This window comes from Ambystoma mexicanum, chromosome 5q (genome assembly GCF_040938575.1).
Source record: "Ambystoma mexicanum isolate Mex_15411 chromosome 5q, UKY_AmexF1_1, whole genome shotgun sequence".
Taxonomy (NCBI): Eukaryota; Metazoa; Chordata; class Amphibia; order Caudata; family Ambystomatidae; genus Ambystoma; species Ambystoma mexicanum.
In genome coordinates, this window is record NC_090933.1 from 453,443,500 (window position 1) to 453,515,588 (window position 72,089).

The following is a 72,089-nucleotide window of genomic DNA, read 5'->3' on the forward strand; positions in this document are numbered from 1 at the left end:
TTTTTCTTACTTTACTCCTAAAATCTTCACATAACCTTCTCCAAAGCAACCCTTACATTCCAAAATAGAAAGGCATATCCCGTAAAAGATATAGAAATGCCATCTTCTTTAAAATTAACAGTATTACTGGCATCAATATTCTCATTATTACAGAAGAACATACCAGCTCTAAGCATGAAGGCACACATGCCTCGGTTGATGACACACCTAGCAATGTTTTGCTGAGGACAAAAAACTGAACTATTGTCCCATATTGCCCTAGGTAGTAATCCAGAAAAATTACTTTCGCATTTGGAAGGATCTTCATTACGGCTTGAACCAAGCGTTTCAAATCAGCCAACAAAGTAGGGGCACTGACGTTGCCCAAATGGAAAGCACCATAGTGCAAAACTACCACATGCGGACTGTTCATCGTGGCCATATCCTCACAAACTTGTTCAATTCCCTGTACATTGCAATCAGGCACAGTGCTCCACACCACCTCCACTCCTTTCACATCAAAGTTCTTTTCAACGTGCCTGCATCGAACGTACTGTTGTAAACCATGCAAAAACATATCCCCAAGCACCAACACCCTGACTTTCTCTACTTCTGCCATCTTCACCACACACAGTCTCTTTCAACACAAATCCACAACCTCGACATCTGATTGGCTAATCCGTACAGTCTTCTTTCCATGTTGGATTTGCTGGAAAACCCCGGATGTAGCACGCCCTGTCCACGGACAGCCGCGGTGTCCGCGGACCGCGCAACTCTTGACACCCCTTCTACCATTTCCACTTTACTCTCTGTGCCATTCCCTCATTGCATACAGCTAAGCAGTCACACAATACGAAGAACGTCCTCAGAACACCCCCATTTTGTTTATTTTCGAACATTTCAGGACAATTATCATTTCATTATGCAACATATTAACATTACAAATATTATACTTTCATCTTGTACGCTGCACACAATGCTATGTTTCTCCATTAGTAGCTCAGTATACTAGATAGAACCCCATAATACAATGCTATTTATATCAATGCATTGTTCAAAGCACTAATTACGGTATATTTATTGCAATGATCCTTGCCACTTTTTTCGCAACATTATAATAAAAATCCCTAGTACACAAATTTCATGAAAAGTAAATGCACATGTGATGTCATCAGTGATGTCATCAATGACATTTGCGATGTCATCTTTGATGTCCTGGGTGTTAGTCTTAGCAGTGCACGGTGGTGGCGCGAGTTATGGTTGCTTAGCTTACCATAACTGGCGAATTTCAGGGGTTTTTCAGCTTTACTTGGAACCCTAACGTCCCTTAAACAAACTTTTTTTATTAGCACGCAAACAATATACAAAGATGTAGTGTAAACAGCAAGTTCTCACAGATGGCTTTACACAGAATGTTGCAAAGTAAGCATTTATGCTCGTTCACAGTGAAGGTCAGCTGCTTCCATTTTTTTCTCGCGGCCGGGAGAGGCCCACGACTCCCAGTATAAGGTTCTATTTTTTTTTTACCTTGACAGACAGAGATTGTGCTGAAAGACTTCTTTTGAAGAAGTGTAGCAAAAACGTAAGACATGATAAAGATGAAATTTCTGAAACAAAACCACTTTTGTATATTATATCACTTTGAGAAAGATCGTTGGCACACGCGGAGTCATATTTTGGGACTGCACTACACTTGGACAATGGAAAATGCAATTATAATGTAAGTAACCCTTTAGATTATTTTATACCGGAATATAATAAAAATAGCGTGGCATTAAAGCCCGGTCAAGTTGTACTTGTTCGTTCAATGTGGCATATTGTTTTCTACCGCGCACTATCACCGCCGAATTGATCCCCTGTCGTTTAGAGGGCTCTGAAAAAGGCAGACGACACAGGGTGGGTTAATAGAAATAATTTAACCGGTCTGTAGCCGGTGAAGTGCTCTACTCACTGTGCCACTTCACTGTAGCTGGTCAAGTGGCACAGCGAGTAGAGTGCTCGCTTTGACATCTGTGCACAGCTTGCTAACGCAGGTTCAAATCCCGGCACGGCCAAACTCAGCCTTTCATCCTTCCATGGTCAATAAATGAGCACCAAACACCATGGGTAATAATAAGCAGCGCTGAGATACCTGACGGTTCTTAGCGCTAAATAAATGCAAAAATATTATTAACATACTCCATTGTACTATCTTCGCTAGCAAATAGTTTCACGCCCTAATAAATAAAATGAATATTTTTAATAAAGATCGGCTGGTGAGACTAATTTATGTTTTTTAAAACAGGTATGTTGCCCCATTTTGCCAATGTCACGATTTTCAGACTCCAGCGGATGGATTTTTCAACTGCCCGGTGCAGCTCCATGTAAGCAACTTCATGACCCTCACCATTTTATGGGACAATCGCCAAGGACCAATATGCCCTTACGCAGTACTAGCGGCTAGAAGCAACATACCAACCATTATGGTGGTCTAATGCCTCGTTGTTGGAGCAACCTTCTGATTATCAGTGCGACCATTTACTGCTTTTATCATAAACCAATAGCCTATCTACCGCAAAGGAAAAGCGCGTGGCTCAAAATAAACTTTTGCTGATCGACAGCAGAGACAATTGCAAATCGCTGAATATTCACTAAACATTTAATGTGAAATAAATGTACTTTACCAAATGTACAATCCTGCTGTTTACTTTTAAACCACAGTTTCATATTCCGAATTGTGGCGCACTGTGTTCTAAGCTGATCTAACATCCTCTGTACCGCAAAGGAACATCGCGTGGCTCAACATGAACTTTTGCGGATTGACAACAAAGACAAATGCAAATCGCTGAATATTCTCTAAACATTTGATGTCAAATAAATGTACTTTACAAAATTTACAATCTTGCTGTTTGCTTTTAAATCACAGTTTCATATTCCGAATTGTGGCGCGCTGTGTTGTGACATAATGTGTGTTGTCTTCCGGTTTCTGTGTAAAGTCGCGTAGGACTGGAGACGACTGGGCGCGTTTGATGACGCACCCTGTAATGTCACGGAGAGAGGCGGGGAATATGAATGCTTTCATAATGTCAGGCTTAGGGGCGGGAGATATGATTTAGTGTCGTAAAAGCAAGTCAGCCAGGTCAATAGCGCCAGTCATAGGATTATCACATAATGTCGGCGCACACCAGCCTGATTTATCATTTCTTTAGTGGAAAAAAAGTCGGGTGAGGCCCATAGGAAATTGTACTATCAGCGGACAAAAGGAGGGTTCGTAGAACACTTTCAACCTGACAACGAACAATACAAACAACGTTCTCAGAACACCCCCCTTTTTATGTAATTGCAACCATTTCGGGACACCGCAAGTGTTCTTAGAACACAATCAACTTGACAGATTACAATACAGACAGCGTCCTCAGGACACCCCCAGTTTGTGTATTTACGAACATTTAAATACACCACAAGTGTTTTTAGCTCAATTTTACCTTCTTTGCGAACAAAAAGGAAACATACTCCGTCCTCTGAACACCCCACCATTTAGTTTATTTACAAAATGTCAGGAAAGCCGTGTTCTCCGTGGACAAATCGAACAAACAAAAGCGTATAGCACATAAAAAAACAAAACATTGAACCTATCTCATACTCCCCCACCCTCCCCAAACACAAGCAATTGAGAAACATGCTTACACACCAACACACTCCACTAAATACAATTTTTAATCCAAGTTTCACCACGCTGTACGCGGTCGACGGCGAATACAAGATGGCGGGCGCGACAGAAAATCTGACACGCATCACGCCCTACGCCACCCAATCAGCGAACACGTCGCATGTCCGCGGACATGACGCAAGCCCATGGGCCAATCGGGGTGCTGTCTGCGGAGCGAACAGGGAAGTCCGTCCGCGAAGCGAACACAGATATCACTAATTTTTTTGCCTTACATTTTGGTCATTATTAAAAAAACTACTGGAAGGATTTACACCAAATTTGCAAAAGCACGCTTTCTGGACCAAGCTGCCGCTCCTGCCGCAAATTTGGTGTAAATCCGTCCTGCGGTTCAGGCTGTAGCTGTGCGCTAAGTTTTTTCCCATTATGTCTATAGGAAAAAACAAAAGTTTTGGGACCCCCCTATAACTTTGCCCCCCCTGGACCAAACATCTCCAAACTGTGCAGAACAATTCAGAGTGGGCCATATACTTTCTTTGCAAAGTTTGGTGAGGATTCGTCCAGAGGGAGCGAAGTTATAAGCCATCCAAAAAAGTGCTCTTCCTATGGAAACACCAACTTAACCATAACTACATGGACGCTACCGCGTCCATGTAATATAAAGAGAGAGAGAGAGAGAGAGAGAGAGAGAGAGAGAGAGAGAGAGAGAGAGAGAGAGAGGAAGAGAGAGAGAGAATGTGACTCGTGCAATGAAACCCAATTACTATTGCTTACTTTTAGGCTGGCAAACAAGTTGAGCTGAAATCGTTTGCAGCATGCTTGTCTGAGTACACTGTATGCGTACTGACATCAGGGCTCAAATCGCGGATAAATGCGGGTGGTCCACCCATTGTTTTCAGAGGGTGGACTCAGTCCCCCCAGCTAAAATGAGAAACATTGAGTTTCTTCTTTGAATTTATGAATGAAAGTCACCACAGTCGTCAGGTTTGCAGGCCGGACAATTCACCACTGCACTATACAACCTGATGAAAAATAACATACAACTAAAGGAAAAATGTCACATTTCGGTACTGCAAGTTCCAGGGAATACATTTGTATTGGTTTTTGGAGTTTAACACATGCACAACCTTTAACATTTTCAAAAAACACTATTCGAAGAAAATATCCTCTCTTGGTTTTGTGTGTGTGTTGATTTTATGAAAGGCAATGCCATTCGTCCTACACAATTTGGGTGGTTATGCGAAGCCAATTTAATTAAATCTGCACATTTCAGCTTGATATGCTAATTTCTGGCAACGTCAGATCCCATTGTGTTTATTGATGAGTCCCCCACTTTAATTTTTTGGTCTTGACCCCTGACTGAAATGGCCTTATGGACACATACATGTTCGACAAAAAAATAGAAATGTTAAAGAACGAATTATGGAGCACAAGCAGGATTTTTGGTTAGCAAGAACAGAATATAACAATTGCAAATTGCTGTTTTGGAGCGTGTTCAACATCTCGAAGAGGTGGGAGCAGACACCAAACGCTATTCTAAATAGAAAGCACATGGAACCAGCCTCCAAATTATCAATGAGAAGTAACATTACCTGTTTTTGTCAAAATGTTTCTCAATTGCTTATTGGTTTGGTAATGGCAAACATTGTTAATAATAGAGATTCAGCATGGATGGAATAACACACTGAATCAAGCAAACTGAATGTAATAGTGCGATGCAATAATAGACCGTACCTTGAAATATGTGTGTGACTTCATTGACCATCATGCATCATGAGTAGGACATCTGAGTAAAGGAACATTACAGAACACGATCTAAAGTATAGAGAGTTGCATTGGATGGAATCAGATCTTTTACCAGCATGATGGACCTGCACACCTGCTTGGTCTGCAGAAAGCAGCCTGTTTATGAGAGTGTGAAAGCAGGCCTTTAATTGAATCCATGCATTCTGTTGAGTTTGACAGGATACGGACTAATGATCATCATGAAACATAGTGTATATAGAGGGAGGCATGCTCCACCAGAAACCACTTAGAGATGAAGCAATAACTCTAGCTGAATTTTATTTGCACATGTTGTGATTGTATTTTGAGAATGTGAACTATGCTATATATAAAATGTAAATGACTTGGAGAGAACATCGAACTACAATTACTATCATTCCTAGCATGCTGTAAGTCTCAATAACTGATAACTAAAGAGTCTGACAGAGTTTACTGCTTAAGCAATAACAGCGTTGGAAAGGTTCCCATCCCGTGTGCATCCATTGTGAGGTACCGTTATTAGTCATTCTAGATTCATTTAATTTTTGATGACATGCAACAAAAACAGAGGCATTTTATTTTCTATTTTCAGGATGTATAACTCATATAGTTTGCATTGCGGTCATGTTGCGTTATCCTGTCTTTTACAGATTGCAGGAAGATATGAGAACTCTGTAACGTTTCCTTATGAATAACTCTGCTGTATTAGACATGGGAAAACGCAACCAGTCAAACAAGGAAAGGGCTTCCCGTCAAGAGGCAGTGGGATGGTATCTCGTGTTGTAGAGAGATGCACAGAAGATTCAAGTACGCACACTAGGGTTTCCAAACGAAGGTTCTGTTTAGAGCACATACGCATTGGTACGCTCATGTAAAGAACCCTATAAACAGGACACCACCAACAATCAGCATCCCTCAACTGCCTTCCCTCTAGTTTCTCATCTCCCATAGCTCAGGAATGCTGACAATTCAGGGGTTCTGTAACTGCCTGGATGGGAGATGCAAGAGGTGGCAAAAATACCTGGATATACCAGCCATCTTCCCATGGTGAATGCAAGCCTTGGTCTGATGGTCTTCTTTGCTTCCCAGGACCATCCGTGGACCTTTTCTTTCGCGTGTGTCAAGCTCCTTTTCTTCCTCGAGTGATGGGGCTGGATTTTTGGTCATGGAAGTCTCAACAGATTGGTCTGTAACATTTTCTGGCTCCCCAAAGAAGAAACAAAATGAACAAAACATTGTTTTCTCTGCACATCAAAATCTCTGTCTTAATGTATCTCCTCCCTACACTTACAGTCTTTAAAGCAACGCACATTCTTCTCCACCATAGGCCCTCCAGTCTTTTCCCAACATCACTCACAGTACAATGGTAGAACATGACTCATACAGGTGGCATCCTGCATTCTGGTGGGTTTCCCCTGTGGCCACAGGTTGGGCTGTGTCCTTTAGGTAGAACAATATCTCCCACTGAAGTACCGAGCTACGTTACAATAGCGTCCACAGCATACCCCCGGAAAAATCAGGCAAGGAGTGTCTTTAAGTGCCTGTGTAGGTGTTTTGGTGCCACTCGGGTCCCGGTCAGGATCATATTGCCATGGCCCAGTTTACTGTCCGCTTTGCCATATTGATGTTCACTAATTCCTGGGGACACAACTGTCTATCTCTACTCAGGCTGTTGGGTGGCCTTCACATCTGTCCGCCACACACTTGTTCTTCCAATTGTTGGACTTAAGTTGTTTTACTGTCAGTCTGTGGCATCCCAAGTTTACCTTCTACTGTCAGCATACTTTCCCTCCTTCAGCTTCTTAACCCTATGCTGTGAACTACTCATGCCCGCTTTGTTCTCTCCTCTCCTCAGTAATACTCTTCTCCACCAAACTATGTCTATGTGGCACGGGTTACAAGAATAACAGAACACATTTTGTATTTTATTTTCGGTGGTATAGTACGCTCAGAAAACAATAGCTGATGCTACTATTGCATATATCGGATCCCACAGGCTATCTGAATGCAGAGAAAAGACTGTTGGCACTTGGTACCGCGGGGAAAGGGGCTACATACATTGGTTACAAATGCAAAATTAGTGCTAAAGAGAAGGTCACTCCCAGTGCAGATATATTGCCACGAAAAGGCTGTTTTACAGTAGTTGTCCCAAAAATGCATTTTATGTCTTCATCAATTGGTGGTTAGCTGTGAGAAATTGCCACCTGGCAAGGGTGCAAAGCCCTGGTCTTTTGATTTTTATTAATACATAAAATTATGCGTGTGATTTCTTTTCCAAAGGGTAATCTGCTAATCAGATCCCCCTTTGTTGCCAACTCCATGCCAAAAGCATAGTGTACTTGTGCCCTGCTGCATCAGTAGCATAATCTGCAGCACCTGCTCTACATGTGGCGCAGAACAGGTTCCTAGGTCACAAGATGCCCATTCGACCGCCAAAGAAACAGAAAAGTCACTGTTGCACATGGGTGGCATTTAAGAGGGACAGCCGGGGGCATTCGTATTGTGCCGCTAGAGGTGAAATTCTTGGACCGGCGCAAGACGAACCAAAGCGAAAGCATTTGCCAAGAATGTTTTCATTAATCAAGAACGAAAGTCGGAGGTTCGAAGACTATCAGATACAGTCGTAGTTCCGACCATAAACGATGCCGACTAGCGATCCGGCAGCGTTGTTCCCATAACCCGCCAAGCAGCTTCCGGGAAACCAAAGTCTTTGGGTTCCGGGGAGTATGGTTGCAAAGCTGAAACTTAAGATATGCCCCCTGTATCAAAACTACAATGATTTTAAATACGCCCATGCTGGTGACAGGGTAATCTCTAAAAATAATACCTCACTACTTATGACCATGGCCACTGCATCCAAATTGCTATTATACACGTGTCATCCTGTGGATCAACTTTGTTGTTGAAGGGAATGTGTATTCAGGTCAGATGGGACGATGCTGCCAAACAGCAGGACAGAAAACCAGAGGAACCAGCCTCAATTTGATACCCTTTGCGAGGGCCAGTAACACCCTCCCCAGAGACAGCCACATAGGAGTCAGCTGCCCTGGGCCTAGGTTTCAAAGGAGCACACTCATTCAAAATGAGTAGCCTCACACCAGGATGCTTCATGTCCAAAGGCGTTTGTTGTTAGTAAGGAGGGAATGGGGCAGGAGTAGGATAGACAGGAGGTCTCTGGTCACTGGAAGAAGCCTTCTACCATCTTGTTTCTCACTGCCTCTCTCTCCCTTTAGTGTCCCCTCTATAACCTGTGTAGCAAAGCACTTTGCGTGGGACATCAACAGGGCAAAGTCCACTCCGGCCAGGAGCATGGATTGGTCCTCTAAAGCAGGCCAGCTTTACACCAATCACCTGGGGATTTGTGCATTTAAAACTAGGTTCTTTCACCCATTCAGCAGATTCCTCTCAGTTCCTCTCAGATCCTTTAAGGGATGAGATTCATCCTCAGTAACTCATTTGGGCTTCCTTTGGGAGAGCTGTACTTTCCAAAGCCCTCAGCTGGAGGTGAAGAAGGAGCCATCAAAGACAGATGTAAAATCTGTCCCCTAACCACTGCCAAGGCACAAAGGGAGTGACTATTACTGTGGACCAGGACCAAACACTCTGCAACGGATCTCTTGACATAGAGCAGCAGACCATGAATGGAAGCATCCTGTCCTCGAGTCCTCTGCTGAAGTCTCACAGCAACTGGAGGGCCAGACCACTTGAAGCTCCCTGTTAAACAGCAGTGAACCGGTCGCTCCCTGTTCACTGCATCTTGAATGAGAGGGAAGGCACTGACGCAGGTGTCTGCATTCTAGTTGTCAGTTTCCGACCTGTGTGTGATACCACCATTTGTAAAACCTAGGACCAATGGAATGTTTCCCTCTGTTCCAAGGAGGGTCCTAAATAAACCTGCACATTCACAAGAACAAGAGATACAAAGCTGGTAGCTAGAAATGCTGGCTTTCACCACAGCACAGAGGAGGGTGCATCACCCTTGAAGGAGGAGGCTACACAGGTGGCATGGTGGGTGGATACCCTGGGCAGCCCACAGAATGTAGTGGCTTGAGCAATGGTGGAAGACCCAAAGATCCTAGAACCACTGAAAGCCGAAGCAACAATAAGCAACTAGAACCATACTGACATGCTGTTCCTCCGACATCAAGGGGAGTAACCGGAGTGAAGAAGCTATCCATGCAGTCAAGAGACATGATGAGTATGCAGTCCCGTTGTGGCCCAAGAAACCACCACCACAACCGAGTACCACCACAGGAACAAAGCTATGCTGCATTACACAAGTGCTGGGTGGAGGGCAGTGGGTCCACACCATAGCCACGCTGGGCTGATCATCAGAAGACCCCGGGAGTGGGTGAGAGAAACCGCAGCCAAACCAGGGCCGAGCTGAGTTGAAAAACCAAAAAGGTCAGGAGTGGGTGAGAGAAGCCTTAATGAAAACATGGCTGAGCAGGCACCTAGCCCTCTGTGGGCTTATATAAAGAAGATTCCAGGAGGGGCGAGAGAAACCACAACAAAACCAGGGCTGAACAGGCCAGTAGCCCTCACTGGGCTGATAACCAGAATACCCCAGGAAGGAGTAAGAGAAACCGTAAGAAAACCACTTTTGAGCAGGCCCACTGCACATCACAGGATAATGCACCGAAGACCCTAGGGGGGAGAAGAGAAACTACAACAGAAGTAGGGCTAAATGGGCCATAGCCCTCATTGGGCTGATTACCAGACGACCCCCAGACTGGGTTGAGACAAACTACAACCAAACCAAGGAACAAACTTGGGCTAAGTAAGCCAAGTCTGGAAATAGAGCTATCCGGCCAGAATAGGAAGACTGCTGTTTTCTGTCAACATTGCCCGATATACATCAGAGGAACCTTTTGTTTAATGCATCCTTAAGGAAGGGATGAACAAGAATCTGTTTGGACCAGTTGATAAAGTCATTGTTTTGCCAAAAGAACATTGAAAGACATGTTTCTTGTTTGTTGAATCTACAGACCCAGAGCTGGAAATGACACTTGAGAACTCTTTGGTGAGTGTCAGAAAACCAGCCACCACCAATTGAACCAAGGGGGAGAGTAATTCTATTATAGGTCATAACTTAGATCATCTTTCTTTCTTTTGCTAGTGCTGGGGCAGATGTTAGGATAGTGTAGGTTTTGACAGAGGACCGAGTTCATATGTTAGCCATCGAGACTAGCACCCATTTTTAGTTTTTTAGAATAGGAAGCTCATCTTAGCAGTAGGCCTTACAGGAGTTTTTTCTTAATTTCAAATAAAACATCCTGTTAAGCATGTCCTCTTGTCTTTCTCTTATATTTAACTTACCACCGTAGTCAAACTGTTGTGATAGGAATTTGTGCAATTGTACAAGTGACAACAACACTTGGCTCAAAGAAACATGTGACACACAGATGATGCTCAGGTCTTCCTCTCAAGTACTCATAATAGTTTGACATTTTAAAGTGAAACAAAGCAGCTTACTGTGTTCCTGCCATTCTGTGAGGTCTTCTCGAGCATCTGTGAGGAACGGTTAGTCCTTCTTTTACTCTTCTCAGCCAAGGGGGTTGCAGGTTTTGACACTTCATTAGGCAAAGTCCCAAGCACATTGTCCAAGCAGTGCCCAGTCTTTTTCCAGAAGCAGCTCTGTGGTGTGCTGTGAGGCCCTGTCAAGAGTATCTGAGGAAAAGGCAGTCCTTCTTCTGCCCTTCCCAGAAAGGACATGTTTCAGGGACACTTGTAGGGCTTGCCACTTCTGCAGGCAGAGTCTTGGGTATCAGTGCCCAGCCAGCATTCAGTGCTTTTACAAAAGCAGACCTCTTCAAATGTTCATTTGAAGTGGTTGAGGGGAGGGTCTGACTACCTCTTTTAATATCTTTATTGTCAACCCAATGGCTGAGGAGCTTGGGCAGACTGTATTCAATGCATTTCCAGCCAAATTTTTTCTTCTTGAGTCCAAAGATAATTCAACAAAAAGGAGGGGGGGGTCTCACCCCCTTATATACGTTTGTAACACAGCATATTGGTCCATTTCAAGACTTCATAAAGGGACCAATCTTTGCTGCTGTGGCAAGTGTCTTGCCACCTGATAACAGAACACAGGAAGTTGGAAGGGGCCACAGGAAGTGTGTGTAGTCTGAAAACGTCCAGGATGGTGGAACTCTACTCGTGGGTGCAATGCCTCTCATGGGCTACAATACATTTCTACTTCTCCATTTCTGCCTTAAATGAAAAAGACTCCAGTCATTATCACCTTCTTATGATCTCCCCATTGTTCTGTCAGAGCTTCTTTGAAGCAGCAGATCCCACCTCCCCCTGTGGGCATGGCATGTCCCCCTGGGAAGGTGTCAACCTTTTCCAGCAGAGAACAAAGGGAGCCTGTAAGACTGGGGTCAGCATTCTGTTCCTGTTGAAGCCCTGCCCAGACCAATGATACACAAAGTTTTGACAGTTGCAGGAGTCACTGGAAAAGCAGTCGATTTAAAAGATGTCAAATGGGCTTTGGTAATGTATACCTAAATCACAGCATATGCCATTACATCACACCAGATGTAGCTATTATATATAGATATTTCTATATTTAACCAACATGACACAAGGCTTTGGGAATGTAAACTTATATTGAAAACTGATTGTTTACATTTAAATTGAGTTCTATGTGTATTCCAAAAAAGTCCAATGCCAAATTTATAATGACTTTTGTTCTAGACCTGCCATCAAGAAATCCTTTGGAGGCCAACTCCTGCCTGATATAGTCAGGAATGTCCCTTCAGATATCTAGGATGATAGCACATTTGTAGTACATTTGTAGCAAGATTACAATAAAAAATACGTTTACCTTTTTTAGTGATCTAATCGGATGGGACATGTTCTAAAGTGTAGCTTCATTGCTGCTAACATGCAGCTGGCATTCCATATACTGATGTCCAGCATCAAGTATGCAAAGGGTGTCTTGTTGTTCGTAAATGTAGTCTTGCACCCGATGTCTGGCAGGCCATCTGGGCACAAACCCCAAAACACCAGAATGTAAACCACAGGGCACTGTCTGAAACTTTAGCAGATTTAATTGTTATGGCAAAATCCATGTACTAGTGCTCCTAATTAAAAAAAAATAATAATAATAAGTCTGGGAGATTTCCAGCTAGCAGATGGATATCTGTCACTGTAACATAACATAACATAACATAACATAACATAACAATAAGGCATGTACACATTGCACCTCTATTTTGGCTAACACATATTTTGAAGATGTGAGTGATACAGCAACATAAGATGTGTTATCTCTTTACATCAGTGGGCATCTCTATGTCATTCAGTAGGGGCCTTCGCGTGTGCACGTGAATGCTTTGTCTGCAATTGAGAGGGATGCACACATGCACCCATGCATGTGTCATGGCAAGAGAATTGTCAACTAGTGTTTGGAACTCATGCTTGGGGATGGGATTAGCACTCCACTGGCCCTAATACAACAGTTATTAATAGTCCAATAACCTGATATTATATAACATGCTCTGTGTGCATGTTATGTAGCTTTTATTTCTGGAACCATCCCACAACCCCACACAGTAAGTTTGAATCCATCTCAGCTTTGCTTAATCCTTCTAAACTCTTCTCCCGACTTTTGTAGTGGTTCGGGTGTGCCATAGTAAATACGTTTCCGTCCCCTAACTCACAAAAAGGCAATTACAGTAGCATAATGACCCGTACCCCCTTCCCCCTGCTATGAGCACTGACATCTAGACACAGGGCTTGATTGTTTAGCCTTGTGGGTTCGGTTTTCATTCAGAGGGAATACGAATATTCTGTCTGGGAGTTGTGAATCAACATGTTGCTGGGGTATCTACATGCTTAAAAGTGAGCAAGTTCACATTGAAATGTGTGTTGTGGGTCCAATTCTGATGTCATGATTTATAAGACCCAAGCAGGTCTAAGTTTCAATCAGATAACTTTCTGCTGCTCAACCTTCTCCCCATATTTTCTCACCAGGTCTTTCTTTCTTTCTTTCTTTCTTTCTTTTTCTTTCTTTCTTTCTTTCTTTCTTTCTTTCTTTCTTTCTTTCTTTCTTTCTTTCTTTCTTTCTTTCTTTCTTTCTTTCTTTCTTTCTTTCTTTCTTTCTTTCTTTCTTTCTTCTCCTGCTTTCCATGTCCTTCTCTACTCTCCTCGCTCGCTCTTCTGCCCCATTTATGCTTGCCACCACTGTCCTCTTTCTGATTCCTACATCCATCTTTGACTGAAAGGATGCCATTCTACGGGTATGGACCCGTCGCCTGAGCACACACAGCATGAACTATGCTCAGCTATGGATTTGTTTGGGTAGAGCATGGGAACTTGTCACTGCATTTCAGAAAATGTTCCTCAGCTGTATCAAGTTGTTCCACATTTCCTGGAATGGAATCGCAGACAGAACACTTAACAGGGTTGTCTGCCATTTTAAATTCCAGTCCAGTAAGATTTATATTCCTGCCATTTCTGCCTCTGTGGCTGTTGCCTGAGAGGTTTGGCATATGCTCTGATTCGTAAAAGAGACAATGAAAAGAAATATGCTCCGGGTCTACTAACTTGAACACGGCCTTCAATATTTGTTGCTTTAGGACTGCAGAACCCTGAACTTGGGTTTAATACATACAGTGGTCATTGAGGGATGGAGGGCGCTGGTCGGAGAGAAGTTACACAGATATCCCCCAGGACAATCCCGCTTTACCTTAGGACTAAGTGTGACAACGCCTGCACTCTGGCTGTGCCAAGATGGGGTGGCAACCCCTCTCTGCCAGGGGTGGGATGCCTACCGAGGAGAACCAATAGTTATTAATGTACTGAGTTTTAAACATTTGGAGTCTACCTGGGTTAGGGAGGGGTTGCCTATTAGAGGAAAGAGTGAGAAACGACCCTAGGGCTTGATTGTTTTGAATCATGCTTGAAGCTACAAAACCATTATATTAAAAAAAGACAGTCACAAGCGGGCACTACCCTAGGGCCCAATACCTTTCCTAAAAAAAAATATTGAACCGTATCAGTGACTTGGAGTATTTCTTGGGCCATCTGTCAAGTAAGACAGAGGACTGTCTCCAGCATCATACTTATAATTACCCTGCCCATGCAAATATGCATAGAATTGGACACTGCAATAATGTCCCTGTACATGGTGGTTCCTCAATGTGGCAACCTAGCTGAAGGAAACCATCTGAAAAACGTTTGGAAACTAGTGGTGGGTGACTGAAGGCATCTGTTAAAGAACAAGCATGGGTGCTGTCAGTGCAGGAGAGAGTGGATGAGGGTGGTCAACTGAACGGCATCTAAAAGATGTGTATACAATCCATAATGCAGCTCAGCCATACATCGCCTCTGTCTGCATGCCCCACACCACCGAAGAGACTCATTACAATCAGGTGATTTCATTTAATAAGAACCTCTAATCCTATCCTATCATTGCCACAATAAGAAAACGCTGGGGTCCACATTCCTGAGTATGATGGCCTAATGGGAGAGGTAGAAGTCTATGGAAGTAATATTATGACATGGGTTAGCGTGTAAGAAGTTGCCAATCAAGTTGTAGTAGTTGCTGGAAATGGTGAGAGAAGACAGTTGAGATGGATCAGGGAGAGGTGATGGTCGAAGTATGGCAAGAGGTGGTTTCAGGGAGAAGAAGAGAGGAAGGGGAGAGAGCGTTACAAGGGAGCCTGGGAGAAGCATCATAGAGGAAGATGGAAGTAGGCTGAGAGGTGGGAGGAAGGAGTGGAACAAGAGTTAGCTAGTGGGAAAAGGAGTGAGGCTGGTGAATAGAACATCATAGTGGAGGTTTAGAGGAACATAAAAGAGGAAGAAGGCAAAGTGGTGCATTGGAGGAAATACTAAGGAGTAAGACAGGGGGAAGAGCCAGGAGGGAGAGGAGAAAACCTTTTGCTTGGCCTTCGCGTACAATGGCATTGGGACCCGAGAACCAATTAAGGGATACTTAAAAATCTTGGTTCTGTTATTGAAAAGCCAAGCCTGTAAAAAACATGCAAGACACCTGAACTCCTGATACACCCCTGACCTACAAGACCGCAGGGACAAAAAACAATTAGCAGAATCATGCTGAAAAAAAAATCCTCCCCAACTCCTCTGAACTGGATTTCTCCAAGGCTTCCAAAACTTACAAACAAGCCATCATATCTGCTAAGTCTAGCACTTTCACATCCAGAATAGCTAATGCTAAATCAAACATGAAGGACAACTTCACCATCCTCAGAAAGCTTGAATCTCTCTCTACCCCACCCTCCTCCATTACAAAAGACAAAACCTGGTGCATAAATATCAAAAACACCATGCTCAACAAACTAGATACAATACAAAAATAATCCATGCTAAATTAGCCACCCTACAACTCCCCCCACTCCAACCTTCCCACAGTTTCACTTCCAGCGAGTCACTGTGCTAGCAGTCCCAATCATACTAAAAAGCCTTAAACCATCCATGTGCAAAGGCGGTGTATGCCCAGCGACCATTATCAAATACTGCTCTGAAGTCTAGCACTCCTCATCACCACCTTCATCAATGCCTCCTTTGCCACATGTATAGTGCCCACAAGTCTCAAAGAAGCCTGGGTTCTTCCATTTCGTAAAAAAAAACATCCCTTGACCCTACAGCCCCCTATAATTACTCCCCTATCACAAAAGTCCCATTCCTTCTTAAAATCGTAGACAGAGCAGCTTGCCTTTAAATCCAACACTACCTGGAAAACAACCACATTTTAGGAATGCACCAATCTGGCCACTGCCCAGGCCATGGTACAGAATCAGCGTTGCTTGACTTAAAAAAACCTGACGGGCGAGTTTAGAGACATGTGGAAGCCAGCCCCCCTCCTCCTCTTTAATTTGTCAGCAGCATTTGACTTGGTAGATCACAAAAATTCTCTTCCACCACCTTCCCACCTCAGCCAACTTCTTCTCCGAAGCCACAGCATGGATCACCTCCTTTCTATTGGGGATAGTCATGAAAGTTTTTTCTGGCGACATCAGTGCCCCACCAGCACATATTGTTTGCAGAGTACCACAAGGCTCTTGCATATCGCCTAGACACTGTATCATTTTCAAAATACCCCTCTTGGACATTCTTGACTCTCTTGGCATAGTATACACCAACTATGCTGATGACACACAAATTATCCTACCTCTTTCTGGCAACTACTCAGATGCCTCAAATACCCTTGATTCTGCCTACACAACCATCCAGGGCTGGATGGCAGCAAACCACCAGCACCTTAACGGGGACACGTCTGAGATATTGTTGATTGGACTTCCCCCAGGGCTCAATAAACTCAATCCCCAATACACAGCCTTCCAAATTGATAGCATCATGATCCGGATCTCCACATCAGTAAAGACACTAGGTGTCCATCTAGATGCCACCCTTTCTGTGACCCGCCAAGTGAACACAATCACCTCATCAGCTGCCTATAGATCTAAACTGATAATGCATCTAGACCATTTCTGTCCTCTGGCAGCTGCCTTACCATGGCACGAGCTGTCATTGGTGCCACGCTTGATTATTGCAATGTCCTGTTTGCCGAGGCCAGCAAAACAAAAGTGATGGTTGGAAGGTTTAGAATAAATCTTAACCTCTGGCATTGCTCTGGGCAACCCTCCAGACCATCGTTCTTTGCCTGCCAAGCCATTACAAAAGGGGAACTCTCTACCTCCCACACTGAGAGCTGAACTCTCTGATTGGATATTCCAGACATCCCTCTAAACTTGGTTGTTTGTCTAATCCAGCCATCACTCCCTATGATATCGTACACACTATTCTGCTTTGCACTGCCTCACAGTATCACCTGTATGTTTGTTATCTCCTTGCAAGTAATTGGTTCAATGTAACAGTGCCTCGATACCCACGGGTTGCTGCACGCTTTATAAATAAAATAAATAAATAAATAAGAATGTGAATTGATGACATTCACCGTAGAGAGAACCGCAGCTGAAATTTACAAAATAAATCTCAAACTGTTTAAATGAATGAGAAGCCATCCTGTTGTTATAACATTCTCCTGTGTCTGAACCTGTAACTAGCCTTAATGTAGCTTTGTTTGAACTTACTTCCTGGTGCCTGCCTTATGTTCATCCTCTTTGGCTTTGTGACAGCAAGGTTAGACTTGCACTTACATGAGTTGCGGCAGGTGGATTTTTGGGCAGTAGGGGTTTGATACAAGGTTTTCCCACTCTGGGTGATGGGTGGTAACTGTAAGCAGCGAGTCATGGGGATGAAGCCGACAGCACAGATTAGGGGTGGGCTGGGCAGCCTGGGCTATCTTCCGTGTACCCCCTCCGTGACCTACATCAAGTAGCACATGGTTTCAGCAGTCTCTCCCTACGACCCCAAATATCAGACCTTATCACACACCTCATTTGAATGTTTGCATTGATTTTCCATAAAAATCAGTTCACATATGTTTATTGAGAATACCTTATTTTTCATATTTAATTACTACTTTTCTTTTAATTCAGTTGAGTTGTCAGGTATTTCGGCCCTCTCTGTTACCTTCTGAAGGAGCTAAATATGCATAATGTCCTGTTCATTTCTTCAAATCAGCATAATAACCAATACAATGGCATGAGTAACCTAATCCATGGATGCGTTCTCAGATTTCCAACCGTATTTCCCATGAATGCTAATATAATCATTAACATAGTTGATGTTTTCACTCTGGTGAATCAGCAGACTAAAACATTGGCATATCCTGCTATCTGTAAGGTAATTAACCTAATCTGAAACCTGGAGATATTGAACGGTCTCACTATTCTTAAACGATTGGACACACTGTATAATGTCAGCACGTACAAGATATGCCTGGTGCTTGCATATTTTACCTCGAGGGATTGGACATCAAGAACACTAACTACAGGTCTTAATGCATAGATATTTTAAAAGATGTGGCATGCAGAGAACTTGAAAAATGAAATATTGGTCTTCATGTTTGTATGCAATTTACATGGAACATGCTTACATGTCTTGTAATATAAGCACAAAGTGTGAACGTTTCCCTCAAGCCATGTTTAATTATCTGGTGATTGGAATGCTGAAAAGGCTATTACCTCCACGACCCTCATATTTGTCAAGTTATTTATTCAATGAGATGGCCCATCGCTGGGGCAGGACCCTTTACCCTCTCTTTTAGACCCTACCCATTGGCTGATGAAAGTATACAACCTCGTAGTTAGCGACGAACCACACGTGATTACTAAGTTATGGCTACTGCATACAAACCTTTGAGTCGATAAGCAGTGCTTTCTTCCCAAGCTCCAAAGTGGAGAAGAGGTTGTGACCATCATTTTAAAAGGAAAGGGGGTATTATATTATTAACCTGGTGGGGATGAAAGTTTAAGTTGGCTTTGAAGGATATTAACCCATGCTCTCTGTGTTTTATGCAGATCACTGCAGCAAACAAAGTATCCTCTAAGCTATTTTCCTAAGATTGGAACCAATTCACTGCAAGCAGCACCTGGATATCCGCAGCAGACACATTAACCCGTGCATTGCCAATGTCCACCCTCCTGCCACACACGTCGAACCCTGTAGCAAATTGATTAAACCCCCAACCACCTCACTTGCATTGGATTCTGCAACCTAAAGATATTTTGATGTTTGGTGTTTTATAAAGCACAATATACCACGTTGCTGCGGTTTCTTGTAGTAGTTTCTGCCTAGTGCTTTAAATAACAGCCTTACCCAATTTATGGTACTCAATTTATTGACCCTGCTCTGGGGCTCGGACCTGTGACCTGCAACCTGGCCCCATGTCAGAGGCCAGTACTTAACGTCGTGGGCAATCTGCCTGGGCATCTCACATGTTGTTTCCCTGCCAATTAATGGATTGCCTAGTGGCTACACCACAACTCTGAGTGACCTTATTGGGACTGGAATCTGTGATCTGCTGGTAACCCATATCTCTGCAGGATGTTTTTTTTTTTAACTTACTGAGCCATTACGCATATATCTAAGGCCCTTTTCACACTCCACACACACCGTCCATTTTTTGGTAGTACTGGAAGTCTTCTTCTTGCCCCCATTCTATACAGTCCTATGAATGAACACCGGGCTATGAACACCGGCTTCATTGCGCACATTGTTCTAAGCACCCCTGTTGCAAATCTGCACAGAGCCCTCACCCCTCAAGATCACTACTCCAAGAACATCCCTCACCCTTCATGGTAACTTCCAGTATCTCCTCCCTCTCACACAAGGGACATTTGAAATCCACCCCCAGAATGATGTCCAGTGCAGATGAACACCTTTCTGTCTCATCTGGTCCAAACCAGTTCTTTCCACTGTACAGAGGCCACCGAGCTTGGCCCAGTAACCCGATCTGGTCAGTGATCTGCAGTTCTCGACCCTTATGCGCATACGTAAATGCGTCCATAATTCAATGTTCCTCGTCTTGTTTACATGAGCACACTATTTCATAGGAGCCGGGCCAATGCCGAAAAACCTTCACTGCTCTGCCATAGTAAAATCTAAATTTCAATATGCATTTGTTCAAATTTAAATTTTCATCAAAATTTCGAGCTTCTGCTGAAATTGTTGTGACTCATCATACATTCTTTCCAACATGATTGACGTATAGAAATTCTCACCACCAGACTTCCCCAGAGGTCAGGAGGGCACAGTGTTTGCCGCTAGTCTCGTGAGTGTAGCTCAGGGGCAACATGCTCGCCATGGAAGCAAGACGATGCAGAGCAACGCAGATTCTATCCCGGGGTCCAAGATTTGAAACCTCTGGATATTAAGCGTGTTATGAATAACCAATTACTATTTTATCTTTTCTACTGTGGTAGCAAAAGACAATGGGCCTCATTACGACCCTGGTGGTAAGGCAACAATGGCGCCAGTAGTGCTTCCGGCGCCGTTGTTGCCTCACCGCCTCATTATGAGTTCTGCTCGTGGGTCCGCCCTGTACGCCTGGTCAGATCAGACGTGCAGAGCGGCACCCGCTAGCAGAACAGGATGCTAACAACAGTCCCGTCATTAACGGGACCGTTGTTAGCATCCTCCCCATTCCGGGGATTTACCGGGTCCAGGTCCCGCGAATGGGATTTACCGGGCCCACAAAGGTCGGAATGGCCCAGTAATTCCCATTTTTCGGGACCTGGACCCGAGTTTGGGGGTAGCCATGCCGCTAAAAATGACATGGCTACCTCCAAACTCGCAATGAGGCTGAATACATGTTAAATAAACAAGCAACAGTATTGTACACACTTTTGAGTTGAGGAAAGGTGTTTACACAACTTAATTATTAAGTGAGCCGATAACGTCATAAGGAGTACACAGAGTGTCTGTACGGTGCGAAAACTTCAAAGGCCTTCTATCATGATTCAACACGACTGCCATTACTTGCAAAAATACTTGCAAACTACTCTGTATGTCAGTTATTGTCCTTACATCCTTTGACAAACCTAACAAGCTCTGAATGTCCCTAAGGAGAACCTTAGGCCACTGTTGCTCAAAGATGCATGAACTTACTGACCATCTCCCTTCTGCTGGCCAGTAAGCACTGTGAAGACTGGAGGGGGGTGTGCAGAGTGGAAGCACAGAGTACCCAGCCAAGATTCTCTATAGGGTAACTATGGACAAGCAATCAAGGCTTAAGCTCTCAGGAGGTGATGCGGGGTGGTTCTTAAGTACAGTGTAGTCCCCAAGCACCCACAAAGAAATGTCCACACACTATGTTGGTGAAAACACTGTCTTTATATAAATAAGGTTCACGTTATATACACAATCACAATAACACACTTTGTACTCTGGCAATACTATAATGGCACATATATACAGGTCTAAAATGAATCAACGATAGACAAAGAAAGAAAAGCAAGTTAAATCAAGCAATGGCATAATACTGGGTCCCTACCAACTGGGCACAGTTCTGTGTGCGGATCCCCCCACCTGGGCAACCTGTAAATAAAACATATTGACAAGCCCAGTCCAATTAGGCTTAATATAGTCTCGATTCATTCTAAAAGGTTGCACAACCCCAAAGTACCTGGCTTTGTAGTGTTCTGCGATGAGTTGTCAAAAGGCCCCTGTTGAGTGCACTCCCTTTAAGACAGGAGCCATGGTTCATCGAGATTTGGTGAAGGAAAGGGTGCAAACTGTTGTTTCGGCAGCAGCTTCGGTTCTTGCAGTGCTTGCTGACGATTGGTCGAAAACGTCCTGCAAGCTGAGGCATGCGGTGCACCTTGACGACGATTGTTCAATGCCGAAAAGAGTCGATGGAGAACTTTGGCCCAGCAAGGGCTTTGGGTTGTCGGCGTCTGTGTGGTCGTCGGGTGGTGGGAAACCCACCAGCAGATTCTCCTTGTTCGTAGGCGGCCTTGACTTTTTCCGGCAGGATGAAAGCCATGGACATTGAAGAGCAAGGGAGTCCTTAGATCAAATGTCTTAGGCAAAGGGGCACTGCGGCTCTGGTCAGCGGCGGCGGTCATATACAGTGATGGACTTCAATGTCCTGGTGCTTCACCTCATGATTTCCGAAGTGGTCCATGTCTCAGATCGGCAGCCTTTCGATGGTCTGATGTACAGGCAGCTTAGGCAAAGATCAGCTGGTGAACGATCAGCTGGTGAACGATGGTCTCTCGTAGCTCTCAAAGAGGTCTCCTAGCCAGGTCCTCTCTTGGACCAGTTCCTTGACAGTCACGCAGTTTTCAGATTAGTGAAGGACGACAGCAGTAGCAATTCTTCTTCTTCCAGTGGCCTTCAAGGTAAAGTATTAACTTCATCTTCTGAATGATTTCCTTCAGTGAGAGGTCCCCAGATATACTGTTTGGTCTCTCATTCACTCTGCTGGGTCACACTCCTCAGGCACCAATCATTCAAAAGGGCATTCATGCAGGCAGGCAGCCAATCAGGCTCACAGTGAATTCAGGCCATTCTCCTCCCTCCAGACACTCACAAGGAATGTGTATTGGGACAAGTACCCAGCCATTCAGCACTCCACACTGCATTCATACCAGTTTCGGGCAGGGCTGTCTCATTCTTTATATTACATACCAGAAACCAGACACCCATAACATGAAGTGCATATTGGTCACACAGTCCATTCACCCAGGTCCCACCCCAAGGGTAAACTACAACATACAGTCACTGAGAAGGCTCCAGCCAGTCTGGCCTGCACTGCCCCACAATACCATATTTGGAACTTCTGCCCAACAGCCAGTCAGGGGGAAGGGACAGAGTCAGGGCTTACCAGGACTTTGGGAAAACAAGGTAACAGGTAATAGAAAGCAAGAGGCCACAGGGGCCATCTTGTCTCATATCAGGAATCAACTGATTCCAATGGCAGAGCCTGGGTATCCCCAAAATGGAGGATACTGAGAGCACATGTCAAATTCAGCATGGAGCTGCCACCAGCCCGTACCCTGCTCTGTGGACTACACACAGGTGTCCAAAAACCTACACTAGGAGTACAGGGTTGTACTTCCACACATGCGTGCCATATGGGTATCCCAAGGGTCTGTACACCAAACCAAAATGAGGAAGAGCTGCACTGCCAGGAGTCCCATATGGACTCCTGGGCATAAAATAACATAGACATACACGTAAAAGGACTACAGAACAAGGACAGGGAGCCCCTGTCCCTCCAATACATTTCCAGCATCACAATCACCACCCCGCTGCAATATACTATGAAAGAAACAACTGTATTTCCCTTCCAGGTGAACAAGGTTTACAGCTTCATTGGCAGGTACCATCTCGCAAAAATCATTGTGAATAGTAATTTCTCCTATGCTGCAAGCATTTTTGTTTCCCTTCCTGGTGAACATGGTTTACGGTATTGAAAGCCGTTTTTAGAAACAACGTGTTTTGTTTCCCTTCCCGGTGAACATGGACACATTTTGACTTTTGTTGAAATCCTGGGAAAGGGGCAGGGTGTCCAAATGTCATGTAGCCATTAATGTCCAGAGGGTCCTAACAGTTAAGTATGCAGAATTTGATGCAGATAGGTGAAACATCGTGGAATAGTATAAGGAACAACACTTCACGAGGCCACCAAGGTAGAAAACAAATGTCATGTAGCCCGTAATGTCCGGAGGGTCCTAACAGGAATCTGTGCGAAATGTGAGCAGATTGGCGAAACATTGTGGAATTGTATAAGGAACAATGCTTCGGTAAGCCACAAACCTACAAACACATTTTGACTTTTGCCGAAATCTGGGGGAAGTGGTGGGGTGTCCAAATGTCATGCCTCCAGTAATGTCCGGGGAGTCTTAACAGATAACTATGCAAAATTTGGTGCAGATTGGGGAAACAATGTGGAATTGTGCAAGGAACAACTCATCACGCCAGAAACCCACAAACCCACACACAACCTTTGACTTTTGTATATTTAGATTCAATAGCTGATATACCCAGCATTGCACAGGCTTTCATTCCCTCATGGGTACAGGTGACTGTGAAAAATCTGGTGCAGATTGGTAAAGCGGTGTGGAATTGTATAGGAACATACGCAAAGCCACAAACCCGCCCACACATTTTCACTTTTGCTCGAATCCAGGGAAAGGGTTAGGGTGTCTAAATGTCATATAGCCAGTAATGTCTGGAGACTCCAAACTGGTGACTGTACACAATTGGGTGCAGATTGGTGAAATGGTGTGGAATAGTACAAGGAACATAGGCGGAGCAATAAACCCACATACCTACAACTACATTTTCACCTTTGGTAAAATCTGGGGAAAGGGGTGTGGTTTCCAGATACATGAAGCCACTAATGTCTGGAGGGTCCTAACAGTTGACTGTGCAACATTTGGTGCAGATTGGGGAAAAAGTGTGAAATTGTATATGGAACATACGCAAAGCCACAAACCCACACCCACATTGTCACTTTTGCTTAAATCCGGGGAAAGCAGTGGGGTGTCCAGATGTCATGCAGCAACTAATGTCCAGAGGGCCCTAACAGGAGACTGTGCACAATTTGGTGTAGATTGGTGAACCAGTGTGGGCTTGTGTAGGGAACGTACGCAAAGTCACAAACCCACACCCAAATTTGCACTTTTGCAAATAATCCAGGGAAAGGGGTGGGGTTTCCAGATGTCATGTGGCCAGTAATGTCCAGAGGGTCATAACAGGTGACTGTTCAAAATGTGGTGCAGATTGGTGAAAGGGTGTGGTAATATACTCAAAGCCACAAACCCACACATTTTCATTGTTATATATATATATATATATATATATATATATATATATATATATATATATATATATATATATATATATATATATATGGCAGAATGAAGCTTTTCAAAAGAAAGGCAACTTATGGAATGCACTCCAGGGAGCAGCTGCAAGGGGGGAAATGTCCCTGCGGCAGTTGAGAGGAAAGAAAACGCCTCTATATTTAGCAAAAGAAAGGCACGTTTCGCGGCATGCAAACCCCTTGATCACGGAGTGGCCGTGTAGTTATGGTTAAGTTGCTGTTTCCATAGGAAGAGCACTTTTTGGGCGGCCTATAACTCCGCTCCCCCTGGACGAATCCTCACCAAATTTTGCAAAAAAAAGTATATGGCCCACTCTGAATTTTATTTGCAAAGTTTTGGTGAGGATTCGTCTAGGGGAGAAAAGTTATGGGGGGTTCCCAAAACGTCTTTTTTTCCCATAGACATAATGGGAAAAACATTTGCTCACGCCTACAGCCCAAATCGCTGGACGGATTCTGCCGATTGACTGCAGTGAGCCGTGTTCTGCGTCAGATTGTTTGGATGCGCCCGACATCCTGGATCCGCCGACAGCGCAGCGGCCACCAGCAGCAGCATGCTATTTCGAAACCTATTTTGCTGTGTCATAGAGATTGGGAAGGTTCACACAGTAAGAGATGGGTGAAAAACTGTATTTCTTCAGGCGGTAGGTGTTAATGATGTATTCGCTATGCCCGCCTTGTTCGGGATGTTTGTAAGTACAGAAAATGAGGGGTCTCATAAGGGTAGTATGTCAGTCTGTGCTGTGCGCAGGCAACTTGAAACTGTTCTAAGGACACGCGTGGTGTTAGCGAACATTGAAATTGAGTACATGCCGTAATTAAATTATTTTATTTCTATGGGTGTGCTATTCACTTGTACGCCGCCATGGGTGTGACATGCTGCGGTGGTTGTGGCCAGGGACTAGAGTCTTGGATGCATGGACATAGGCCGTAGGCCTAAGGCCATACTTCCAAGACTGTATGCGCTGGCCACAACCACCACAGTATGTCACAGCAATGGATACACCTGTAGTATTGCTTATCGATCAGATGGTTGTGGGGAGTGTGTAGAGTCTTGGGCACTGGAGGTATAAGACACTGCACACCTATACATTGTAATATCTATGGACATACAGCTAGGAGTCTATAAGCCACTGCACACCCATACATTGTAATATCTATGGACATACAGCTAGGAGTCTATCCTCTGGCCACAACCACTGAAGCATACCACACCTATAGATACACCCGTACTACCGCACATCACTCAGGTGGTTGTGGGGAGGGCCTGCAGTCTTGGGTGCATGGTGGTTGTGGGCAGGTTTCCTGCCACCAAATTCATACAGTAAAGTGGAAGTTGGTGCTCTATGTACGGCGAGCAATACCTGCGTCTGTGTTGTAATGTTTTCAGATTAATATTGATGTTGGACTGGTATCCTATGTTTTGAAATCTGAGGCGGCCACCTGGAGTGTTTGATGGAAACAGTGGTTTATGCGCCATATGGGAGTAGCGGTTCTCATGATTGGATGCTCATATGTTTTTGCAAAGTGAGAATGTATTTGCCTTCTAAGTGAAGGTCAGTGATTTGCTTTTTTGGTTGCAAGCTCAGTAGGCCCACACATTCAAGTCAATTCATAAGGGGCTATTGTTTTTTGACCTTGAGCGAAAGGCAAACTTTAAAATCTACACAAGGAATCAAAGCTTGGAAAAAGAAAATACTATTTGATAAGGTTATAGTTTAAAAACGCTTGTAAGGAACATGAAATATCAGTTCATGAATATTCTTTGATGCAAACAGTTTGCTGTCTGACTTTGGCAAAAATAATGGAGGTTGTGAAGATGATGTAAGTTTAATTTTGACGACTGTACATTGATTGTGAGAATGTAACTGAAGTATTATATTATTGCGGAGTTGTAATTTTCCTCCAATAACAGAGAGTGTACATTGTTAACGTTTGCAGGCTAAGACTAGAGTCACTGTTGGTGACCGTTATTTCTTTTACTTTGAAATGTTATGCTTGCCCAACATAGCTTTGTGTATCAGTTTGCACGTTCTTTTGGTCTTGTGTAACATTACGACATGTAATTTTTTCTTGCTTATCCATTCATGCTGCCTCCATAACTGAATTACCATCTCACTCTGTAGTTCTCCTCCTTTTAACTCTTACGGCGAGTGCTGTTTATCTGCATTTGTAGGGTGTCATTATATGTACCCATGGTGAACTATAATATTTCTTTAAAATGTCATGTTTGGCCACTTACATTTGTGTAGTATTTTCCACAATCTTTGTGTCTGTTTTGGAAATTTTTCCTAAAGGTTGGGTATTGACACAGATTTTCTCTTATGTTTTCCGCCTAGCTACATTTTGCCGTACTGTGCGTGCCACGGTTTTCAGATGCCGAGTGACGGCTTCTTTCCATGCCAGATGCAACTGCTGGTGACCGGGTGCCTGTCCATTATAACAGGGCCTATCTGTCCCTACGCTGAACTAGTGACAAGGAGCGACTTAATATCATTTATGGTGGTGTAAAGCAACGGTGATGCCGCTGTGTTGGAAATACCTTTGCAAACAAATCGAGTGCTTCAACAGAAACGCATACTTTGTGTATGCGAAATTAACTGCATGTGTCTCTCCATGAACATTTTCAATGTTGGCCTTAGACTGATTGCTACACATTATTTGGAAATGGAATTAGTCCGTTCATCTCTGACAGTTGTTTGTAAAATAAAAGTACTTTCCAAATTCTAAAATGTCACTGTTTTCTTTTAAAATCACGTGTATCATTTCGAAATGTAAAGTACCACGTTATACGTCGCTGTATGTTTATTTACAGGTTCTGCGTCACGGTACATACTGTTGCTTTTTCTTTGCTGTCATAGAAAGTAAAGAGGGGCTATTTATGGAACAACTGCCTTTCCTTCCGATGGTGGCCATCTTGAAAAAGGATTTTGTTTAACCAGAAATCCTATTTTTCCGTAGCACACGTTAATGCTTTGCACATCTATACTCTTCCATATTCTGAAATGTTACAGTTTTCTTTTAAAATCACGTGTATCATTTTGAAATGTAAAGTACCACATTATACGTCGCTGTATGTTTATTTACAGGTTCTGCATCACGGTACATACTGTTGCTTTTTCCTTGCTGTCATTGAAAGCGAAGAGGGGCTATGTATGGAACAACCGCCTTTCCTTTCGATGGTGGCTATCTTGAAAAAGGATTTTTTTTAACCAGAAATCCTATTTTGCCGTAGCACACGTTAGTGCTTTGCACATCTATACTATTATTGTCAAGTCATATTGCGTCTATGTCCTTTACTGTAAAAGGTGGTTCTTAACGCAAGATTTACTTTGTTAACGGATGGCTTTTTTTTTTGGTAGGACAGCTAATAAGGACATTTGCGAACGGAAATGAGGAAAGACGTATCAAACAGTGATATGGGGGAGTGGGTGGCCGGTTCAAAAATATTGTGCGTTTGTTATTTCTAAGGTTGGGGCAGTGTTTGTCATGCTCCTTCATTACAGTATTGCTGTTGTTTCTTGGGGAGGATGGATGGCTTTAGCTGATGTCATTTTCGGATAACTAAAACTTTTGCTGAAAGTATGCAATGTGCACTACATTGTTAACGGCTAACTACCAATACGTGTTGGCGCTGTGCAAGGCACATGTTGGAGGTGGACGTTCCTATATCAATAAGGAATCTGTTTCCACATTGTTCATGACACAAAAAAATTACTGTTAAGTGTTTACGGATTCTGGGACACGTTACCATGCTGTACACCAGCATATTGTCAAGTGGTATACTCTGCAAGGTGTTTAAATAAGTCAGACATTTCTTTACATTATGGTTACGTGGCACTACTGTAAACCGATCATCTTTAGCAAAAAAACCTTTGCAAGAGGGACGGTATGGTTAAGTTGCTCTACTGAAAACCTATAAAATTGAGTAAAAAAAACATTGTTAAAGGGATGTTATGGTTAAGTTGGCTTACTAAAAACCGTAAAATTCACTAGAAAAAACTTTGTTTGAGGGACGTTATGGTTAAGTTGCACTACTAAAAACCTGTGAAATTCACTAAAGAAACTTTATAAACGTGACATTTTGGTTCAAAGTACAATCGAAAAACCCCTCAAATTCTACAGTTATGGTAGCCTAAGAAACCATAACTGCCCGCACCACTGTGCACTGCTAACACTAACACCCAGGACATCAAAGATGACATCACAAATGTTCCATAGGAAGAACACTTTTTAGGCGGCCTATAACTCCGCTCCCCCTGGACGAATCCTCACCAAACTTTGCAAAAAAAGTAAAAGGGCCACTCTGATTTTTTTTTAAAGTTTGGTGAGGATAGGGTGCAAAAGTTATAGGGGAGTCCCAAAACGTCTTTTTTTCCCATAGACATAATGGGAAAAATCTTTGCTCACTCCTCCATCCCAAACTTATGGATGTATTTTCACCAAATTTGCGACAGGGGCAGGGGATTGGTCCCGAACGCGTGCTTTTGTAAATTTGGTGCCAATCCGTCCAGTACTTTTCTTTAAAACGTCCCTGTTCGCTCCGCGGACATGACACCGATTGGCCAGGGGGGGTGGCGTCATCACCCGGACACGCGATGTCTTCGCCGATTGGCTACAGCGAGTTGTGATGTATGTCAGAATGTGTGGATGCACCCAACATCTTGGATCCGAAGACAGCGCGCTACCTACCAGAGGCGATATGCTGTTTTGGAAACTGTTTTGCTCTCCTACAGTGCGTGGGGAGGATCACAGAGTAAGAGATCGGTTAAATACTGTACTTGTTTGGTCGGTAGATGTTAATGATGTATTCGCCATCGGAAATGGTGTTTGGTAAATGATTTTGATTTCCTACAGTGCTTGGGGAGTTGACCATTGATTTTGAGTAGATGTTGCTATTATATTACATTTTCCTAAGGGTGTGTTATTGATTAGTACGCCACCATGGTCGTGACATGCTGCAGTGGTTGTGGGCAGGGCCTAGAGTCTTGGATGCATGGCCCTGGGCCGTAGGCCGAAGGCAATACTTCCAAGACTGTAGGCCCTGCCCACAACCACCGCAGCATGTCACGGCCAAGGATACACGTGTAGTATTGATTATCGATTACATGGTTGAGGGGAGAGTGTACAGTGTTGAGTGTATGGTCGAATGCCATGCACGCAAGAACAAAGTTATAAGTGCTGGAGATATAAGCCAGTGCACATCCACACATTGCAATGCTATCTATGGACAAACACCTAGGAGTGCAGTCTCTGACCAGAACAAGTGAAGCATACCACACCTATCAATACACCCGTACTACTGTACTTCACTGAGGTGGTTGTGGGAAGGATGTAGAGTTTTGCTTCCATGGCTGTAGCCCGTAGCCCATACATCATACTCCTAAAACCCTCTGCCGTGGCCTGAAACACCACATCATATTACTGCAGTGCATACACTCGTCCTATAGGTTACTGTGGAGGCACAAAGTGAAAAAGTGGAGTTTTCTTGTCTGCAAAATGATACGTTTAAATGGAAGTTCGTGCTCACTGCCCCACGACCAATTACAGCGTGTGGGATAAAATGTGTTTTGGAATAATATTCCCTCACATTGGCCTCTTCGGTTTTGAAAACTAAGGCCATCATCTGCAATGTTTGCTTGAAACAACGCTTAAGGATGGGAGTAGAGGTTCCCATAATTGGATTTCTATATGTTGTTTCAAAACAAGAATGTATTTGCTTCTGAGTGAAGGCCACATGAGTTGCTTTTTTGGTTGATTCGTGTCTGATTTGCTGAAAAAGAATGGAGGCAGTAAATATTTTGTAAGTTTACTTTGGGCAACTGTACAGCGAACCATGCTTTTGCATAACTGCACATCTAATTGTGCTAATATAATTGACGTTTTATTTTTCTGCCCTGTTACATTTTTCTTGTAATGTTGCAGAGTGCACAGGTTGCTCATTTGCAGGGTATGCCTGCACTCAACCTTTTTTTATCATTAATATTTCTTATTTGAAACGTTTACTTTGTGCACATAGCTTTGTGTATAACTTTGCACGTTTTTTTGGTCTTCTTTGAAATGACGAGACGTAATTTTTTTTATTTGTCCACTCTTTATTCTTTCATAACTAAATTATCGTCTTTGTGTGTACTTGGCATATTTTTTTCTCTTACGGCACATGCAAAATCTCGGCGTTTGTAGCCTGCAACTATAGGTACACATGGACATTAGTAACATATTAGTAAAATGTCAACTTTGAGCATGTACTTTTGTGTACCACTTTGCACATTTTCTGTGTGTTCTTTTAAACATTTTTGGTACAGGTTGGTTACTGACACATATTTTCTGTAACCTTTCCAGCTTAGGTATATATTGCCGTACTGTGCGTGCCAGGGTTTTCAAATCCCTAGTGAAGGCTTCTTCGGACGGCAAATACAACTGCTGGTAAGCGGTTGCCTGTCCATAACAATTATGTGGAATGACACTGTAAGTCTGCTTTGTCCGTTCGCTGAACTCGCTATTTGGAGCAACGTGACATCATTTATGGTGCTGCAGGCTCAAGCTCATGACGACTTCTGGTAAATCACTGTGGAAACAAAGCGACTGCTTCAACAAAGACCCCAAAATGTTTGTTTGAGCAAAAAAAACGTGCTCCTCCTCTTCAACATTTTCAATGCCTCCCTTACAAGCATTGTAATCATTGCATTGGTTATGGGATTATTCCGATGGTCTCTGCAAGTTTTTGTTAAATAAACCTACTTTGTAATCTGTAAAATGTTCACATGTTCTTTTCCATTCCACTGTATTATTTCCAAATGTAAGTTATTAGGTTGTACGTCGCTAAATGTTTATTTACAGGTTCTGCGTCACGCCACGTACTTTTTTTTTTCTTTTTTTTTAAATTTCTTTATTGGTTTTTTACCATAACAAACAACAAAAACAAACATACAGACAGTTATTACGCGGCATAACTGGCGCATTAGCACATTTCTTGGATTTCATTCTACTTCCGCAGCACCAGGGTCTTCTGGCGGCTCCATCATTCTTGTGCAGCCACTTTTTTGGGTCATCCCAGAGTTTTTGCCTGAATTGTCTCATCATGGGGCCTTGTACCGGGCTTCCTTGTTTTCCTCACTGGTCGTTGGACCCTATGGGATCGTCGCTGTCTCCTTCTTCCCTATTGTCGAATAGGTCCTGCATCAGGGTGTTCCACGCGGCCAGTTTTTGCGCTGTCTCCCCCTCTCCTCTTTTCACTGCTCTAATCCACACCGCGGTCTCTGCCAGTGCCCACTTTTGAAGGTCTGACCACCATGCTTCTATGTTCGGGCCCTCCCTTGACTTCCATGTCATTGCTATTCTCCTTTTTGCCAGTATAAGTATTAGGTCTTTCATTTTCGCTAGGTGCGACTCATGTCTGCTTCCTCTCGGGAAGAGTCCCAGCAAGTATTTTTCAGGGTGCTCCGCTTGTATTTGAAGTCCACTTTGCGCTATTTTGGTTCTGATCTTATCCCAGAAGGCTTGTATCACCGGGCAGGTCCAGAACATGTGTGTCATGTCAGCTCCCTCCGCCAGGCAGCGGGGGCACCTGTTTAGATGTTCCCTCCCCATCTTGTTCATTCTCTTGGGCGTGAGGTATGCTCGGTGCGTTACGTATAACTGTGCCTGCCTGAACCGTGCGTTCCTTGACACTTTTTTTGGGTATCGTAGCACCCTGGCCCATTCTTGATCACTGAAGGGCCTCTGAAGTTCCTCTTCCCAGCCCCTCCTCGTGTGTGGTTCCTGTGAGTTTTCTGTTTTTAACAGTTGTTCATATAGCCTGGAAGTTGTATGGGTTCCTTCTGATATATCGTACCATGCGTCTAGCTTTGTCATATCCTCCTCCTCCTGGTTTGTCCGCTCTGGCCATCTTTTTTTGATGTTTCGTATCATGCCGTTGTAGAGGATGAATTGGCCTTCATGTATCTCGTATTCCTCCATCATTTCTTGAAAGTCTGCCCACCTTTCCCCTCTTGTCAGGTCTCCAATTTGTGCCACGCCTTTGGCTTCCCAGGGCGCTCGATATGCCACCAGCATGTTTGAATTCGCCCCCAAGAGGCCCGCCAGTGGGATCTGCGTCGAATACGGGTCTTTCTCCCCCTGGAGTCTCCATGCCCTCTTCCATAGTCCCACTGCGATGGTAAGCATGTTCGGGAGGGTCTTGAGCAGAGGTTTATCGAGCCACGGTATTTCTCTCAAGTAGTATCTTTTCAGTGCTGGCTGAAAGGTAATTGTGCCAATTGTTTCGTCTTCCCCCAGCCACCTGACTGCGAACTGTAGCTGTCCTGCCAAATAATATTTCTCAAAGTCCGGTATTCTGATGCCACCTTCCTCATAGTCCTTCTGGAGTGTCCCCATTGCGATCTTGTTTCTTCCTCCCCCCCACAGGAAGGTTCGTGTTATTGTGTTTAATTTGTTGAAGAAGGTTTTGGTAATTGTGTATGGGATGTTCGTGAAATAATATAGTAGGCGCGGCAGCACAACCATTTTCAGGAGGGCCGCTCTCCCCATCATCCCCAGTGGTAGTGTTCCCCAGAAGGCCATCGACTTCTGTATCTTTTCCAGCGCCACCAATGTGTTGGTTCTGTGGGTATCGGCTGTATCATGATGCATCTCTATTCCCAGATATTTGAAGGAGTTTGGAGCCCACGCCAGGCCCAGGTCCGGGAGGCCACCCGGGGGGACCTGTTTTAGCCCTGCCAATGGGAAAACCAGGGATTTCTCTTTATTTATTGCTATGCCCGATAACCTGGTGTATGCCCCGATCGCCTCTAGGAGACATGGTAGGTTAGCGGCTGGGTTCTCCACAAATAGCAGCATGTCGTCCGCGTATAGCGAAACTTGGTGGAGGACCCCGTCTATGTCTATCCCGGTGTCCCTATATTCTGATCTGAGAAAGGCCGCAAACGGCTCCAGGGCCAGGATATATAACATTGGCGATAGTGGGCATCCCTGCTTGGTTCCCCTGTGTAACCTCCACTGCTTTGACACAAATCGCCCTGTTTTCACCCTTGCTCTAGGATCATTGTATAGCAGCTTGATCCACCGGAGGAACCCCTCTCCTATGCCATAGTGAGCGAGCACACTGATCAGCCACTCCCAGCGGACCGAATCAAAAGCTTTGACAGCGTCCAGGGACACTATTGCGCTCTTGCCCTGTTTCCGGTTTGTCTCATCAATCACGTGGTGCAGTCTACGGAGGTTCCATGACGTGTTTCGCCCCGGGACATAGCCTGTTTGGTCCGGATGAATCAGAGTGGCCACTACCTGTTTCAGGCGGTTGGCTAATACTGCTGTCAGTATTTTGGCGTCCTGGTTGATAAGGGAAATCGGCCTGTAGGAGGCGCATTCCCTGGGTGATTTCCCTGGTTTTAGGATCGGGACGATTATTGATTGGGACATGCTAGTCGGCAGTTGTCCGCTCTCATATGCACCTTGATATGTGTCAGTTAGCTTCTGGGAGATGGTGCTCTTAAATGCCTTATAGAACTCGGCTGGGAGTCCATCCGGGCCCGGGGTCCTGCCAGTGGGGAGCTCTGCAATCACGCCCTCTATTTCTTCTACCGTGAGAGGTGTGTCCAGCAGCTGGGCTTGTTCTTCTGATAGTTTAGGCAGTCTTATTTCTGCCAGTGCGTCAGCAATATCTTCTGGGTCTATCTCAGGGTTTGGGGCATATAGTTGTTCATAGAATTGGGCAAATGGGGTATTAATATGCTCTTGATTTCTGGTCTCTTTTCCCTTGTGGTCCACTAACACTGTAATGGGGTCTGTTTTGGTTTCCTGTCTGGTGAGCCACGCTAGGAGTCTACTGGGTTTATCCCCTTCCGCATGTAGTCGTTGTAGATACCTCACATAATTCAGTCTCCCTAGCTTTTCCCAGAGCACCATACAGTCTGCTCTTAGCTTCACCAGCTCTCGGGGCTCACCCCCCTCTATCTCTGCCCGTCGCTCCCGTATTTCTATCTCCCTCTCGAGTTCACTGAGCTCCTTCATGGCCGCTCCCGTCAGCCCCCCCATCCTGCCTATTGCCGCCCCTCTTATCACCACCTTGAACGCGTCCCATAACGTGGCGCTACTTTCGACACTACCTTCGTTTTGCTCAAAGTAGTCCTCTATCGATTCTTGGAGGTGTTCCTCCAGTTCGCCCTCTCTCAGGGCCTCTGCTCGGAGCCGCCAGGTTGGTATCGGGGCTGACCTATGGGTATGTGCCCATGTCGCCATTATGGAGGCATGATCGGAGAGTGTACGTGCTTTAATGGTAATTTCTGTGAACTCTTGTAGTGATTCCCTACCCGTGAATATATAATCTATTCGTGTGAATGTTCCATGTGGTGCGCTATAATGTGTGTACCCTCTCCCCTCTCCATGTACCTGTCTCCAGATGTCGACCAGCTGCAGTCCCTCGAGGGTCTTATGTAGTTCTTTGGCTGGGGGTGCCGGCTTCCTGTGCTTGTCATCCGACCTGTCCAGGAGCGGGTTCATGGTGCAATTAAAATCTCCGGCCCAGATAAACGTCGCCTCCCTGTACTGGGCCAGCCTGGGTGCCAGCCTCTTGAAGAATTCTGTTGCGTCGCAATTTGGTGCGTAGGTGTTAACCAGGCACACTTCTCTGTGTTCCAGCATGCCATGCACCAGTACCAGCCTCCCCTCCGGATCTGTCTCTTGCTTGAGCATCTGGAATGGGACCCCCGGGGCAATCCATGTTAGTACTCCCCGCGCGTAGTTCGAATACGTGGCACTGTATATCTGCCCTCCCCACTTCTTGTTCATCTTGATCTGTTTTTCCTTGGTAAGGTGTGTTTCCTGCAGCATTGCTATCTTAACCTTCATCCGGTTTAGCCATGCGTAGATCCTGAGTCTCTTGACATACGCATTAAGACCTCTCACATTCCAGGTTGCTATTGTCATGCCGTCCTGCCCCATGTCCTTTTCTTACGAACTGGCCTCATCGTCCCACCGCCGTGTCTTAGCGCTCTGCCCTCCTCCGCCACCGTATGGAAGTCCCTTGCGGTCCTTTTTTCAGGGCCCTCCTTCTTGATGCGACTGTGTTTATTGTCCCTTGTTTTGCGCTTCCTGTTGCACCTGTCACCTTGTGCTTGTGATTTCCCATGGTCTCTTGCGGTCTGTTTCTTGTTGCCTGCGCTGTATGCCGTCCATTCACACCTCATAACGTCTTTAACCCAAACAGTAACTGGTAAACTAACGCCCAGCCACCCTCCCCCTGCTCGGGCTCCGCCGCTTCTCTCATCGTGCTCCTTTGGTTGGGGCCGACTTGCAGCAGCGTGATGCCTTAAAACTGGCATCTAAACTTGTAGATTGTTCTCTCTACTGGGGCGTCTCCTCTCTCAGCCTACTGTGACTGGAGTGGGGTTGGTCGCTCCCTCGTTCATGTCTTCCGGCTTAGTTGTTGGTCGAATGTTTAGTATCTTGTGCTTGGCTGCCTTTTCCTTTTCTCCCCCCTTGTCAGGGTCTGTTTCCGTTATTGTTGGCGCTTCTTTGTCTCAGCTGGGGGATGCCCCGTGCGTCCATCCATCTGTGGGCTTCATCGGTGGAATCAAAGAAGCATGTTTTGTCCTGGTGTATTACCTTGAGTTTGGCGGGGAACAATAGCATGTATCTCACCCCTGCACACCTGAGGCGTTCCTTTGTTGGGCCGAACTGTGCTCTCTGCTTTTGGACCATGGCTGTATAATCCGGATATATAGTAATCTTGGAGGAGTGTCTGGTAATCGTCCCTCCCCCCCTTGAAAATGCCAGTATTTTGTCCCTATCCTTAAAGTTCATGATCCTGGCAATTATCGCTCTCGGGGGGGCCCCGGGCTGAGGCCTTTTTGTTAGTGCTCTGTGTGCCCTCTCCACCACAAAGCCCTGAGACAGTGCTCCTGCCCCTATCTCTTGGAGCAGCATGTTCTCTATGTACTCCGTGGGGTTGTTGCCTTCCTCGCCCTCCGGAAGTCCAATAATGCGGACGTTGTTTCTCCTCACCCTCCCCTCCGCATCCTCCGCTCTGCGCTCCAGGATCTTGACTCTTTGCAATACTTCTGACATTTGCGTTTGTGTTGTGGTGACCCCTGCCGTGTTTTGTTGCACTTGTTGTTGGATCTCTGCTACCCTCTCTGTCAGGTTCCGTGTGTCCTGGCGAAGGAGGCCCACGTCCACCATCACCGTGTCTAATTTGTTTTCAAGTGATGTCTTCAGGGCCCCTATTGCTGTGTCCATTTTATTCTCCAGAGATGCTGTCATGGCTGCTATTGCTTCCAGGATTGTGCCCTCGTTTGCATTTTCCGCCAGGTGGGGGGTATCAACTACGGCCTTCGCCGCATCCGCCTGCTTTTTGTGCTCGGACGTCTTAGTGAAAGTGTCCATGGTGCTTTGCTTAGCTTTCCCCTCCATTTTCTTGTTTGGCATTCTGTCTGTGTGTGCTCGCCCCACGTGTGGGCTGTCGGTGCTGCGTCCCTCCGGTTATTGTGTCTCGACTCCCGCTTCTCTCCTTACCGGTTCGCGTGATTGTCCTCTCTGCCCGTAACCTCCCGCTATATGTGGGCACCCCGTGGGTCAGTCGGGGGCCCAGGCGCTCGCCCCGTATTGCGTTGCAGTGTTCCAGGTACTTCGGTGGCTTCCTGTTCGAGCCTGTGTACCCCTGTGAAGGTGGTTTGGCCGTTGTAGTTAGCCCCGGGCCCTCCAGGCGCAGGCCAGCTCCCCGTCCCAGTGTGGGAGGTCTGGGGAGGCGATCCGCGTCCGCTCCGTTGCGGGGGTGCGCTATTGGCGCTGAAGGTTTCTCCGCTTGTGCCGCTCACCTCTGAGGACCAGGGCCGCCGCCGCTCTCACCGGGCGTGCCTGGCCTCGTGCACATCAGGTCCAGCAGTCCGCGGGTGCCCCAGCCTTCCTCGTTTTCCTCTCGCTTCTGTGGGTTCCGTCCGCTCCTCCGCTGGCTCGATCCCTCCCGGTGTTGCGCCTGCTCTCGGTTGCGCTTCTCACCCCTCGGGGCCCCTGCGTCCTTCTCACTCCTGGCAGCTGCGCACGTCGCACACCAGGTGATTCCTGTGTTCCCCTCCGAGGCTACCGCTGGGGTCGCTGAAGGATCAATTTCTCCCGATGCACGGGCGCCTCCCTCTCTTTACTCCGAGGCCGCGGCTCCGTCCGCCAAGTTGGATTTCGCGGACCTTCCTTGTCGTCGGACGTTCGTCTGGATCGGCGCTCCGATTTCGCCCCAAATCTCACTCAGCAGTGGACGGATGTTTCTCCTACTGTACCCTGCTTTCGGGTCGTTGCAGCGTTCGCCTGAATGTCACCAAGCCGGATTATTACGCGGATCGTGACGGGAGCTCGGTCTCAAGGCAACCTCACTCCATGGGCTCAAGCCACGCCCCGTCACACCACGTACTTATGTTTTTTGCAACCTGCCATGGAAAGGGAAGAGGGGCTATGTATGCAATAACCTCCTTCCCTTTCTATGGCAGCCATCTTGAAAGAGGATTTTCTTTTGTGATCCGCACTGCCAAAGTCGCCTCGGATTACAACAAATAAACGTCCTTTTTAGTAGCACAAGTTACTGCTTTACTAACTTAGACTATTACTGGCAAAGATTATTATGTCTATGTACTTTACTGAGAAATATGTAGTACGTGGAGTGTATGCACATTTTTATTTTTATTTTTCATTATACTGTGAAAGGTCATTATTAACGCATTATTATCTTTGTTTACGGGTGGCTTTATTTTTTGCCACGGCAGGCAGAAGGCAATATGTGAATGGCATTGAGCAAAAAGGCATCAAACGGTAATTTGAGTGGGTGTATGTATGGCAACAAATTTTGTCCGTCTGTTATGTGCAAAGTAGCGACACAGTTTCTTATGCTTTTACATTACACCACTGCTGCTGTTTCTTAGGGAGGAAGGATGCCTTTAGCTGATGTCTTTTTCATATAAGTACAACTTTCACTACCAATATATAATGTGTAGTGCATTGGCAATCGCTGCATACCAATACGTGTTGGCGTTGTGTAAGGCAAATGTTGACGATGGATGTTCCTACATGAATATAAACTCTATTTCCACATTGCCCAACAGGCATAGTTCATTCAGGTAAGTGTGTACTGATTCTGGGACATGTCACGGTGCTGTACAACAGTATACTTTCATGAGGCATTCATCGCAAGGTGTATACTGTTTAGCAAACGACCCTTCCTAAAGGGACCTTTTGGTTATGCTGCCCTACTGAAAATCTGTGACATGCAGTACAACATTTTTTTCTTAGCAACACCTTACACTTAAATTGTCCTACTAAAAACCTGTACAATTCACTAAAAAAAAACTTTGTTAAGGGGACGTTATGGTTAAGTTGCGATACTACAAACCTGTCAAATTCACTAAAAAAACTTTACAAACACAACATAATACAAACGTGCCATTATGGTTCACAGTAAAACCGAAAAACCCCTGAAATTCACCAGTTATGGTAAGCTAAGCAACCATAACTTGCGCCACCACCGTGAACTGCTAAGAGTAACACCCAGGACATCAAAGATGACATCACAAATATCATTTATGACATCACTGATCCAAACATCCCTTTAAAAAAAAAAATGTTTAGTGAATATATATATGCATATATGACACAGCCACGCTAGTGGCTGTGTAGTTATGGTTAAGTTGCTAATCCCATAGGAAGAGCACTTTTTGGGCAGCTTATAACTTCGCTCTCCCTGGACGAATCCTCACCAAACTTTGCAAAATAAGTATATGGCCCACTCTGAATTTTTATGTAAAGTTTGGTGAGGTTTGGTCCAGGGGGGGCATAGTTATAGGGGGGTCCCAAATGTCTTTTTTTCCCATAGACTGAATGGGGAAAAAACTTTGCTCACGCCTACAGCCCAAACCGCTGGACGGATCTTCACCAGATTTTCAGCAGGAGCAGCGGCTTGGTCACGAAAGCGTGCTTTTGTAAATTTGGTGAAAATCCGTCTAGTAGTTTTTTAAAAAATGACCAAAAAGTAGGTCACAACAGATTTGTGATATCTATGTCCGCTCCGCGGACACACTTCCCTGTTCACTCCGCAGACAGTGTCCTGATTGGCTAATCGGCTTGCGTCATGTCCACGGATTGGATGGTGAAGAGCGTGAAGTGTGTCAGATTTTGGGGAATGCCCGCCATCTTGGAATCGTGGACCTCTGGCCGTGTCCGCGAACATCGCAGTAAAAACATGTTAAAAAACACAACATTGCACTTGTCAAACTTATCAAATAATCTCTGCATTACAGGGTTGGTGAAATGAAGTTCTTGGATGGCTTATAACTTTGGCACCACTTGATGGAACTGCATGCAATTTTGCATGTATATTTCTGAGCTGATTCTGAGTGAGTATGCAATGTTTGGTGGGATTCTGTCATGTGGGGGCAAAATTAGATGGGGGTCCCAAAATAAGGTAAAGGCTTATACATGAGGTGCCATTTGACGAATCTACACTTAATTTGGGAAACTGATAATACATTTAGATATGAATGTTTTTCCAAAGTTTGGTGGGATTTTGTGAAGAGGGGGCAAAATTAGAGGGGGGTTCCAAAATAATGTAAAGGATTATAAATGAGGTGCCATTTGACGAATCTACACTTCGTTTGACAAACTGATAATAGATCAAGATATACATGTTTTTGCGACGTTTGGTGGGATTCTGTCAAGAGGGAGCAAAATTAGAAGGGGAGGGTTCCAAAATATTGTAAAGGCTTATAAATGTGGTGCCATTTGACAAATCTGCACAAAGGTTTGCAAAAAGATTATAGATCAAGATTTAGATGTTTCGTAAAGTCTGAATGGATTTTGTCAAGTGGGGGCTAGGTTATATGACGATTGTATGTGCATACATTTGAACATTTTGAAAAAATAAAACATGGGTGGATTTCCGGCAAACTTGCGTAAGGAGCATTGGCAAGGACCTACAAGCATGGTTTTGTTTGGTGGACGTTTACTGAATTTCATAGGTTTTTAGTAGCGCAACTTAACCATAACATCCCTTTAACAAAGCTTTTTCATTGAATATATATATATATATATATATATATATATATATATATATATATATATATATATATATATATATATATATATATTACATGGACGCGGTAGCGTCCATGTAGTTATGGTTAAGTTGGTGTTTCCATAGGAAGAGCACTTTTTGGGTGGCTTATAACTTCGCTCCCTCTGGACGAATCCTCACCAAACTTTGCAAAAAAAGTATATGGCCCACTCTGAATGTCTTTGCAAAGTTTGGAGAGGTTTGGTCCAGGGGGGGTAAAGTTATAGGGGGGGTCCCAAAACTTTTGTTTTTTCCTATAGACACAATGGGAAAATTCTTTGCGCACGGCTACAGCCCGAACCACTGGACGGATTTACACCAGATTTGCGGCAGGAGTGGTGGCTTGGTCCAGAAAGCGTGCTTTTGCAAATTTGGTGTAAATCCGTCCAGTCGTTTTTTTAAAAATTACCAAAATGCAAGGCAAAAAAATTAGTGATATCTGTGTTTGCTTCGCGGACGGACTTCCCTGTTCGCTCCGCGGACAGCACCCCGATTGGCCCATGGGCTTGCATCATGTCCGCGGACATGCGACGTGTTCGCTGATTGGGCGGTGTGGTGCGTGATGCGCGTCAGATTTTCTGTCGTGCCCGCCATCTTGCATTCACCGACGACCGCGGACAGCGTGGTGAAACTTGAATTAAAAATTGTATTTAGTGGCGTGTGTTGGTGTGTAAGAGTGTTTGGGGAGGGTGGGGGAGTATGAGATAGGTTCAATGTTGTATTTTTTTTATGTGCTAGACGCTTTTGTTGTGTTTGATTTGTCTGCAGACAACACGGCTGTTCTGAAATGTTCGTAAATAAACAGAATGGATTTGGTGTGAAGTTGAAAGTGTTCCAAGAACACTTGTGGGGTCTTGGAATGTTAGCAGGGGGTGTCCTGGAGTTGTTGTTCGTTGGCAAGCTGAAAGTGTTCTAAGAACACTCGCGGTGTCCTGAAATGTTCATACACAAAGAAAATGTGGGTGTCTTGAGGACGCGGTCCGTATTGTCCTCTGGCAAGTTAAATGTGTTCTAGGACCTTCCTTGTGTCCGCGGACATTAAAATGGTTGCAATGCTTGAATCTATGGGTGTGACATAGTCATATGCCATACACCCAAGAGTCTATGCCCTGGCCAGAAGCTCTGCAGCATATCACAGTCATATGGCATGCACCCAAGAGTGTATGCCCTGGCCAGAAGCACCGCAGCATATCACACTCAGAGTGGCTTATAACTTTGGGTCAAAAACAAATTTATAAGGAACAACGTTATAAGCCAGTATGGGTATGATATGCTGCGATGGTTGTATTTATGATGTTATACTTACTATCTGGTTTAGTAACGGGAGTCCATGTTTTTCTTGTTCATTTCTGTGATAAAAGAAAATAGCATGTTAGTATTAGTATTTTATAAAGAGTTATTACATTGTACAATCAACATTTTTTCTTTTTTTTTTACCCTCATATTTAGTCGATGACAAACGAGAGTACTGTGCAATTTGCTCAGTTTCTGTGTTTGTTGCTAAAATCATTGGGTCTGTGGGAGAAAAAAAAACCTTTTTCTGTTATGCTACAGTTTATTTGTTTGTTTGTTTTCAGTGTTTACTTGTTGTTTCTGGCTAATGCTTTATACATTGGATTGTTCCAGTTTTTGGCAGCAGTAAGATATTAGGTATTTGTTTGGATATTGTACAGTTTTGGAGCAGTTAGATACCAGTAGGCGTATTCTAACTGTTTATTTTTTTATATAATTTCGTGGTATTGATTTATCTGTTTGAATATTTCTAAATTTTGGGACAGTTAGATACCAATTGGCGTATTCTAACTGTCTATTTTTTTTATTTATTTGAGTAGTCCTAATTTATCTGTTTAGTTGTTGTAGCATCTTTGGGCAGTTAGATAGCTTTTGGAATATTGTGACAGTTTATATTTTTTTACTACAAGTGTACTTAAGGTTTAAGTACAGTTTAGTTATCAAATTTTGGTTTTAAGAACATTAAATACGCATTTGTAAGATTTGCTGGTAATCTCTGCTTTAGAGTAACGGTACTATCATTACATTCAAACTATCCACATTTCTTTTTTATATATGCAGTGTAGTGTCCTGAGTTGGTTGTGGCTCCTGCGTGGTAGATGATACCTATTGTTGTGAAGGTTTTCCTACCAAGTGACATTTGACCATGTGTGAATCCAGTCAGCTTGCAGTTGTTTTTGGTACCATCTGCATTGTAACGTAGAAGCATTAGTATTACGTATTTACTATGTGTTTGTATTACTAACATGGAGCGATTATCTGAATTGTAGGTGGAACATAATCTACCCTGGTTTGCATTTTGTACAAGTTGCTGAAATGAAACGGATTCACAATTAGGTATTGATATATACACAAAGCGCTCATTGGGGATTTGTTCTTGTGTCACATTGTTGCAGAGAGTGCATGTATGTTTCCACATGTATGAAATCTGGAAGATTTCATTTATAGGTATGTTTTTGTTTTCCAGTACTTGTAGTAAGTACATTAGAAATTCTTGTGGATCTTCCTGTGAGTTTATAGTGAATTTCACCATTCCAGCACAGTAGTCCAATTGTTGTCTTATCCCATAAACACTATACGTGTTGTCAGGATTGTTTGCTGCATTTCTGTGAAGTACTAACATTTGCAAACACAATGGGTCTGCACTGTGTAAGTAAATGTTCTCAAAGATTGGTGGTAATTGAAATAGAATATTCATTGCTACATTTGCGTAGCAACTTACACCAACTATATTTGAGAGTTTAAATGGACCATGTAGTTCTGTATCTGACTGCTTTTTTTGGAGTTTGTCTTCCTTCTTTAAAGAAGTACCTGGTTTACTTTCCCTAATTGATTCTTTTTTGATTGTGATACTTGATGAAGTTTTAGTTTCTTTTACTCTTTTTGGAGGATTTGCAGTGACATCCTGTTGCATTTCTGTTTGATTTAGTTTTCTTTTAAAACATTTTCCTTTTTGTGGAATAGGATATGTTTGTAGATGGGGGGTGTATAGTGAACGAAGTCTATTGTATTCTAAAATGCAAGGAATATCAGCGTTTATTTTACTTGCATCAAAGTTGATTAGAAATAGACCGTCAAGTGTACGTAAGCGTGATAGTGCTACGTAGCTCATGCCTACTTTAAAGACTGTGTTACCAATGTCTATCATTGCTTTGTCTAAGGTAAGACCTTGTGATTTATGAATGGTGACTGCGTATGCAAGAGTTAGAGAAAATTGTTCTCTGCGTACATACATATCTTTGAAGAGAAGGAATCGAGCTGTTGAGCGTCCTATTCTTTTACCTTCTGAAAGTTTGTCAAAGAGAATATTGACAAACTGAATTTTGTTGTCACGTGGGTATGTTTGAAAACCAACAACTGTACCCAGTGCTCCATTAACTAGTCCTTGGTCTACGTCAAGGTTACGTTTCAGCATTACTCTGCAGTTTAAGGATAATTTTAATATCTTTTCCAAGCCTGCTGTGTTTGAGATTGATTTTTCTAAACTGTTTAGTCTTGCTGTGGCTTGGTCACACATGGGGAGTGTCATTCCATGTACATCTAGTTTGTCTGTAGCGCTAATTTCAATTATTGGTTGCATTTCTTTAATTAACATGATTTCATTGAATTTGAAACAGCTTGCAAGAGTTGGCATTAAGGCCATACAATTGACATTGCTGTGGGCTAATTGTTCCATAACATCTGTAGCACATGTATTATCACCATAAAGTGCATGAATGTGCTGGGTTTTCAATATTGCTTCTGCTTTTCTAGAAAGTATACCAACTCTGATACTTTTTAAGATGTTGGCATAAGTGAGATCTGCAGATTGGCGCATGTTTTGTGTTAATTCTCTGTATTGGAAATGTTGCCAAAGGTTGACATTTCCAATGCTGCCAACAGTTTTACGACAGAGTTTGTGTCCTAATGTTTTAAAAATAGGCTCACCTTTTACAGGTGTCAATTGAAGAAGATCTTCGAAAACAATAATGTGTTTTCCTGCAAAGAGCTCCTCATAGCTTGTTTTGAGTACTTCCTGTAATCTGAGGTGAATCAAAGCCAACATTAGGTTGGACACCATGCTCACTTCATCTATTAGTAGCATTTTCATTTGTTTTAATACTCTGCGTAGTTCCATTGCAGATTCTGGTGTAAAGTGACACCACCTATGTTGTAGGCAGCTAAACCTGTGGGGGCAGTGACAATAGCTGACAGTTTGTTGTTTGTGAATTGTTGAAGGAACTTACTGATGATTTTGATTAGGAATGTTTTGCCAGAACCAGCTTCACCACTGACATACAATAGTATAGGTTTGTAATTTTGACAGGTGCATTCTCTGTTTTCATGTTGTACACCATGTGCAATTTGTTTTGTTACTTCTTGAAAAATGCTACGTTGTTCATTGTTTAGCTTTGATTCTAGTATAGTTAAGTCTTCTTTATCTTCATACTGACACATGGTGTTTTGTACTTCTATCATAGCTAATTCTGCCTCATTTGTTATTAGTGGGTCTCCCAGTGGTTCTTGGCTTACTATGACAGATGGTTCACTACTGTCAGGAGTGTCCTTATCTAGTTGGGCCTGGAGTTCTTCTTCGTGTTGCTGTTCATTGTGCAACATTGTTTTGTACTGTGCAAAGTTTACATCAGTTATGCTGCTTTCATTTGCTTTGAAAGTGTCTTCATATGAGTCATAGATATCTAGTATTTCTTCTTCTTTTCTCCATGGTTTAAAGAGTTGTAGCAGGGACATGTAATATACTTCTTTATGTTGAGGAGTCTTTAATGACAATTTGATATGATTAATTAAATTTGGTTTGGTGAGTTTTACTAAGCTGCCTTCACAGTTTGTCACTTTGTATTTATGGTTTTGTTCATCAGGTTTATATTATTTTTGTATGTGTAGTTTTGGGCTATGTGGTATAGACTCATGGTTTCCAAAGTGGTACTCCTGTTTGGGTAGTATGTCTCCAATAAATTGTTTTTTAAAATGTCTTGGCTGTTGGGATCATGTTTGGCTATTGTTTCTATATCTTCATATGATTTTAGAACTCTTTTTCTAGATTTAGCTGGACTAAGACTTAGCCATACTATATTTACAGATTTACCATACAATGCAGTACCAGTTAATCGATCAGCTGCTTCATAGGATCCACATTCTCTATGGGACAGCATTTTTATGCCCAAGCTGTATAATTTCTGAGACACTGTTTTATCTGATGACAGGTCATTCCAGAGGTCTTGGAGCTCTGTCTTTTCTGATTTGGTGAAGTATGCTGTGACATATCGTGCAACTGCAGTAGAATTGTCTGCAATGTACTGCATGTCTATGTTTGCATTCCATAAGTAGGCAATGATTGCATTGTAATCATTGATATATTTTTCTTCTTCTTTTCTTTTTATGCAATATGTATTTTTAGGTGACTTACCTTTAACACTATGTCTAACTGAAGACATGAGGTTGTTCACTTGACCTGTATTTGTGACTGATCCGGGGAAACCAAATCGGCATTTGGTGTAATGTTTCCCTTTGATTTTATATTTGCGACGACAATATTTGCCACATTTGTGTCTTTGGAATTGTAAAGTTTTTGCATGAAGATCACTATTTGTGGATTCTGATGGAATTTCACAAGTGACATATTTTTCAATAAACTGTAAAACAGTGGCATCACTGTCTTGACCAAATTTAGGAGCATCTTTAATCCATAAAAGCATGTGGATATGTGGTGCTCCTCTGGCTTGGTATTCTTTTCTCCAAAAGAAGTGTTGCACTTCTCCAAGGGGAGGAACAGTTTTGTTACAAATAAAATGTAGCATAGCAATGAAGCGATGGTGAAAATATCGTGAAACCTTAACAGGATCCTGTGAACAAAGTTCTCCAGGTGTTAGTATATTTATGTTTGTTTTGTTTTCATTTGATATGCGTAGGAAAGCATGTAAATCTTCCCATGCATATTCTGCGCAACTTAATGTAACAAACCAAGTGGGTGGGCCAAGGTTTCTGATCATACAATGTACATCTCCATGACGTTGAAACCAGTACTCTTTAGTACCACGCATATTTGCTAATAGATTTGTAAGATTTGCTTGTAAAACCTCATCTTTTTGTTGAACTTTTTGTAATAATTGTGTAGCTGTCATATTTTGAAAGTGTGATCCTGATTTTAATATGTGTGCAACTCCGTAACATAAAGTTGCTAGTTCACTTTCAAAGAGTAGGTGGAATATGTATTCCACATTTTGTCGAAATCTGGGATCTTCAGAATACATTTGTAATGAGCGATATTCTGATGCTGATATTTGAATAGGTCTATCATCGTATCTTCCTCCTTTGCCAGTAGGAAAGAGTAGAGGAAAAGCACGTGTTTCTATACTTTTTCCCATATCCTGATTGGTGATCCTTTTGTTTGACGCATTTGGTACGTTTCCAGTGCATCTTCTATGGTGTCATTAGAGTGCAATGGATGAATTGTATAATGGTCTAAAGTGTTTGATATTGTAGCAGGATCTAGTAGCTCAAATTGACCAGCTTCTTGTGTCTGTTCAATTATTTCACTTGTATCTTGCAAGTTTTCTTCAATATTAACTTCTTTGTAATATTCATTGTTCTCTTTAAGATATTGCAGGTCTTCTCTAACTTTATGTAAATCTACCATTTGTTGCCAATTTTTTTTGTCTTTTGTAGGTACTCCATTTACCAAGATAATTAAAGATTGCTGCATTGGACGTTGCACTCCGAGAGTGTACACATTTTCTTTTAGATCTAATGGTAAATACACTACTTTTCCACAAATACCTTTCACTAATTCAGAGGGAGGTAATTTTGCAGTTTTTGGTTGAAGGCGTATTATTGCTTGAAATGGGTGCACTGTTTGAATTATGATGCTCTCATATAAATTAAGTTGTTGAAGGGGTTTTGGTAGTGGATACAATTCCAAGTTATTTGTGATAGCACGTGAAGGAGTTTGGTTGTTGTCAAGTTTTGTAGTGCAGTAACTGCAAAGTATTATGGGGTCAGCTATTTCGTATTTGTTTTCTGCTATAAGGTAGAGAGCTAATTCAAACCATTTAGAATCTTCATTGTCTTCTATTTTGTATGATAGGTCTATAGTTTTTGTGCTACTTTTAAATAAAGTTCTGCGGCAACATACACACACGTGGTTTGGTACTTCAGCTGAAGTACTTTCAAATTTTAGTATTTATTTTTTGTATGTCTGTAGTGAAAGGTTGCCATGTGCAGAATTGTTACAAAGTTGGTTTACAGCTAATTCATCTTGTAAGTGGGTTTCACTTCCAAAATATTTTTTCTGGATATAGTCGATTTATTCTAGGAGGTCTTTTGCTGTACCATGTAGAAGAATGTTATTTAAATTGGCTAGTACTAAAGCAGGACTTTTAGCATAGTACAGTTTATAAACTAGATATCTTATACTTGCATGATGTGTTGATATCCTTTTGATATCATGGAAGGGTGTTTTGCAAGTAGGTCCTGTAATGCAGGCCAAGGAATGTCCTTATAGTCCTGTGTACTTGCGTATTGGACAAGCATCCATATTTTGCAGTAGTTTAATTTTGATTTTGTCTTTGCTTTTCACATATTGATTGACGAATTGGCATAAAGACTTGAACATTTTTTTGGGAATGTTACACATTGACGTGCATGGCCATTTGTACACTAGATGTTCTGATTCAGTTGAATGGAGGGGTAAATCTACGTTTTCAGGGCATATTTTTGTAAGGAGTTCTTCTTGTTCCATTATGGTATTATTAACTTTTTCATTACCTCGACCACTGTTATGTATGGCAATTTTATTTGTTTGCTTTTGTTTTTTAGGCTTCTTCATTAAAGTATGGTTCTGTGGTTGTAGTGTGACTCCATTCACCTCCAAAGATATTTAAGAAGTTATTTCTGCTGACATTTCGTTTATTGAGAAGTCTTTTTTGTAATTTAGTTATTAGTTTTGTTAGTGGTTTCATTCTGTTTAACACTAAAATAAATAACTTTGTTTTGAGAAGAAGTGCACTGTCTATCAACGCTTCTAAGATTACTTTCCTACGATAGGTTTGAAGTCTTGAACCTGGTTTCTCTCCTGTTTTCATAAGATTTTGAAGGACTTTGTGACAGAACATTTTGGCTAAAATACTTTTCTTGGTATGCTTACTTTGTACTATATCAATATTTATGGAAGAAGTTTTATTTTTAGTGTTAGTTGATTTTCTATTAATTGTTTTTTGGGTTGTTTTACTTTTTGATAGAGGAGGGAAAGTTTTTGTACTAGAGACTTCTTCTGTTTCACTACATGACTGTATTAGCTGTTGTGTTTCAACTTTTTTTACAAATTCTGCTATAGATGGATGTTTATGTTGGAGACTTTTCTTTTCATTTGCTCTACTTCTGCGTCCCTTTCTACGGAGTTGCTTTTGGTAGGCATTCTTTAGGGTCTGTTGAAAAAAATACAGAAGGTATGGGTTGGGGTGTTCTGCAATGCATGTGTGGTGTGTGCATGAGTGTTTGAGTAAGGTGATAAAGATGTATGTAATGGTTTTCGATTGTGCATTGGGAAGTACAACTAGTAGGGATGGCTATTCTTGAATTAATGTGTAACTAAACAGGGGTTCAGATGACAGAAAAAAGTAAGCTAGTGGTGTGGAGAAATATAAATAGTATGTCTAAAGCTATACAATTAAAACAGTTGTTTTTTCTACATCTAAATTCTAGCGGCTGAGTTGGGTAATTTGTGTGTCGAAAAATAGGAATTTGTGGGCCATTTTGCCAGTAAATCACTGTTTAAGACTGGGGGATTTTTGGTCAGAATGGTGCAGCGTCTTTATTTTTAGGCACAGAAATAGCATGAATTAAGCTTACAGTGTCAGTAATAATTCAAATATTATGGTAACATTCTACTTAATTTTTTTCTAAAATGAGCAGTTTGCTTCTTAGTTTTTCTTTGTAGTTTGAATTCGGCTACTTCTTTTCAGGAGAATGGTCTTCACTGCAATTGTAAAAGAAAGAAATTAGTAATTTGGTTTGTATATAGCACTCTTTTTAATTTAGACATAGATTTTTGAAATTGAAATGCTCAGCGCCTTCCTTAAAACCATTAAAACTATTTTATGACTAATTGTAGGAAAGAAAATATCTTCACTATGGCTTGTTAAATTCATAATGTACCACTGTATACCACTATTCCTGCAACTAAGCTTTTCCACGTAATAGTGAGTCCATGTCATAGCCTGCTTTTCCACGTAATAGTGAGTGAATGTCATAGCCTGCTTGTCCTATATAAATGTAAGTAATTATATAAACTAAAAAAAGTAAAACCAAATATGTGTTTGTACAAATATTATTCTTTGAGATTTGATCATAGAGTGTGCATGTAATTTTGTTTGATTATATGTAGTCTATATATTTTATTTGAAAAAGATTAGTTTAACATTATTTGCGTGTGTGTGTGTGTACGAAGAAATTAAACGGTATAAAGGTTTGTAAGTCACAGTTCATTTTAGGATAATGAAAAAATGATTGTAGATTCATTTTACAGATTATATAAGGTAAAAGTCAGTTAGAAAATGTGTTCATGTACTGTATAGAAAATATGCGTACCTGTAGTTTGTGTTCATGCAAATGGATATGGACGAAGCTGCAAGTAGAAATCTTGGAGATTTGTCTAGTATTTCTCATAGATCGTGCTTGCCAATGGTATGAGACTTGTAGTCCGAGAGATTCACCATACATTTGCAGTGCTGATCTATGATGATGCAGTTACATGTAGAGGTCGTGGATTTGATTGGTGGATGGTCATGTGATTTCTTAGCTACATCCAATGAGGGAATGGCGCCGAGAGTGAAGTGGAAATGGTAGAAGGGCTGTCCATGTTACGATACGTTCGCGGACATGGCGGTAGTTCCAGAACACCGTGTATTACATCTGGGGAATTTGGGGTGGGGAGGCATGCAAATGAGATTGAATGTAGCAAGGGATTGGTCAGTAAAGTTTAGTGAGTGTGTTGTGCTAGGAGAGGTTTTCTCTGATATTCTTTTTGGTGAGAGAAGAACAGATAGCTATGGCTGAGTGTTTCAAAAAACAGATTGTGTGGATTTTGGGAGACTTTTGGATACATTGGTTGAAGGTGCATGCAGAAAGCTGTGGAGTATCTATAGATCTTGGATTCCCACATGTGGAAGTGCACAGGCATGGAGTACGTGGAATGAAGTGGCTGGACTTGCTACCTCTCTGTGCAACTTTGAAGATAGAGGAACATCCAGACATAATTGTAATTCATTGTGGAGGGAACAGTTTAGGACATGTGTCTGGAATTTCTTAGCAATTTGCAATGAAAGAAGGACTTCAGAAGATCATGGATATGTTTCCAAACTCCAAAGTAATTTTTTCACGGATTGCGCAGAGACAAATGTGGCTTTGTTCTTTCTCATGTGGTCCACAAATGGAGAAAGCAAGGCGTAATGTCAATAAGGCTGTTTGTGCTTTCCTAAGAGATTTTGGCATGTTCTCTTTTCACAATGAAAATATTATGTTTCATAGTACATACATTTTTCGCAGAGATGGAGTCAATCTTACTTATGCTGGCAATCAGATTTTTCTGAGAAATGTACAAAATGCATTGCGACCTTTTTTAGAAATGCAGCATCTATTTTGAAGTAGGTGTTATGTATTTATCATTTTTGACATACAAACACCTCCCAAAGGCTCTTTTCAGTGCCACCACTTCCTCCCAGAGAAAAAAGCAATGGTTACAATAGGGCAGCACCCCAATTTGTTTTATTTTTGCGAACTGTCCGCGGACTTTCAACAAATAGAAAGGGCCCTGCATTCTTTATCGATACTTCTATTTTTTAACTGTGAAAGGCGGCTCTGAAAAGAACCTTCTTTTTTTTTGATTTTTGTTATTTTGTATTTTTTTGTTTTATTTACACACGACACACTAGGAGAGGAGGGGAAAGGAGGGGAAAGGGGGGGACACCAACCACAGGGATAAGAAAGGGCGAGCTGAGAGAGGAAGATGTAGAGTGGGTTTTATTTGGGTAGTGAGCAGGTCTTCTCGTGCTCTGAGACGATAGTCTCAAAAGCACTCCGAAGTCGCTCCCCCCTACAGAGTACTGTGTCACAGTACATACATACAACTGTGACCCTCGAAAGGTAAGGGTCATCAGAATTCTGTATGGCCTGTGAGGCAGCTTGAGGAAGACGATGTCCCACAGAGGTGTTCCTTGTGGTGACAGGATCAGAAACGGAGGATGAAGTAGAGGCAATCAACCTACTACGCTGTTCGCAAGGTACAACCTTGCGAATGGCCCCAGTGTGGAATGAGTTCAGGTGTCGCTTCATGGTCGTAGTCCCAAAGCTATACAAACCATGCCTCCTTCAACTGAGCACCATTTTGCACTTGTTGCAGGTGACACGTTTCGCACGAGCCTTAGGACCATTCCCATGAATGGTAAACAACTGCCACACCCAAGAATCACGCTGCGGGCGGCTAGTAGGGATTTCCTCTACCTCATTCTCGTCATCCTCTTCTTCCTCCTCTGTATCCTCACTCCTGTTCCCCTCTTCAGGCCCTTGGGGAAATGGTGGTGGTGGAGGGGGTGGGGGTGGTGCTGAGGCAGATGTAGCACCATGTGGTAATAGTCGAGCCATAGATGTCATAGGCTTGGAGATGGAAATCTCAAAATCTGCAAAGTATGCAGCAAAATGCAGTGTGCTCTGTTGAATAGTCAGAAACACAATGAGAATGCGCTCTAGGGCGTGGTTTTATATAGGGGTGCTTGTGTGCGGGTCGCGGACAACATCAAAAAAGGTTCAAAAAGTCACAAGAACTATGTGGAAAGTTAGGATTAGTATGTGGGATTTGTGGTATGGTGATTTTTTAATGAGAAATATTGTGGGTTACTTGGAAATATACTTTTAAACTGTTCAGGGACACGAACAGTGTCCGCATTTAGAGCATGAGATGAGCGTGGGCACGGTCACATGATTGTTTTGTGAGCATGTTCGCTAAGGTAGCTGCCGTCCGCAGGACACCCAATGTACGGACATTGTTTTGCGCATGCGTGTTGATGTTCTACGGACAGTGTTCGGGTCCTGAACTAATTAAAAGTATATCACATGTAAAACGAACAGTTACAGACAGCCCTTTGTTCTTAGCACAGTTTAATTTATTTGCTAACAATACGGACAGACATAGCGTTTCAAGCACACCTCCATTTTTGTTTATTTACGAACAATTCAGGACACCACGAGTGTTCTTAGAACAGTTTCTGCTTGCTAGCGAACACTACGAACAGGCATAGTGTTCTTAAGGACACCTCCATTTTTGTTTATTTACGAACATTTCAGGACACTACGAGTGTTCTTAGAACATTTTCAACTTGCATGAGAACATTACGGACATATGTAGTGTCCTCAGGACAGTTACATTTTCATTTCTTTACGAACATTTCCGAACAACCGCGCTGTCCGTGGACACCTAAATTGGTTTCATCACAAAGAACTGAAAGTAATTACAACAGAATATAAGAAAAGTAACTTTATTTCATATATATATATATATATACAATTATGACTGGGAAGGTGGGGCAGCAACGGAAACAAAAACAGGAGGATTAGGGATTTCTAGATAACTGGGATCAGGTGAAGAAGGGAAGGAAAGCTCATCGAAACGCTTTGGTCCATAGAAGGGTTTGGGGTTAACTGAGTGGGATAGGGTGAGGGGGGACAAGTGCAGGTTGGACGATGGTGTGCTGTTGGTGGTTTCACATGATTTTCCTCAAAGTTTTTCAAATCCATAAAATTTTGCATAAGGTCGTCCATTTTTTGATTAATCTGTTGTAGAGTGATATCCTCTGATTGTTGTTGTGAGGTGCTTGGAATTTTTGTATGGTCTGTAATAAAAAAAATGTATATGTTAAATGTATACAACATAATATTTATTAATTGGTTTATATAGTAAAGTGTGTACCATTAGGTGGACTATCTTCTAACATTTCCTCTCGTGGGAAATGCTCCTCTAGCCAGTCGAGAGTACTGCACATTTCTGTGAGAAAACAAAAAAGTAATATGTTTTTTTTTCTAATATAGAACGTTTATAAATATATGAGTAAAAAGAAGTGCACTCACTATGTCTGGTGAGATATGTAATCAGTAGTTTATTGTCTGGTCTTGCTGTTGGTTGTGGAGCGTCTGTGAGGTAATTATGGTGGAAGCCACTTTATCTTCTTTTGATATATTCCATTTTAAAACATATTGGCCCTCATTACGACCCTGGCGGAAAGTAACTGACCTGACCGCCATAGCGTAAATAGCGTTTCCGCCATTGCACGATGGAGTAAAGTGCGGCTAATTCTGACCCATCGGGCACGAGCATTACGCCATGGCGGAAGTGCAAAGTCCGCGATGGCGGAAATGTCCCCAAAACGCCCCTCACCGCCGTCGTACGGCGCCCTAGGTGCAATTCCGCCACCCATCATAGCGGTCACCGTAATGAGCGGTAATCGCAAAATACGGTGACCGTAAATATACGGAAACGGAAGTAAAAACATGGGGGCGGAACGGGAAACAGCACGCCGTACACCTATAAAATCAGAATCCCAACACAACCATTAAAAATCCGACCCTGAGACACATCCCAACCCATTAGCCACCCTAGTTAAAACAATCAAAATGGGAAAAGTTGCTAAAAAAGCGTGCGACCGCAAGCGGCAGGTCCACTTCTCCCATGAGGAACTCACCGTGCTCACAGAGACCCTCCAGGAGAATGCTGCCGTCGTCTTCTCGACGCAAATGACCAGGACGGCACTTGCGAACAAGAAGGCCATATGGGCCCTGGTGGCACAGCGGGTAAGTGCGGTGTGGACCGCACCCCGCAACCCACAGCAATGCAGAAAGCGATGGGACGACTTGCGGATACGCGTACGGAGCATACTATCAGCCAACCGTAACATTGCCACAGCTACCGGGGGAGGATCGGAATCACCCATCAAGTTGACCCCCTGGGAAGAAATCTGTGCCTCCACCATTGGAATGGAGAGTATAGAGGGAGTCGGAGGGATGGAGAAAGGAGTGCAGACATCCGAAGAATCAGGTAGGTGGGCCAAATAAAACAATGCTAAATCCACAATGTCCAATCATGTGAAGTACCATGTGTCCACATTGTGCAACAGAAACACATGTCCAGGAGAACGTCCACATACATTGGCCTGATAGCGCACTTTAAAAGTCACATTAAATACATAAATAATTAAAAATCCTAAAAACACCCTCTACACGTGCAGCATGCACACCCTAACTGCAGGCTGCAAAACAACTGCATCCTCAATCCACACAAAAATGAAACCACATCCAAGGCCCTGACCCAAATCACCCTCAGGTACCACCCCAATGCATGTGATACATTGCCATTCCAATTTCCACAGACCCATAAATAACGCTCGCCCTCCATTACTCCACCACAGGGTCCGATTCAAACAACGAGCTTCAGGACACCCCTACCAGCACACCTGCAAAGAGGGCCAAGACCAACGGCCAAAGACCCTCCACCTCAGCTGCACGGATCAAGACACGGCAGCAGCACAAATCAAGTGGCAGCACACAGGAGGGGACTTCAACAGGCACCCCAGCAGCCAGCATGCCCACAACAGCAGCACCACAGGTCCCCCCAATGCATGCCACAGAAGGCACTGCTTCTGGTGGCAGCAGCACCATAGGTGACACTGCATTAATGCCAGCATGCTCCGACACAGAAAACGGTGCTGTCGATGTAGGACCCATCCATGACCTGTCTCAATCCCCCTGTTTGTTTCATCCCGTACACCATGAGGATACCACGCAGGGGCACCCACAAGACGACGACTGGCCATCCCCCACAAGCCCTGTGGCAAGGCAACATGAGGTGATCAGCCCCTCTGTGACACCACCGCAAATGGGCATGGCCCAGCAGAGGCAACAGTCCCTCGACCAGGTGATCGTGCAACAGCAGCAACTGGCCACGCTCCTCAAGGAGCATGCTGATGAATGTGGGGGTTCTAAGGCAGCCATAGAAACATCTACTGAGACACTTAGGGCACAAATGGAGCGAAGTACAGAGACACTAAGGGTACAAATGGAGAGAAGCACCGAGAGCCTGAGGGGGGAACTGCATGCGACGTCCAAAGACGTATGTGGTGAACTTGCCGCTGTGCGCCGTGTGCTCACTGAGCTCTCACAAACCCTTAGGGACATGCATGGACGTGAGCAGGCAGAGACATCATCCGTTGCAAGTTCCGTCCAGGGCAGCCCCCAACGTAGATCTGGGAGGAACCTGCGCTCCACAGGCAGGGGTGCCCCTGATACCCGGAGAGGGGGCTTGCAATAGCGTCTGCCCACTGACAATGAGCATCTTTGGACACTGGTGTTCGGGGGGTAGGTAGGAGGGTGGAGGGGGGGTGTTGGGCTTTCTTGGGTGGCGGGTCGATGGGGTGTGTAATATAATTTCACATATGCTATAAACATTTCATAATCATCCAATGAGATGTGTGGACATTGATCTTTGTGTACGAGGCCTTTATAGGCGTACAGTCCACATTGTGCATGTTCCAGACACACACAGTGCCACAAGTCCCGTGTCCATGTATCAGCCACCAGGCGTGAGTGCTAGAAGCATGAATCTATGATATTCTGACGAATTTCACGGGCCTCCTGTGCCTCGCGGACTCCTTGAGGTGCTGCCACATCCCCACCCTCATCATGACCATCTTCAGGTGCTTGCAGTTCTGCGTCAGGGGGCATGGGCACATTTCTACGTACGCACATGTTGTGTAGCATGACACATGCCATGACCATCTTTGCAACCTTCTCATGGCGGTACAGGAGTGCCCCGCCAGACCTGCTGAGGCAGCGGAAACGAGCCTTCAGTAGGCCGAATGCCTGTTCTATGACTACACGGGTACGTGAGTGGGCATGGTTGTAGTCCTCCTCATGCTGGTTCTGTGGGTTCCGGAGTGGTGTAAGGAGCCATCTCTTCAGTGGATACCCGGCATCACCTGTATGTGGACAATAAAGGATGTTTGTGGAATGACATTGCTACGTACGCATCCCCCCCCCCTTCCTGCCAGGTCATTGCCGCATCACATACCCCACATTATCATGCATGAAATGAGACTCACCGAGTAGCCAGGATCTGTTCCCTGCGTGTCGCTCCATGTAGCGTGGTATTGTAGAGTTCCTCAAGACCATAGAATCATGGGTTGATCCAGGAAATCGGGCACAACAATGTGTAAAGATCCTGTTGGGGTCACACACCATTTGTACATTAAGAGAATGATATTGTTTCCGGTTGCGGTACTGGACCTCCATGGCATGTGGGACAACCAATTCCACATGGGTGCAGTCGATGGCACCAATGCAACCCGGTATGCCGGCAAGTGCATGGAATCCCACTTTTGTGTTTGTAATCTCCTGCTCCGAGCGTGGTAAAGAGATGTAGTCGTCTGCGTGCTTCAGGAGGGCATCGAGCACTTGCAATAGTGTCCGTGACAACAGTGGCTGTGAAATGCCATGCAACTGTCCGACTGTGTGCTGGTAGGTGCCTGTGGCCAGGAAGTGGAGTACAGACACCACCTTCAGTAGGGGTGGGATGGCGGTTGGGCTATCTATCATGCTGACAAGGTCAGCGTGTGTCATGTTCACAATGGCGGTTATGGTGTCCCGGTCCAAACGGTAGAGGGTGTGGATCTGCTCAGCAGTGAGGTTGAACGGATGAGCTCGGAGGCGTGGGATTGCGGGCTGCCTGCGTGGTGGTAGTGGCTGTGCTGGTGGGCCTTGCTGGCCCTGCCTTGCCCTCCTCCTCCTCCTGCGTCTCCTCTGTGCGGCCGGTTGTTGTAGTAGTTGGTGTTCGTCTTCTTCTTGAAGTTGGAGTACTTGCAGTGCTATCAGGTCCCCCAGGGCCAACATCGCTAGTCCTGCCGGTAGCATTTTGGAGTGGGTGTGGTTGTGGGAGGGGGTTGGGTGTGCAATTTATGTGTTTTCAGGCTGTATAGCCTCCACCTGTGGTGATTCATTCCACCTGTGCCAGCTGCAATCCCCTTTGGGCGAGCACGTCCCGCACACAACGCTGCAATGTGACGCATGGCATCTTGCTATTACAATCATGTATTTAATCCCGATGGCAGTGAAATATTGGTTTATATGTTCATTCTGCTATGGTCCCATTGTTTCACATACTATCTTTGCAGTCGCGAACAAACTTGTGAAGGGTCAGTGGAATGTAGTACTCGATTAACGGTGGACCCTCATGCAGCACTGTACCGAGGTTCACCGACGGGCGGGGCGTCCCATTTGTGAGTGAAGCCAGTTGCCATTTTCACACACTGCCGCACTACATGGATGAATTTGTGATTTCAAGCGGTCACAGATGCCTTTTCGACGTGATGTTGCAAATGAGGAATTCGAAGGACAGCGCTTTCGGTTTTCAGCTAGCGGCGAGGAGACGCCCACAGGTCTGACTGCAAATATAACGTTCTATTGTTTAATGTCCTTGGGACAGGGGCCATGGCGAGAATGCAATGATTGATATGAATAGTATGGGATGCGCAATAGCGTAGTGGACGATAAGGCAGGACGTTCCCAAATACATGTTACTTCACAACACTAGAATTCCGGGCTGGAGCACAGTGGATTTTGCAGACTGCATTACGCACAGACTCAATGGAAATTTCAAATGTTATGTGAGTAAATAATCAGGCGTTTTTATACCGGGATGAGGGAATGATGTATGGATGCATGGACAGATGATTTAATTGAGAGTTTGCCATGTACATGGCTTTTTGGAATCTATCCCCTTCCCCTGCGCTATGTGATGCAGAGCTGCCATAGTGGGACCATCGTCTATCTGCCCTTGTTGAACCCTCCCTGTCTCGACGCGCCTTCAAACACTTGTGTCTATGCACGTTACTAATCCCATCTAATGGATTCTGTTTTAACAGACGCATGCACACAAACACTCGTTTGTAATAGTGTTTTCACCTCGATTAATATAGTTATGATTCGCAAGTGATTTTTGGGTGGAAATGATCCTTTTGAGTGGGCTAGCATGCATATGGCTGTAGATTTAGTGTGATCATTGAAGTGAGTAATACAAATGTAGTTCTGATGCCCATACTATTCTTTTTCATTTCATTTGGGTGACAGGTATCTCCTCCCCTTTTGCCGCTGCCATCTGTATGCCACTCCTGCAGATGGCTTTTACTCCCGACACCTGCTGCTTCGAGTTAATCAGTGGAGCACCATTACGATCTTATGGGACGATCGCCAATGGGCCACATGCCCTTACGCAGTGCTAGTGGCTAGGAGCAACATATCCACCTTTCAGCTGGACTAGTGCCTACCTAATGGGACGGCCCTGCGGTTCCAGGCGCTTCCATGTTGCCTTTTTGAACGTGAATGTAGCCCCTGTGTACCATGAAGGAACAGGGCGTCACACAAGAAGAAGCTGGTCATTTATTGCGGATGCAGCCCACAGTAATGTAAAATATTTTGGAGTTTATGACCTAATAGCTGTATGGGCTTGGTGAATTTGATGTGCATTAAAATTTTATTCAGATATTAACCGTGTAGCGTTATTCTTTGCAAGTAATGTAGCATATTCCTATTTGTGGAGCGATGTATTGTGAGAAGATCTGCATTGGGTTCCGGCTTCTGAGTATAGTTGCGTGGTACTGTACTGGCCGCGTTTGCCTACGAAGCCCAGTAAGGTCAGGGATAGGGGCTGCCATTATGACTGTTTTAATGATGTCATGCTCAGGGGCGGGGGATTAGCTTTTGTGTAACAGATGCCGGTCAGCCAGGTGGATTGGTGGAATGATGTGATTATCAGAAAATGGCTGGTCACAGGTGCCTGTGTTTGCGTGCGTTTCTTGGAGGGAGACTGAGGTCATGTCCATTGGAATAGCTTCTGTATTCGTGCCATCTGTGCCCTGCAGCTCCCATTGGCCCCTCTTGAGATGAGCCTGGCTGCTCAGTCACTCTGCCAACTTGTGTGGTACATGCTTATGCTGATGGTTGGTTTGTTTACTGGCAAGAGTACAGGGCTGGTGCAGTCTCCCTCAGGATACTGCTTTGAATGTTGCCTTACACTGGTGTCAAGCGATGGGGGCCTGTTGTTGTTTTGTCTCATATTTCAGTTCATATTGCTGTACTTGAACCTTCACATGCCTGTGCTGCATCAGTACGGCAATGGTGACATGCCAAATATGGATGGCCACTCACAAGGCACTTGGAGCCCCTACATTCATTTGTTCGTTGGCATGCATGGGTGACTTGTACATTTCACTGGTTGCATTGTGTAACTTCATTGCACCTACGAGGAGTTGTGCAATGTGGGCAGGGAGTGGTGTACAGGCACTCAGTAGGGCCATTTACGGTTGGTTCACAATGCCGTAATTCTCACCATGGCGGAATGGTACTTTCCGCCATGCTTGATGGCGTTAAGTAAATGTCCGCTAGGGTCAGATTTCGCGTACCGTTGCGCCATGGTGGTAATTACGGTTTTGCATGGCGCGCGTGCGCGTACTTGGTGCAGTTAGCGTTGGCGTTCACTACGGTGTCGCTAATGGCATCGTACTTTACGGTGACGGGTCATAATCGCACCGAGCGGTATTCGATGGCGGTATTACATTTCCGCCATCGTTTTTCGATTTCCGCCAGGGTCGTAATGAGGGCCATTGTATTTAAGTGAATGGTTAGTGTGTTACATATATGGGTTACATTTTTTAAGTATTACTATATATACTTTGTATGTGTGCTGTTTTGTGAATTTGTTAAATGTTCCTATGTTATGATATAACTATTACACATAGCCCCCCAGAGTTTTTAGGTGGTGGTACTGTTGTCCGAACATGTCTGTGGACCGTCAAATTCAGTAGAAATGGTTCAGTATGTTCCATATTATATGTACATAAAGTCAAAGTTATTATTGTTAAGTTGTGCTACTAAAAAACTATGAAATTCAGTAAAAAAACTGTGTTAAAGGGACAATTATGGTTAAGTTGCGCTACTAAAAACCTATGAAATTCAGTGAAAAAACTTTGTTAAAGGGACGTTATGGTTAAGTTGCACTACGAAAAACCTATGAAATTCAGTAAAAAAACATTGTTAAAGGGACGTTATGGCTCAAAGTAAAACCGAAAAACCCCTGAAATTCGGCAGTTATGGTAAGATAAGCAACCATAACTCACGCCACCGTGCACTGCTAACACTAACACCCAGGACATCAAAGATGACATCACAAATGTCATTGATGACATCACTGATGACATCACATGTGCATTTACTTTTCATGAAAACTCTGTACAAGGGATTCTTATAATGCTGACCAAAAACTGTCAAGGATCATTGGGATAAATATCATCACTAATTAGTGCATTAAGCAATGCATTGATATAAATAGCATTCTGTTATGAAGTTCTATACAGTATACTAAGCTACTCATGGAGAAACATAGGCAGTGTGTGCAGCATACATGATGAAGGTGCAATATTCATAATCTTGTCATGTTGAATAGTGAAATGATAACTACTTTCTTATTAGAGTTTTGCGTACTGTGAAACATGTAATAAGTAGATAATAAAACCCACTTAATACATAATTATTACAGACAAAACACAAAGAGACAACAACACATACAAATATGAGTATATACAGGGACAGTGAAGTAAACAAAAAACCAGAAGTAGTAGCAGAAAGAGTTCATAACCTAACTGATTGTCTTTATGCAGAGAAACTATTGCTCTGTTTCAAAGCTGCTACTTACCATATGTATGTGTATCACATGATGTGACTGCACCCAAAGGAAAGGAGAGTGAGTACAATGTATACAAATATGAGCATATACAGGGAAGGTAGAGTAATAAAAATAAAACTATGAGAAAGTGCTGATAACCCTAATGATTATCTTCATGCACAGAAAGGATTGCTCTCTTTCAAGCCTGTGTCTTCCGCTATGTATATGTTTCATATGATGTGACTTGACCCTAAGTCTACAAATATAGTACCTTTTCAATTTTTACTTCCTGACTGTTACTGAAGAAAACTATATGGCCTAGATATGTCAGTAAAGGGAAAAAAAGGGAGAGCCAGACATGGCTCTTTGAGTTATGGTTGCTTATCTTACCATAGGAAACTGAAAAAGTGTCCAGAGAGCAAAACAGTGTTGCTTGAAAAGGTGTATCAAAAATATTTTATTTACTATGATACAAGCATTTGGACAGGTCAATTAATTACATATTACTTACAAAAGCATCAATAAATTACATAACACGGCAACATGGGTAGACAAATTACTAAGCTAAAATTAATCCATCTCAACAGACATTCGTAGTGCAGCATTCAAACCATACATCATACATCATACATAGTGACATTCAACCAACCAACAATGGCTAAAAAATGGCAAAATTAGTTTACATTGATTACCAGTTGGGAGTGTAACACATATTCAACATCTCCCATCTAACTATTTTAATATTTAAAAGCTATACAGCAATAGAACTCATTCAGAACAATCTATCGCAAGGGTAGATCTGGAAAAAAGAATGTTTGTATAGATCATAACCCTAAGGGGTAAGCTCAACCGGTTTCGACGTAGAGTGTGTAGTAGACAACGTCTTCATCAGGAGATACAAGGCGAAAAAGCTGCAAGAAAAGTGCATTACTGCATGAATATGCGGCAGTGCCTCATCTTGTGAACTGAACTATAAAGATATTTATTATGTACAAACACCATGTGCCACCTGTTACAAACCAATAAAACTGAATATTTGTGAAGGGGAAGTATACCCGAATAGAAACGACCCCAGTAACAGAGTTTTATTGAAAAAAACCCAGAGGCGAGGGAACCATCCACGAGAGTTTAAAATACTATTGTAAACTCAAATTAGCAGCACCATGTAGGTCAAGAGGTCATGAAGCACCAGACCAGAAAACCAAAGAAGGGACTAACAGACAGCAAAGCAACAGTCATGACCAAGTAAATGACATGAGAGAAAGCATGCCATACAATGGTGATGTAACACAAACCTTGTATAGATGACCATTGGCATGTAGGATGAAAAGAAACAGTCATTTGGTGAAATCAGTCCGCCAATGGAGCTGTAGCTGAACTAAAATAAAAAACAAATGGAGCACATGTGAACCCTAAAAGGTGACTGAATCAACTAACAGAACCTAATAAAGGGCGGCCAATTATTACCTGTAGTTAACGTGCCGCTGCTCTTAGTGGTGCCCTCCAATAATGATTGTGATGGAGTGGCCTCTTAGATGGTCATACAGCAAAGAAGTGCGAATCAGCAAAAGTACGCCTGTAGTGCTGTTAAAGCAAGGAGCAAGGCAAAATTAGCCTAAAGCACGTACAACAATATGGGGCTGTGAACACATCATTACGGTCAAAGCTAGCAATAAATCACACTACCTATGACCCATATGCCTAGCACGGAAACTGGGAGCAAAATGAAAAAAATAAATAAAAAGCTCGCTCACAAAAAGTGAAGCGGACTGGGTGAGGTAAAGCTACTTATGCAGGTGGACTGGAACCCCATGTGGTGTGCACACGTGTGTACCTAAAAATACGGCCGATGGTAAAAATGCAAGAAAAATGCACGCGAGTTTATTTGGAGGACACACCGGGAGAGGCCGGGAACAAGGTGCAAAAAAGAAGGGATTGCACAGAGAAGTGCAAACGGACTTACTTGAAAGATATAACCAGGATCAGCACGGGCAGCTGGAGTGGATGGAAACAGCCCAGCCGCAGCCCACAATGTAAATGCTGCCATGTCCGTATGCCGACCGTATACTAAAGAAGGCGGCCCTCAAGACGTGAATCACGTGGGAGAGGACGTGTCACGTGACCCCGATGGCCCCGTAATGCCGTATTATGTGTGCGTTGTACTGTAAAAGTAAAGGACGGACCAATTGCCGTACTAAGGATTGTACGAGCAAAATTTTTTGGTAACCAGAAGTGATTTTAATCATAAGGTCTGAAGGTATGATGCCAGGGGCCCGCCATAGGCCAGTGGGAACTAAAGGTCGAATGCCAGTAAATTGCGCAAAAAGTAATAAAATGCTGGGAGTGCAAATGCACTTAAACCGGATGCCTAGCTCTAAATTGCAAGACCAGAACATGGGCCCTAATATGGCCCTGCGACGGAAAGAAGGGAACCCTACAAAGGGTGGATATTATGCACTCTGGACATATGGAAGTAAATACTAATTATCTAATGCTGCTGACATAAGGGTACTGTGTGCAAGGACACATGCATCTGTCCAAAAAGGGCTGTTTACCTGGTATTGAACTCCCATGTTTCCATGGAGTTCAAACCTTTGTGGAGAGTGCCTAAATTAAAAATCCACATTTGTTCTTTGTATGACAGTTTATTGGTAGTTTGCACGTGTCCGGTTGCTGAAATTTTTTCAATGCAGAACCATCGTAATGAGTCTACATCATGCCCCATCTCAAGGAAGTGAGAGGCCAAGGGGGCAGTGAGACAGCGCATCCTGATCTTAGAGCGATGTTCGTTGATGCGGACATGTATCTCCCTAGAAGTCTTGCCTATGTAAAGCAAGTTGCATGGGCACTGGATGGCGTATACAACATTCTTGCTTTTGCAAGTAGTAAACGTACGCAAATCCCATCTTATCTTACCATAACTGCCGAATTTCAGGGGTTTTTCGGTTTTACTTTGAACCATAATGTCCCTTTAACAAAGTTTTTTCACTGTATATATATATACTACCGTGGCTGTATATATATATATATATATATATATATATATATATATATATATATTACACAGCCATGGTAGTGGCTGGGTAGTTATGGTTAAGTTGCTAATCCCATAGGAAGAGCACTTTTGGGGTGGCTTATAACTTCGCTCTCCCTGGACGAATCCTCACCAAACTTTGCAAGACAAGTATATGTCCCACTCCGAATCTTTCTGCAAAGTTTGGCGAGGTTTGGTCCAGGGGGTCAATGTTATAGGGGTTGTCCCACAATTTATTTTTTTCCCATTGACTGAATGGGGAAAAAACTGTGCTCATGTCTACAGCCCAAACTTGCCCAAATTTGCGTCAGGAGTGGCCGCTTGGTCCCAAAAGTGTGCTTTTGTAAATTTGGTGAACATCTGTCCAGTATTTTTTTTAGAAAGACCAAAAAGTAGGTCACAAAAAAGGTGTGATATCTATGTCCGCTCCGTGGACACATTTCCCTGTTTGCTCCGCGGACAGGACACCGATTGGCTAATCGGCTTGCGTCATGTGTGCGGACATGAGACATGTTCGCTGATTGGCTAGAATGAAGCATGAGGTGCGTCGTATTGTTTCGATGCGCCCGCCATCTTGGACAGCGCAGCGACAAATGGGGGAGAAATACAACTTTGCAAGTGTTTTGATGTATAAAAGTGCTTGGGGAGGGTGTGGGAGTAAGAGATGGGTCAAATGCTGTATTTGTTTAGGTGGTAGGCACCCATGATGTGTTTGTAATGTCCGCGGTCACCGCGTCTGTCCGCGGACATTAAAAAATACAATGCGGTACTCCATATAGCCAGTTAAAATGTTTGATTCTATAGGTGTGATCTATGGGTGTGATATGCTGTGGTGGTTCTGGCCAGGGCCTAGAGTCTTGGGTGCATGGCCTACTGCCTACAGCCTTCGGCCATGCACCCAAGACTCTAGGCTCTGGCCACAACCACTGCAGCATATCACACCCATATATCACACCTATAGAATCAAACATCTATCAAATATTTGCAAATCTACAGTTTGTGTTGTGTTTGATTTGTATAGTTTTTATGTGAAGTTTTGGCTACGTCATGTCATTAAGATTGTAGAGTTTGGTAACAAGCACTGCAGTATAACATATCCATGGAAGTAAACATTTTGTATTTTGGTGTATGGTTAGATGTTTGCTTCAATCGTTGTGTTATGGAGCAGTATATTTATAATATACTTACTGTTTGATTTTTTGTGATTGGATATATTTTTTCATGACATGGGTAACTGGAGCAGATATTCTTTTTCAATTTCTGTGATAAAAGAAAAGATAATTTTAGCGTAGGTAGTTTATAAAGACTTATTACATTGAATAATAGACATGTCTGCTTTATTTCACCTCTCATATTTAGTACTTTACAAACCAGTGTACTGTGCAATTTGCTCAGTTTCTGTGTTTGTTGCTTAAATCATTGGGTTTGTTGGAAAAAAAGAATCCATGTTGGATTTAAAAAAAAAACCTTTTTTGTTATGGTACAGTACATTTCTTTCTTTGTTTTCAGTGTTTACTTGTTGTTTCTGGCTAATGTTCTATCTATTGGCTTGTTGCAGATGGTTAGATACCTGTTGTCGAATTGTAACTGGTTATAGTTTTTTATTTATATTCTCAAGTTGCTAATCTATCTGTTGGGTTGTTGCAGATTCTTGGGGCAGTTAGACACATGTTCGCCCATGTTAACTGTTTATTTTTTGTTATATTTTAGTGATATTGATTTATCTGTTTGGTTGTTGCAAAATCTTGGGGCAGTTAGATACCTGTTGGCATATTGTAACTGTTTATTTCTTCTTATAATTTAGTGGTGTTGATCTAACTGTTTGGTTGTTGCAGAATTTTGGGGCAGTTAGATGCCAGTTGGCGTATTGTAACTGTTTATAGTTTTCTAATTGAAGTTTTATTAATGTTTATGCACAGATTAGTTATTAGTGGTATTGATTTATTTGTTTGGTTGTTACAAAATCTTGGGACACTTAGATACATGTTGGCGTATTCTAACTGGGCCTCATTACGACCCAGGCGGTAAGTTACCGCCTGGGCCGTGACTTTACCACCATGGCGTAAACTACGTTTACGCCATGGTGGTTGGCGGACTTACCGCCCCATTCCAACCTTGGCGGGGCGGTAAGTCCCCAATCCCCATTTACCCTTCCCCATTCCCATTTTTGCCCCATAGGGCATAATGGGAGTGGGGAAGGCGTTAATTACGCCACCGTAAATTACGGTGGCGTAATTAACTCCATGGTCCCTTAGCGCCATGGATTTTAACACCTGGTGTTAAAAGCTCCATGGCGCTAAGGGACCTCGTACTCAGGCGGTAAGGGTCGGCGCTGTTTACGGCGCCGTAAACCCCTTACCGCCTGAGTCGTAATGAGGCCCACTGTTTATTTTTTGTTATATTTTAGTGGTATTGATTAATCTGTTTGGTTGTTGCAGAATCTTGGGGCAGTTAGATACTTGTTGGCGTATTCTAACTGTTTATAGTTTTCTAATTGAAGTTTTATTAATGTTTATGCACAGATTAGTTATTACATTTTGGTTTTAAGAATATTAAATAAGCGTTTACAAGATTTGCTGGTAATCTTTGCTTTAGAGTAATCATATTATCATTACATTCAAGCCATCCACAATTCTTTTTTATATATGCAGTGTAGTGACCTGCATTGGTTGTGGCTCCTGCATGGTAGATTATTCCTATTGGTGTGTAGGTTTTCTTACCAAGTGATACTTGAGCATGTGTGAATCCAGTCAGCTTGCAGTTGTTTTTAGTACCATCTGCATTGTAACGTAAAAGCATTTGTATTATGTATTTACTATGTGTTTGTATTTGTAAGGTGGAGAGATTATCTGAATTGCAGTAGTACATAATCTGCCATGGTTTGCATTTTGTACAAGTCACTGAAATGGAACAGATTCACAGTTAGGTATGGATACATACACAAAACTTTCATTAGGGATTTGTTCCTGTTCCATATTGTTGCATAGAGTGCATGTATGTTTCCACATGTAGGAAATTTGGAATATTTCATTTATAGGTATGTTTTTGTTTTCCAGTACTTGTAGTAAGTACATTAGAAATTCTTGTGGATCTTCCTGTGAGTCTATAGTGAATTTCACCATTCCAGCACAGTAGTTCAATTCTTGTCTTATTCCATGAACACAATGGCCCTCATTACAAGTCAGGCGGTGGACCATGGTGCTATTAGCACCATGGTCCATGCCGGATTCCGCCATGGTGAATGGCAGAATTACTGCCCCATTCCAAGGTGAGTGGGGCGGTAATTCCCCATTCACCATTTGCCCTTCCCCATTCCCATTTTTGCCCCATAGGGCATAATGGGGATGGGGAAGGCGCTAATTACGGCACCGTAAATTACGGTGCCGTAATTAGCACCAAGGTCGCTTAGCGCCTTGGAGTTTAACGCCTGCAAAAAGCAGACGTTAAAGTGTGAATCAGGCATTAAGGGTTAACGGCACCGACGGTGCCGTTAAACCCTTAACGCCTGACTTGTAATGAGGGCCTATATGTGTTGTCAGGATTGTTGCTTGCATTTCTATGAAGGACTAACATTTGCAAACACAAGTGGTCTGTATTGTGTAAGTAAATGTTGTCAACAATTGGTGGCAATTGAAATAGAATATGTATTGCTACATTTCCGTAGCAATTTACACCAGTTACATTTGAAAATTTGAATGGACCAGATAGTTCTGTGTGCAAGTCATTTCTTCGGAGTGTGTGTTGCTTCTTTGAAGAAGTACCTGAGTTACTTTGAGTAGTACATTCTTCTTTGGTTGTAGTAATTCATGAAGTATTAGCTTCTTTTATTCTCCTTGGAGGATTTGCAGTGAGATCCTGTTGCATTTCTGTTTGAAGTAGTTATCTTTTACAACGTTTTGCTTTTTATGGAACAGGATAGGTTTTTAGATGGGGGGTGTACAGTGAACGTAGTCTATTGTATTCTAAAATGCAAGAAATATCAGCATTTACTTTACTTGCATCAAAGTTGATTAGAAATCGACCATCAAGTGTATGAAAGCTTGATAGTGCTATGTAGCTCATGCCTTCTTTAAAGACTGTATTCCCAATATCTATCAATGCTTTATCTAGGGTAAGACCTAGTGATTTGCGAATGATGACTGTGTATGCTAGAGTTAGAGAAAATTGCTCTCTGCGTACATGCATGTCTTTGAAAAGAAGGAATCGAGTTGTTGAGCGTCCAATCCTTTTTACTTCTGATAGTTTGTCAAAGAGAATATCGACAAACTGAATGTTGTTGTCACGTGGGTATGTTTGAAAGCCAACAACTGTACCAAGTGCTCCATTAACTAGTCCTTGCTCCAAGTCAAGGTTACGTTTAAGCATTACTCTACAGTTTAAAGATAATTTTAATATTTTCTCCAAACCAGCTGTGTTGGAGATAGAGTTTTCTAAGGTATTTAGTGGTCGGTTCATGGAACAAACGTGCGCTGAAAATCCCAGAGCAAGCAGGCGCAAGGTGGCGCAAGCGTGAGAAATCAAGCGCACGCGCACGCGTGCCATACAGGAAGGCGCTGCGCTAATTTCCCGCTGGTCGTGCGCCAAATCCATGCATGTCGCACACGGGCACACACGTCATCAAACGGCGTGCGCTACGCACAAAGCAAAAGCGCACATACCACGGCGCACACAACAAAAGTGGGCGTAACAGTGGGCGTAACACGCGGAATGGGGAACAACGCATGAAAAAAAAGGCGTAACTGGGGAAGTACTGCAGGGAACTACACGGAACGCCCACACGCACGCGAACAACCCGTATTCATGGATTCGAATACGGGAAACCCGGACACGGCAAAAGACGCGCACAGGCGTCAACGCGTCCGCCACACGAAGGCAGGCGGAAGTGTCCCCGTGCACAGTATAAAAGTGCGCGCAAACAACAAACACGTGTATACAGCTACGATGAATGCCCCATTTGTCGCAGCACTGATCGTGGGACACCGCAGGAGGAGGAGAATAGCCAGGGAACACATTTTCTCACCACGGACAAGCCTTTTTGGGATGCCTGACGACCAGGTCTACGGCAGGTATAGGTTTCCACCCCATATCATCCTAGACCTGGTCAGGGAGTGGGAAGATGACCTTACATCCCCCACCCTTTGCTCCCAAGCATTGAGCCCCTTGGAGAAGGTGCTCAATGTCCTGCATTTTTTGGCCACTGGGTCATTTCAGCAGACCACTGCCATAGTGGGGGGGTCTCACAGTCCACGCAGTCACGCTGCCTACACCAGGTCTTGGCAATCATGACAGCGCACCCCTCAGTCCGCAGGCACATATACATGCCCAGAACACCCGCAGAAAGGCAGGCCATTGTCCTGGATTTTTACAGGGTGGCACACTTCCCCAAAGTGCTCGGTGCCATAGATTGCACCCATGTGGCCCTACGTCCACCTAGGGCCACTGAGCACATCTACCGAAACCGCAAGCACTGGCATTCCATCAACGTACAGGTGGTATGCGATGCAAAGGGAATCATCACCTATGTCTATGCAAACTACCCTTGCTCCACCCATGACAGTTTAATATACAGAATGTCCGCCCTGAGCCGGGCCCTGGAAGCTGGGCAGCATGGTGACACATGGCTCCTAGCTGAGTACAAATGCCTGTGCACATGCATGCAAGTCACACACAGACAAATACCCAAACCCTAATAATCTCAACTATCATCACCTCCCCAGGGGACAGTGCCTACCCTCTGAGCAACCACATGATGATGTCAATCCGGAACCCCACCACACCACCCCAGGTAAGATACAACGCGGCCCATATTGCAACCAGGGCCATAGTGGAGTGCACATTTGGAGTGCTCAAGTCACGCTTCCGCTCCCTTAACCGCTCTGGCAGGCAGCTACTCTATGCACCCCCAGTAGTGTGCAGGATCATTGTGGCAGCATGTGTCCTGCACAATGTTGCAACACAGCAGGGCGTACCGGTGGACATGGTGGTGCCCCCACATCTCCAATCACAGGCACAGGCACTGCCCATGGGAGGGGATAGGGCACGTGGCGAGGAAGCCTGGACCCAGCTTGTGGCCACATTTTTCACCTAAACTCCCATCCCTCTGGAGTGCACACAGGCCTGGCACATACCAGGTGACAATCAATGATGACAAAGAGACAGTCAACTGTCACAACCTTACCACCCTGAGATTGTTGCCATGGAAGTGCCACATTGTGTGCATCCCTAGATACTTAAACACAAGCTATCCTGTGTGACCAAAAGACACACATATGATATGATATGGTATGGCATTTGTAATGCGCCTATGCACAAGTGTTGCAAGGCGCGACGAGGCAGGGAGGGGGGAACAAGGGAAGACAGACAACGATCTTACTAGGCCAGGTGTCATTTAGATTGCGCAAGTGCATGGGTAGGTGGAAGGGAAAAGTGCAAGGGGAAGGGGAGGGGGGGAGTGCAGTACAGGGTAAGTAGAATAAAAAATAAATAAATAGGCCAGCTGGTGGCAAGTGCAAAGGTAAGTGCAGACAAGTGCTGGGAAGGGGGGGCTGTAGGGATACAGAGACAGTCCCACAGTGCAGGGGTTGCCAGGGAGGCAGTGCAAGTGGAGAGTGGCTGGGCCAGGGACCGAGGTCGGTGAGAGTGGCCCAGTTGCAGATTCAGTGCAGTTTCAGTGAGGAAATTAGCAAGGGAGAGGGAGAGAGAAAGCAGAAGCAAAGAGGAAGTGTTGAGGTGCTTCCTGAACCGGAGATGGTTCTCCTCAAGTTTCAGGGAGGCAGGAAGGCTGTTCCAGAGGGAGGCCCCTGCCGCAGGGAGAGATCTACCCCCAGCTTGTTGCTTCGAGAAGCGGCTGACCCTGACATGCAAGGTGTGAATCACACACACCTGAAAAACAGGCCATGACCATCACTGTTATGTCACTCAAACCCTCTCAAACCACAACATGACATGGCAAGCAATAGCCATACACCAACACAGTACCAATTAGGTACACATTGCCATGTGAAAAATGTAAATTGGCATCAGACAATGATGCCTGACATGGAATCAGATGAAATGACTGACCAACAACCTCCCACCCAAAATAAGTCAATCCCAAATGCATCACAAAAGTAGTAGCCGCAACATAACAATGAATGCCTGTCAACATGCACATTGTGCATTGCAAAATCAACACTGCAGCTTCTGTGTGCTGTGTCCAACTCCTGCAACACACTGCTCAGCGCACAGCACAGTGAACAGCCATTGTGTGTGATGCACACCCTGAGCATCACATCTAAGCGACAAACCACATCAAAAAGCAAAATAGGCATGTACAGGATCCATAATTGGTCACATAACATGTGCTGCAGGGACACAGTGGGCAGCAGACGGCAAACAGAGTGTACATGTGGATATCGAAGGGTGGTTGTACATGTAGTGCATCATATTGCGAGTGTGCGGGTCAGCAAGGACATGCACTCAACATATGCATGTGCAATCAAGTGACCATCAGTGTCCTCTACACATCACATGTGAACATTCACCGTGTGTACACCCCAGCATGTCAAACCACAACTATCCCCTTGCACCTGAAAGGTAAACACAACACATGAACAGGCA